Consider the following 72,089-nt stretch of genomic DNA (forward strand, 5'->3'; position numbering starts at 1 on the left):
TGCTTCTGTGTAAGTGCCCTGTACATCCAGTATTCACATGCCATTTTTCTGCTAGCAAGCTGATTCTAGTTTGCAAATTTATAGTGCTATTATAGTGTATAATTTTTCTACTCAGTTTAGAAATAATTCGTTGTGTTATTATAACCCAATTGATTTTTGTATAAAACTCAGTATTTTGGCCTTCTAATAGCAGAAAGTGTTCTATGAAAAAGAACGGGTGTAATTAAAACTCTTTCTTAGAAACTTCTTCCCGTGCTAGATAGTTTGTTAAGTTTCACTTTTGTTGATGGTAGGACAATTATTTTACACTTTTAAGCTTCAATGGAAGTAAAAAATGCCATGTCTGTTTCTGCTGTTAAGGTTATTGTTACAAACATCTAGATCTCTCAAGATCCTGCCCACAGCACATGAATCTATGCAGGGTTGTTTCTGTGACGTATGGTAGTTATAGGTTTTTCAGCACCTTCACCAAGCTGCTACATGTCTTACATCTAACTAAACTTCTGTTGCAGGGAAAATGTCGGACTTCTTGGACTGACACATGTAGGAAGTAGGAGAGTTGTCCAAGTCTCCACAGCTTTCATGATCTTTTTCTCCATATTTGGTGAGCAGTTGTGGCGTACCAGCTACAATCAAAGCTTTAATGGAATAAAATACACATATTTGTAAGCTAATTATCTCTCCCAAATTTCTGTTTCAGGAAAATTTGGAGCTTTCTTTGCATCAATCCCTCTACCAATTTTTGCTGCCATTTATTGCATTTTATATGGAATAGTTGGTAAGTATCTTTATATTTCATTTAACTATTTTTGAACTTTGCACATTTGTTGGTTAAGGCCCTTTAGGGTACCTAACAACCTACTAGTTCTTATCAATGTATTCTAATTTAATCACTCCCTTGCAGCTGCCAATGGGATTTCCTTTATTCAATTTACAAACAATAATTCCATGAGGAATATGTATGTTTTGGGGCTGAGCCTTTTCCTTGGAATATCGATACCTTATTACTTTATGAGTTACACCATGTCGGCAAATCATGGACCTGTTAACACTGGTGGTTCATGGGTAAGCTATCTACACCAACTGATGTTTGCATATGTTTGTGTTCTATGCTTCAAAGATTTGTAGTATTCATTCCAATGTGATTGGCTGATTGCACGGAGATAGAGTACAAAATATGCAGATTGAAGCTATTACCACAATAATTAGTAACTTTGTAAAAAAATTCTGTTCTATGAAATTTTTGTAGCAACAGTTTTACTTCTATATAAGTAGATTGTGTAATCTATTCGCTATGTTTATTGATATAATGAAATAAAAATAAAAACATTAAAAAAAAAATAATAAAAAAAAAAGCATTGTAAAATGTGAAAAGATATGGAAAACAGCAGGTTGATCGAAAGAGCAATTGTGTAGTGTCTTGTTATCGATAAATGGAGTTATTTTTTTTTTTTTTTTTTTTTTTCGGTAATGAATTTTATTTTATGTTTGCAGTTTAATGACATACTGAATGCAATTTTCTCATCACCTGCAACGGTGGCCATGATTGTTGGGACATTGCTCGATATCACACTAGAACCAAGGGATACCGCCCTTGATAGAGGTGTCCCATGGTGGATTCCCTTCCAAAACAGAAAGGGTGAGGTGAGAAACGAAGAATTCTATAGTCTCCCTCTCAGAATAAACGAATTCATGCCCACCAGATTCATCAAGTAATAACATCAAATCTTGCCTTGTAAATTAAGGTTTGGGTTTCATCTTTTGTATCTTCAGCTTTTAACTTCTTTGTGTATGTGATATAGTAATGATATTCATTGCAACATATAAGAATATGTCAAAATAACTTTTACTGGTAGGTATTGATGTTTGATCCACAGGCACCTATTCCTTTCTCTTGTAAACGACTGCTAATTCGATTAGCTTAGCACAGTTTTCCTCTCCTAGAAGAACAGTTGTGATTTTGTTTGTGTAAACTGTAAACGATTGCAATGTACTTCGTGTTTATTTAATGTAGCGTAGTTTTCCTCTCCTAGATGAACGCTTGTGATTTTGTCCTGGTACTGTATTATGATCCTTAATTCCGATGCTTGTGATGTGCTTAGTATACCAATATGGTGCAGGCATTCGAGAAAATGTTGCTATGTATCATTTTTTTTTGGGAAAAATTTAGGGCGCATTTGTTAAGCATGAAGTGTAGAAGAAAGGCATATTTGTTATCAGTTTTTGTTTTTGTTATTCTATTTTTTTAATTAGTAAATATGTTGTGTGAAAATTGAACAATTAGGGCACATTTGCTAATGTAATTCTTTTAGCATAAAGAACACTGAGAAGAAGAGGTTCATGGATTAAACTAGAAAATTACTTAGGCCCTAAAAATGGAAATAATAATAAATTGGAAAGGGAGGATAATAGAGAGAGATGTGGATGGTAAATCCTTTTTCCTTTTTCCTTTTTTTTTTTTTCATTTGATTAGCCCATAATATATATATATATATATATATATATATATATATATATATATATATATATATATATATATATATATATATATATATATATATATATATATATATATATATATATATATATATACACACACACACATGATGTACATAATGTAACCTTCATGGAAAATTAAGATTCCATTTAATGTAACCTTCATGGAAAATTAAGATTCCATTTAAGCGGGGGTTACAATAGAGGTAATGGCATATGGGGGTTACAATGGGTGGCATAATACTAGGGGTTTACAAGCAATAATGAACATCTACTTTGAATATACTTTGTAACACTTCCCCTTGGATGGACATTATTTAAAATAGATTTAATGTGTATATATGCTGCTTCATTAAAAACCTTTCCCAGGAAAAACCCCGTGAGAAAAAAAAAACCATGGATAAGGGAAAAAGAGTGTAGCGCGCAATTATTCCTCATTATTATATCATTAAAGATCTTTGAAACGACGCAATTCAATACGATAAATTAACTTTTTAAATGTTGCGGTTGGAAGAGCCTTAGTGAATAAGTCTGCTAAATTCTCACTTGAACGAATATGCAAAACATTTATATCTCCTTTCTTCTGAAGATCATGAGTGAATAAAAATTTGGGTGAGATGTGCTTCGTTCTGTCACCTTTGACGTATCCTCCCTTAAGTTGAGCAATACGAGCTGCATTATCTTCATATAGAATTGTCGGTGCCTCTTTCCCGGTTGATAAACCACAAACTTCTTTTATATGTTGAATTACCGACCTTAATCATACAGATTCACGACTAGTCTCGTGAATTGCTAAAATCTCATAATGATTGGAAGAAGTAGCTGCAATGGTTTGTTTCATGGAACGCCAAGAAATGGCAGTACCACCATATGTGAACACATATCTAGTTTGTGATCGAGCATTATGTGCATCTGCAAAACCAATCAAATTTTCTTTGGACTACTTAGGGAAAAATAAACGTATATCCTTCGTTCCTTGAAGGTAACAAAGTATATGTTTAATCCCATTCCAATGCCTTCGGGTTGGACATGAACTAAACCTTGCTAATAAAATAACTGAAAATGATATGTCGGGTTGTGTATGACTTGCAAGATACATTAGTGCTCCAATTGCACTAAGGTATGGTACTTCAAGACCAAGAATTTATTCATCATTTTCTCGAGGTCAGAAAGGATCCTTCTCTACATCAAGGGATCTTACAACCATAGGGCTGCTCAATGGATGTACTGTATCCATAGAAAATCTTTTTAAGAACTTTTTCTATGTATGATGCACAAGGATTCCATTCTCTAGGTGCTCTATTTATAACCCCAAGCAAAATTTTGTCTTTCCAAGATCTTTCATTTCAAACTCTTTCTTTAAACAGTCGACAGTCATCGAAATCTGTTTAGGAGTTCCAATGATATTCAAATCATCAACATACACTGCAATTATAACAAATCCTGATCCAAATTTCTTTATAAAAATACATGGGCTGATAGGATCATTCTTATAACCTTCTTTTAACAAATACTCATTTAGACGATTATACCACATATGCCTAGACTACTTCAATCAATAAAGAGATTTGTTCAATTTAATACAGAAATGTTCTCGAGAATTAGATTTTGCTGCTTCTGGCAGCTTGAATCCTTTTGGGAGCTTCATGTAAATATCATTATCCAGTGGGCCATATAAATAAGCTGTGACTACATCCATCAAACGTAAGTCAAGTCCTTCTCTTATTGCCAGACTAATCAAAAATCTAAAAGTAGTTACATCCATCACAGGAGAGTATGTCTCCTCATAATCAATCCCGGGTCTTTGTGAGAATCCTTGTGCAACTAATCGTGCCTTATATCTTACAACTTCACCCTTTTCATTTCTCTTTCGCACAAAGACCCATTTATATATCCCACTGGCTTTACACCTTCAGGTGTACGGACTACAGGTCCGAGCACTTCTCTTTTTCCAAGAGATTTTAATTATGTTTCAATTGCTTCTTTCCATTTTGGCCAATCATTTCTTTGTCTACAGTCTTCAATGGATTTTGGTTCATGATCCTCATTATTATCCATAACATCTAATGCCACATTGCATGCAAAAACATCATCGACATCGATTTGATTTCGGTTCCATGTAATTCCAGACATGATATAATTTGTTGAAATTTCTTCATTATCAGGTACCTGAATTTCTTCTTGTATCATGTCTAAAGTCTCTTCCGGAGATCCTTTGGAAATTGTTTCTTCAATTTGACCATCATCAATCATTGCTCCTTTTCTTTTTCGAGGATTCTTATCTTTGGAACCCGTTGGTCTTCCACGTTTCTGACATGATTTAGACTCATTAACAAATTTATTTTGCCCTTCCAGGACATCTATTTTAAATGGAGCATTTACAGCTGGAATATTTGACTTAGTCACTCTTTTTGGGTCAACAAACGAGTCTGGCAATTGATTTGCTAAACTTTGTAAATGAATTATCTTTTGAACTTCCAGTTCACATTATTTAGTTTGAGGATCAAGATAGGATAATGATAATTCATTCCATTTAATTTCTTTTTCCAGCTCTCTTTTTTCTCCCCTTAATGTCGGGAAAAGTGACTCGTTAAAATAACAATCTGCAAAACAAGCCGTAAATAAATCCCCTGTTGTAGGCTCAAGATATTTAATTATTGATGGAGATTCAAATCTAACATATATTCCCAACCTCCTTTGCAGACCCATCTTAGAGCGTTGTGGTGGAGCAATTGGAACATAAATTGCACATCCAAAAATTTTTAGATAGGAAATATTTGGTTCCTAACCATCAACCAATTGTAATGGGGAGAACTTGTGATAACTTGTTGGCCTGATGCGAATTAGTGTTGTTGCATGTAATATAACATGTCCCCATGCAAAAATTGGGAGATTGGATTTCATAAGCAATGGTATAGTAATTAATTGAAGACGTTTAATTAATGACTCCGTCAGACCGTTTTGTGTATGAACATGCACTACAGGATGTTCAACATTTATTCCAATGGACATGCAATAATCATTGAAAGCTTGAGAAGTAAATTCACCAGCATTATCAAGACGAATAGCCTTAATATGAGTATATGGAAAATGTGCTCGTAACTTAATCAATTAGGCAAGTAATCTCACAAACTCCAGGTTATGAGTTGATAACAAAGACACATGTAACCATCTAGTCGATGCATCGATTAAAACCATAAAATATCTAATTGGTCCACATGGGGGATGTATGGGCCCACAAATATATCCTTGTATACGTTCCAAAAAACTAATTGATTCAAAATTAATTTAAGTTGGTGATGAGTGAATTATCAACTTGCCTTCTGAGCAAGCAGCACATGAAAAATTATTATGAAGAATCTGCTGGCTTTTCAAAGAATGTCCACATGAATTCATAATTATTTTTCGCATCATTATTGAACCGGGATGGCCTAACTGGTCATGCCAAACAACAAAGTTATCAGTAAATTTCTGGTTTACTATATCATGAGTTTCAATAGCATTGATTTTTGTGTAGTACAAACCAGTGGAGAATGTAGGGAGTTTCTCCAAAATATGTTTTGTGCCTTGAGTTATATTCGTGATTTGAAGGTATTCATTATTTTCTTCATTGATTGTCTCAATATGATAATCATTGTTGCGACTATCCTTAAAACTTAATAAATTTCTTTGAGATAGTAAGGAGTATAATGCATCATTTATCTTAATTTCAGTTCCCCAAGCAATTTTATGTTGGCTCTTCCGGAGCCTTCAATGACATTTGTACTACCCGATATGGTACTCAAATTAATTCTTTTCATCATCAAATGAGAGAAATATTTTTAATTTTAAGTATTGTATGAATAGTTGCACTGTCAGCAAGACATAATTCTTCACCATTCATAGCAAACTGAACTTGATGAGTAGTATCCATATTCTTTATAAAATAAAATACATGTCAAAATATTAAGCATAAAAATAATGATGATAAAATAAATAAATCAACTAAAAACACCCAAATAGTTCATAAATTCATAAAGCAAAAGTCCTTATTACAACCATAGAAAATTAACATAAGTAAATCACTAGATGAAGTCTAATACTTGCAACTGACACAAAATAATATAAATTTAATTATTCCCTTCTGGGGCAGTGAAGAAATCAACAACTTTTAAATGAGTTGTATTGCCAAAATCAAAATTATTCCCTTCCGGGGAAGTAAGGAAATCAGCAACTTCTAAATGATTTGCATTGCCAAAATCAAAATCACCTTCACATCTTCAAGAACAAGGTTTGCCTCAACTTTCTTTCCTTTCTTCCATGATTCTTGGTAAAGTTCAACAAGATGCTTTGGAGTTCTACAAACCCGAGACCAATGGCCTTTTACTCCACAACGGTAACATATGTTGGTCTCACTTTTCTCTTTATCAACTTTATCATTTCTACGTTCCCACTTCTGGTGGAAATGTGAGTTTGTGAAATGACCTCCACGACCTCTACCATATCTACTAAATCCACGCCCACGACCACGCCCGCGACTGCGACCTCTACTTCGACCACTACTACTGGAATGGTCTTTGTTTTTAGTTTCTTTCCCGTTATGGGTTGTCACATTCACTTTAGGGATTGGAGTAAAGCCAGTATGATGTGATTCATGATTTTTCATCAATAGCTCGTTATTTTGCTCAGCCACAAAGAGACAAGATATTAATTCAGAATATTTTTGAAAACTTTTTTCTCTATATTGTGTATGTATGATAATGTTATTTACATGAAAAGTGGAGTATGATAAAATAATGATAATTGTATCCATGATAAAATAATGATAATTGTAATCAACACATGCAATATTTATCCATGATAAAACAGTAGCAGATTGTAATCATACCAAATAATCAACGACATATTTATCCATGATAAAATAATCTATTAGAACAAAATAGCTTAATCAATACAAAGGGAAGCTTACCTCAACTGGAGAAAAAAAATATTGTGTACGAAGTAGTGTATATTTCGTTAGCAACTAGGTTAATTAAGGTTGGTGCAACAAGCCAACAATATGATCCTCCTTGTTGTATTGCGCTTTCTTCGATTCCCGATAACTAAAGCAATGGTGCTGATAACGTGTTATAAAATAAGGGGAAAAAGAGGATATTAGAGAGAGATGTGGATGGTAAATCTTTTTTTTTTTTTAGCCCATACTATATACATATACATATATATATATATATATATATATATATATATATATATATATATATATATATACATACATGATTTACACAATGTAACCTTCATGGAAAATTAAGATTCCATTTAAGTGGGGGTTACAATGGGTGGCATAATACTAGGGGGTTACAAGCAATAATGAACATCCACATTGAATATATTTTGTAACATAAATGAAATAGAACATTTTGTATATCAATTGATGTGTATTTGTCATGTAATCTTTGGTTAGTACTCCCTTCGTTTTTTTCTTTTTTGTTCTACTCACTTTTTGTTTTAGTTCATTCTTTTACGTTTAACTTACTTTATTCTAAATTATGGCATACCTCATTACCTCTTGTACTATCTTATTCCTCCATCCCCACAGTGAGTATACCTTTCCATATGGTCTCCTATTTATTTACCTTTTACCTTTTTTTTTAAGACTATTTACCTTTTACTTACATAAATCTATCTTTTTACATTTTTTGACAGTAATTTATCTTACACCCACTCACATTCTTTTAACAATTTTTGCATATACTCCGTATATAGTAAGCAAGTAGAACATAAAGAAATGGAGGTAGTATTTTGTACTAAGAAAGTGAAATTACTAAATATTTATTTGTTAATTTTAAGGGTTATATGTATCATTATCCATTACTTCTTCTTCTACTTAAAACATATATATATATATTTATATTGTACAACAACAATACAATCTTAGTCTTAAAATGATTTAGGGATTAAAAAACATATATAATACTTCATATAAAAAGTAAAACTTATAAAAACAACATGAATTTTAGATGAGAAAAAAGATTGAGAATCTATACTTATTTTTAAAATAGGAACTCTAGCTTTTAAAAAAAAAACGGAGGGAGTACTTAATATTTATTTTGTAAGTTTAAGGATTGTATATATCATTATCCATTATTTATTCTTAAAAAAATATCATTATCCATTAATAGTAATATCATATATAAACAACAACACAAGCACAGTCCCAAAATGATTTGGAGATTAATAGTAATATCATATTTGTATAAAAAGTTAAACAATAAAAATTAAATTAAACTCGGATGAGACAAAAGATTGTGAATCTATACTTGGTTTTAAAATATTTGTCAAATAATATGAAAATGAGGTTGTAATATGGTAGTTAAAGCACCATTTTTGGTCAAAGATAGATATTTCCTTTGTCCCACATTATACTTTCTGTTTTCCTATTTTAGAGATCCAAAATGTTGTTATTATTTCTTTTTTTTTAACTTTATTTATTATATTTCTTAAATTACTCTTGAATTTTCCACTTGTCTTATACTTTTTTTCCACTTCTTCTCTTTAACTTTTATCTACAATTGGATTTTCCATTTTTATTTTTTTAACATATGTAATCCACTTTTACCTCTAATTTCTTAGATATCATTAAAAAATATATATATATGGGACAGCAGAAGTATAAGCAAATAATACAGTCAAACAACAAAGGTACTACTCGTACTCCATATGGCCCCAGAGTTAAGATATTTTAGATAATATGATATTTTATTTTTTTTGTAAGGAAAATGCTACACATACTCCTTAGTAGAGATGACAATAGATCAGATTTGGATCGGGTGGAGCTTCACCACCCGCATCCATCCATCATTCCAATTGCTTCATCCACATCCATCCATCACCCGCTTCACCCATCATCCATATCCGTCTATCCATCATCCGCGGATAAAACGGGTGGAACGGGTGACTAATGGATGAACATTTTATGAAAAAAAAATTCACATAAAATTTAATTTATGGTTATTTATACAATGAATTATTATTATTTTTCAAATAAAAAGGAAGCACTAACTACATATTCTTTGAAAGAATTAATTTGCAACAAAATAAAGTATATTCATTGAATATTTTAATTTTTTTTAATTAAAAATCTTTATATATGTTAAACGGGTGGGTGGATGGTTAGCGGGTGAAAAAATCTTCATCCACATCCTATCCGATCCGTCATCCTCTCCATCCGTCACCCGCTTTTCATCCATATATTTCGGATTTTCGTCTATTTATTTTAAGCGGGTGGATTGAGTTAGCGGATATTAATTTAATATTGTCATCCCTAGCCCTTAAGACTATATATAAGCATTAAATACACACTATAGAATTGTATAAATTTAAGAAATCATAAAAATATAAACACTAATTATACTAATTTACGCGTATTTTTATCATAAATTTTTAATTTTATACAATTTTCAAGAATGTATTTAATGTTTATACGTGGCTCTAACCAATTTTTTTAAATAAGCATGAATGATATGATATGTTGGCTGGGCCCGCAGTCCACTGAGACAATGAGGGCTAAAAATAGTTGCACCACGTATAATATGTTGTGCAATCACTTTGCTTTATTAGTCGACATGCGAAAAGACTTGATGTGTTTTTGGACAAAGAGACTTGATGTGAACTTAATGCTTCTTTATGTGCACAATTTTCTAAGAAGCTTCCAAGTCTTTAAAATGTCTTTTTGTAATTTTTAGCAGCCTCTAATTATTCATTTAATATTTTCAACACGTTATAAGTATTTGGGAAGACCAAATTCAATTCATACTCTACTTTCTGATTAGGACACATTGCCTTATCTCTTAGTATTAATGATAAAAAACTGGTAAAGGATTAATAATGAATGAATGATAAAAAAAAATACTAAGCAGAGGGAGTACTAAGTTACGAAGTTAAAAAAAATACTAAGCAGAGAGAGTAACGGATTAATAATGAATTAATGATAAAAAAAAAATACTCCACACTTCGTAACGGATTACTAAGTTACGAAGTTACGAAGTGTGGAGTAGTGCAGTTGGTTTAATTCATACTTCGTATTACCTTTGTTTATTCAAGTAATTTACATTTTTATTTTATAAACAGTAATCCTTTACGTATGACTGATTAGAATTTTACATTGATAATTGTTAAAAAAATAAAGTTTAATAAATTAAAGAAACGGCAATATAAACATAATTCATAGTTCATTGTTAGTTCTGTATTCAACATTATCATATACGAAGTAATCTATTTCAGCAACCAATTCAGATTTTCAAATTATTTACCTGAATATTAATAGAAGACTACTGCCTTCTATTCAAAGCAGAGGGAGTAGCAGTAACTCATCTTTGAATATAGAACATTTTCATAGAGTAATCTACACTTGCATTGTTTTTTAGTAGCAGTTTATACATCCTAATCTATACTAAATAGCTACCAATCATACCGCTTTATACATCATATTAGACTAAAATTAGATATAATCACTTATATACAAAAATAATGTCACTTTACTGCCCGGCATAAGGTGGGATGGGATCCTCTACCACCCTGTGCACTATCGAGCACAACACGATGAGGGGATCACATACCATCCCTTCCATCCTATAACTGTTCTATCTCTCCATAGTGTGTTGTGCCGAACATAGCATTTGATCCTTTCCCGTGTGAGCTAGATCAAAACACACCTTGACTGAACAAAAAGTTGTATACAACTCAGTCTGTTAACCAATCTAGATCAAAACATCCCTCGAAACAAATAGTTGTATACAACTTAGTTTGTTAACCAATCTAGATCAAAACATTCCTCGATTGAACACAAAATAGTTGTATACAACTCAGTCTGTTAGCCAATCTAGATCAAAACATTCCTCGACTGAACAAATAGTTTCAGTCTGTTAACCAATCTAGATCAAAACATTCCTCGACAACCTGAACCCTGAGTCCTGGATGAGCAATTTTCAACTCCTTCCACCTCCATGAAATCTCTTCATCACATATAACATGTCGCAATGAGTGCAAAGATACTGCAGACTTTGGCAGCTTCTTTATATAGGAACACTCGCGCATGTCAACCTTCTCCAGACTCATCAGTCTACCAAAGTTTTCTGAGAGACATACCAAATTGACACATTGAGAGATGTCAAGGTATTTTAACCAAACAAGCTGGCATATCCCAGGAGGCAGAGTTTTTAGATTGGGGCAAGCATAGGCTCTCAGGATTTGTAGTGAATCCAACATACCCAAATCAGAAGGTAGCTCTTTTAGGCTGTGACAATTAGTGATGCTCAGAGTCACTAGTGAACGAAGCCAGCATATGCTTACAGGCAGCTTCACCAGGTCTATACAATGATCTATAGTGAGTTCTGAGAGATGTGGGAATAACCTTGGCATATCCATGACAGATTGGTCAAAACTATTGTCAATTTTGGATAAGACTAGTGACATCTTCCGCAATTTCACCAATGGTATGGTACTCTTGGGCAAGTGAGGAACTGAAATCTTTTCAAGCCAAAAGCTCCTCAAATTCGGCATATTAGCAAATACTGATAGGTTGAGAAGGACTGCATGTGATGTGCTGCTGTTGATTAAGATCAATGCCCTTAGCCTTGGCATGTTGTTTATGAAGGGTGGAAGAAAATATTCGCTTGAGGTGAAGTTCAGTACAAGCACTTCAACTTTAGGGAAATCCATGGCAAACCAATCCATTTCTTTCATTTCTCCTGTAGATTGAAATATATAGCATAATCACAGAAGTATTAGGAGCATAAAGTAAACCATCAAAACAATTGTAAGCATATTAGGATGGTGAAATCTGCCACTTATGCAGCAAATGCTGCAACGAGAATTGTTGGTTATACCTGTATGCAGCGAAACAATCTGGGCATTGAATGGCTGATCTGCGTTCCTCTCCCATTCTTTTGGAAGACTTGCTTCTCTTCGTGGCATAAGCATCCGCTTTCGCTGATTTATATTCCCAGTATTGCTTAAATGCAAGGCTAGGTCTCTCAATACATCATGCTGCATTACAAAGATGGTATAATAACTACTATACAGATCTCCAGCCCTGTCAATTGAACAAATTGAATGTGATCAGTCAAAATTTATGCAAATGATCATATAGAACATAAGGTTACATAACTCTTTCAAAATGATTTCCTGGCTTGAAAATTACCTTGCATCTTTCACTATGGTAAGAAGATTCTTCTCTGATAACTCAATAAGAATAGCAAAAGCCTCTTCTTCATCAATGTCATGAATCTCGACCCACATGTTAATCAAAACATCTAGGGGAATCTTCTTGTCCTCAGGGAAGCAAGCCAAGTCCAGGAAACATTCCCTGACCTTTTCTGGCAAGTAAGATATACTTGTTTCCATCCGCTTTAGCAAATTAACCTCATGAGATTCACCAATTGGCTCACCTCGCGAAAGCCTGTTCTTTGCACTTATCCAGAACATTTGTGGTTGCCCTCGCAATGAAGCTCCAATGACTTTAAGAGCCAAAGGCAGCCCCTTACATTCACTGACAAGCTAAATACAAACCAACTTCAGCATAATGTAAAGAGCAGCGAAATTGAAGACTAACAGATCACAAAGCTTCTAAACAACTACTGAAGCAATACCTGCTCGACCAATCGTTCATCAGCACTAACAGGAACAGAATTCTGCCCTAAAGCAGAGTGACAAAACAAAGCCATAGCTTCAGTATGGTTCAACAGTTCAACCTCATACGTCTGGTTAGCAACAGTTGGAAACTTCGACCTGGAAACCACAAGGGTTTTGCACCCGGGCACTCGAAAAATAAGCTGTTCCAGCACTGACAGTGACCAAACATCATCCAAAACCACGAGAGCACGAGCTCCAAATATTGATTCAGATTGGAGGTTCCATTGAGAAGCCTCAGAACTGGTATCCATACACTCTGTTTCCGACAAAAATTGCCATACCCTTAATCTCATTTCCTCCACATTAGGAGATTGAGATACTGTCAAGTTCAATATCCGGTCATTAAAGTAAGCTGCAAGATTTTGATTCAGACAAAGTCAGAGGCAATAACACCAAAATACAAACTAAATTTAGCCAAAGTCTACTTATTTACTGAAATTAGAAAGTTATAACCTCCATAATTTTGAGTAACACACTCTCTTCTTTGAATTCAATACTAGTAACAAATTAACCAGAATTTCTTAAGCAAAAAAAAAAAAAAAAAAAAAAGAGTACTCCATAATACATAGCAGCTAGCACTATTTCGGATGAAAAAAAATCAGTATCATTTTATCATATTTGTTGGAATGATTCGTATCATATAATTGAATATTAAAAGTACAATACTTAGACAGATCACGAGGCAATGACACTTGAATATTAAATAACTTACATTTAAGTTGATCATCCCTACAAAGTTGTTTAACAAGGGTAGTTTTACCACTCCCACCAATCCCACAAATCCCAACAACACCATCACTTTTTTCCAATAAAATCTCCCTAACTTTCCTAACACCCACTTCAAAACTCACCCCCAAATTCCCCAAACTACCCTCAAACCCCCTTCTAATCCCTCCACTCTCCTAATCTCCTCCTCCACCCACCCACCACCAACACCTCCAATCCTCAACGACCCAAGTTGCCTCTCAATCTGTCTAGTCGACCCATCAATCCGATCAAACCGCTCGGCCGAGTCGAACCTAAGATGATGAACATCAGCAAGAATATGAGCCTGCATAGGACCGTGCACAAATCTTGATACCTTCTTCTCAAGTTTCTCCATCTTCCTAGCTAGCTGCAAATTCTTGTACACATTCCATCGGTTCGAGTTTAGCACCTTGTTCGAGAGCTCCAAGCCTTGTTGAAGCAATACGGAGAATTGATCGAGCTGACTCTGTCGAGCCTGAATTAACTCGACGCCAGAGTACTTGATTTCTTGGATGATGGGAAGGAGGCTATTGATGTGGTTGCTGAGCTCCTCTGCACTAGCTCTACAAAGGGCGGATTTACGGGCGATTGCGAGGAGGTGTTTAAGGAGTTCGGTGGCGATCTCGCCGGCAAAAAGATCGGTCACGGCCATAAGTGTGGACGTGAGTTGAGTTTGCTGGAGAGAAACAAGAGTGAGTGGGGGGATATGACGGGTGAATGTAGTCAATTTGGTGGGAAGACTAGGAATAGTTTAATTTATGAAACCCAATAAGAATCTTTTTTTTTTCTCTCTCCTTTTGGGTAGGTCCATTGGATAAGAGAAAGTTGTTTTTTATTGGTGAGTTTTCAACTATCTGGCTAAGCGTGATAGGTATAACATTGATATCATTGAGATATGAAATGTCATATTTACAGTGGAATAATACTATAAATTGTTGTAATGGTACTAAATATCGTTACAATGGTGTGACTTTGGCACTAATCAATGGCTTTATTACTTTCTCATGTTATCACGTACGAGTCACTCACCAAGTCACCATCAACAAGTGTATCAATCAATTTATGAGGAGTTTAGAGTGAGTATTGTTATGTATTTAATGGTACATAACAAGGGCATAATAATAACTTACTACTCCCTCTTTTCCTATTTTTTAGTCCGTTTTGACTGTGTACGGTCTTTAAGACGCGTATTAAAACGTCTATATCTTTATTTCTACACACGCATAAATTATAAAAATGTGATGTTAATAAATTATACAATGAGACGACTCTAACAAGACCACTCATGATAGATTAACCGTAATTTATGGTCAAAGATTTCAAAGTTTGACCCCAAAAATGACAATTAGGCAAAAATAAAATGACAATTAGGCAAAAATAAAGGGACGGAGGGAGCACATGCTATTAAAAGAGGAATGTGGAGCTATCAAAAAATATTAGGGATTTTTCACCATATACCACTGAGTTAATGCATAATTTACCATATACCACACGAAACTTTCTAATACACCAAATACCACTTAGTTAATGTACATTAACACAAAATGCCTTTTTTTGGTAACTGTCGTTAGTCAGCCGTTTGAGGTAATTTACTAATTCACCATATACCATTATTTTATAAGTTATTTCACCATATACCATTTGTTTAAAGTTATTTCACAATATACCCATAATTTTACAAAGTGTTTAAAAAAAAAACTAGCCGTTGAACAATTATAACGGCTAGTTTGTGTATATAAATGTAGTACTTTAGGGTAATTTTACATAGGTTCTAGGTTTGATTAATCAATTGATATGAAACCTAATGAGCTGACAGAGTATGCTAAAGGGGTTTTGGAACCAAGGAGTGATGAGCCTAAGTTCTGGTGGTGAAGAATTTGAAGTCATGGATGGCCATGTCAAGTTCTCTGTCACACTTGGGAATATTACCTGTGGGTGTGGGAAATGGCAAGGATCAGGAATACTATGCAAGCATGGTCTCAGGGTCATTTACAACCAAAGACTTGAACGCAGGGATTTTGTTTACATTAATCATTTCAAGGCTACAAATACAATAACCATAAACATAATTACTCCTATTTTTATTGCTGCATTTACTATCTTTTGCTGCTTTGCTATTCTTCTCTTAAAGCTCCTTCAACTCTTGCTTCAACAAGATCTCACATCCATGCGTGTCTATCCCTCCCCTGATTTGAATTTCATAACCCGACGGGACATTTTTCTCCACATTACCCATGCACCACCTGAATGTCTAACATACATCACACTTATAATACAACCTTTGTGGATCTTTTGCCGAATCAGAGCTCCTTATTACAAACTTCCTACCACAAGAACAAGCTTTGTTTGACACTCTTACGTACGAAGAACCGAAAGATGACGACGACGATGATGATATCGAGTGTGTGGACATCTTTGCAAATGCTTTTAGAATTGTGACTTGGTACGTGAATCACTAAAGTACTACATTTATATACACAAACTAGCCGTTATAACTGTTCAACGACTAGTTTTTTTTTTTAAAACACAATCCTTTGTAAAATTATAGGTATATTGTGAAATAACTTTAAACAAATGGTATATGGTGAAATAACTTATAAAATAATGGTATATGGTGAATTAGTAAATTACCCCAAACGGCAGACTAACGACAGTTACCAAAAAAGGTATTTTGTGTTACTGTACATTAACTGAGTGGTATTTGGTGTATTAGAAAGTTTCGTGTGGTATATGGTGAATTACGCATTAACTCAGTGGTATATGGTAAAAAATCCGAAAACATTATTACTTTAAAGGTGACGGGACCACATATTATCACTTTAATTTTCAGGTTTTAATTGTACCATTATAATCAATTTAGTACCATTACAAGATTTACAACTAATTATTATACCATTACACTATCGATGACACGATTCCACAACCTAATGATATATATATTAACCTCAAAAGTACACCATTGTAACAATATATAGTACCATTACAATAATTTATTGTGATATTTTACTATCAATGATTCATTTCACATCTCAATGGTATTAATATTAATTGTAAAATATTACAAATATGCTACGCTATGTACCAACAAATATATAACAATATTGCATTCTCAATGACTAGCGGAGTTAACCACCGTTGATCATTAAGAGCATTTGGTGACATTTTTGTTAAACTCAGAATTATATGGTGAATTTGAAAAGTTCTATGGTGAATAAACATTTAGTGACATTTTTATTAAACGCATAGGTATATACACCCTAACAATTACAAGTATTGTCAGGGTAATAATAACTTGAGTTTTATTACTAACCGTACATGGTATGAGCTCTAAACTAATTTAAAAAAAAAAAAAAATTTAACTCATTGTTTTGGGAAAAAGGGGGGGGGGGTGTTTACCAAAACATAACTGCTGGTAGTCATTTTACCGCAGAATCCATACCTAGAGGTGCAAGCATAAACTTTCACCTTTCTCCTTAAGCTTCTGCTACAATGCCATGTACTTTAAATAAATTTGAGTGTTAGTAGCAATAAAAATAAGAATTAAAAATTTAAAATAAAAATAAAAAAGAGATATACAGCTTAATTTTAATTATGATCTAATGTTCCTGCGTCCAAGTTGATAGAAATCCATTACATCCTATAATTTATTTAATTTTTTTTTTTTTTTTGACACAATACATCCTATAATAATTAGCCGTCATTGTTTATACCTACAAAAAGCTTCCTAACCGTTAATTGGTTCTCTTGATATTCCAGAATCAAGTATTTTAATTTGTTTTTTAACCCAGGGAGAATCACAACCACTGAGCCATAACGCTTCACCAGAAGTCTTGTGCTTGAAATCTGGTTGCTTTGGATTCTTCTTACTTTTCCGATTGTCATACCATTCATCAGGATAAGCAAAGAATTTCTTACGCAGTTTCTTTTGCGCGCTAGATTTACTTTCACCTATAAAACCACCAAAAAATAAAAAACGGATAAACCTCACTGATTTGCACAAAATAGGAGTCTGGGATCAGACAATGAGTTCCAAACCCTAGGATCATGATGACCAAGTAAAATGCATGTACAGAAATATTAAGCTGAGGTATGCATGGCAGCCAAATCTACTAACAAAATTGCGAATTTCAAATCTACATATGCAGCCTTATTACAGTTTTACCTTCTACTTAATTATGACAAGATTTATGCAATTTAAAACACTGATTATTATATAAATCTCCAATAATACTATATTCTAAAAGTAAGACAATGTACATAGGCTTGTTTCAAAACCGAGATAATCAAACACCAGAAATCGTTTCCTAGCTAGTTATATGTATAACTTACGAGTTTCTGATCCTGAATTTTCAACACTCTGGAAAGTTTCCCCAGGTTCATCTAAAGTCAATTCCTCAGCCGTCACCTGCAGAAACCATTTGAACAGATTAATGATCTTGTGATTGAATACGAAATGTGTATAATTCTAAATCTGTGGATCAAACAAAACCCATATCAGTTGCAATTAGTGGGTGAAAGGCACATTGTTGAAACATATCACATCCTAATGAGCTTCACCATTGTCACACTAGAATAACATATGACTAGGCACATCGGCCTCTTACCCTTGCATCCTACAGGTTTTGCAACATCTTCTCTTGCACGTCTACCTCAAAGTGCTAGACCAGAAACACTCAGAAAAAAAAGTATTCACCAAAATTAAAGATTGATTCAGCTTCAGCACTAAAAACACCAATATCTATTAAATTAAGAACTCAAGAGGATTGCTTCATTTGTAGATAGTAAGGTGTACTTGAGTTAATACCAAAAAGCTTCCCCTCCCCCTCAGACCTCAGTCCCTTTAAAGTTAGTTGCCTTTGTCTCATCAGCCCATACCACCTATATTGCACCTTTTTACACATCAAACCAATATCAAGTCTCTAATACCAATTTTCAATCAGTGCCCTTCTCATAGAATATCATGTCAGCAAGGATCATGTATCGTACCTTGAAATAAAAATATCTATAGAAAACCTAAAGTAAGCAAGAGAATAGAGATCATGACAAGTAATGTACATCAAAATAACAATCGAAACGGCTCTCTCCTAACAAACAAAAGTTTTTCCAACAAACAATAGGCAAAAAAGAAACACAACTTTCGTCTGGCTAAACAAGTCGTATGCAGCATTAAATCAAAGAGCACCTTGAGGATATAAATGTGCATCAATCTTTCTTTGGAAAATTACTCAAACTAAAAATCAATAATTAATTATATGATATTAACAGCCATGATTTTGGACTATGTTTCTGTTGTCATACCTGTCAAGTTACTAAAGTTCCATATCATCCATAATAAACATCACTTGAAATTGCTAACCAAAGAGATAAATCTAGTTTTTCACTTGTATCATTGACAATCTTCATTGCTTACATTAGGGTTTAGCTCCTCCAACAGCTCACCAGACACCCATTTAGTTGGGCAAGATTTGGATGTCGCTTCATTATTTGCTGCTCCTAAAAGTCCAGAGCCAAGTAATTCAACTTGTTCTTTAACCCATAGAGGATCACGTTCACTGAACCAGAGTGCTTCACCAGAACTCTTATGCTTGAAATCTGGTTGCTTTGGATTCTTCTTACTTTTTCGATTGTCATACCATTCATCTGGATTGGCAAAGAGTTTTTTCCACAAGTGAAGCCTGTCACTTTTCTTTTGCAAGCTAGATTTACCCTCACCTATAAAACCACCCAAAAAAAAACGATAAGCCTCACTAATTAGCACAAAACGGGAGTGCGAGATTAGATAATGACTTGTAATCCCCAAATTATGATGACCAAGTAAAATGCATGAAATATTGCAACATTTTATCAACATATTCAAAAATAGAGCTGAGGTATGCATGGCAGCAACAAAAAAACTAACAATATTAATCAACATATGCAGTTTTTTTACTTCTGCTACTGCTGCATATTATGGCAACATTTACAAAATTTTAGGTACTAATTGTTATATACAGCTTCAAGACTCCAAGTATATTCTAAAAGCGACAAAATTACATAGGCTTGTCGGAAAATCAATGAGATAGCCAAAAACCAGAAATCATCTCCTAACTAGTAATTGGTAACTTACGAGTTTCTGATCCTGAAATTTCAACTCTCTGGAAGTTTTTACCAGGTTCATCTAAAGTAAATTCCTTCGCTGTCACCTGCAGAAACCAATTGAGCAGATTAATGACCCTGTGATTGAGTACGACAAATATGCATAATAACAAATCTGTGGATCCAACCCATATCAGTTGCAATTAGAGGGTGATAGTCATATTGTTGAAACACATATCACATCCTAATGAGCTTCACCGTTGTCAGTTGTCACACTAGAATAAAGTATGACCAGGCACATCAACCTCTTAGACTTCATACTACACTTTTTGCAACATCTTCTCTTGCCCTTTTTAGCCTCGGAGAGTTATAGACCATAAACGCTCGGAACAACTATTGTTCATAATCAAATTTTTATATTGATGTCAGCTTCAGAATCAAAATCAACAATTTATTAAATAAAGAGCTCCAGAGGATTGCTATATTTGCAGATATTATAAGGTGTGCTTCAGCTATATTCCAATAAGCAAACCCTCCCCCCTAGTCTTTCTAAAGTTAGTTTCCTTTGTCTCATCAGCCCACCCCTCCTCTATTGCACCTTTTCACACATCAAACCAATAACAAGTCTCTAATACAAATTTTAAATCAGTGCCCTTCTTGTACAATATCATCAGTAAAGGTCATAGATCATACACCATGAAACAAAAATATCTACATGTAACCTAAAGTAAGAAAGAGATCATGCCAAGCAATGTACGTCACAATAACAAACGAAAAGGTTCTCTCTCCTAACAAGCAAAAGTATTTCCAACAAACAACCTAAAACAAACAACAGAAAAAAAGTGACACAGCATTGGTCTAGCTAAACAACTTGTATGCAGCATTCAAATCAAAGAGCATCTTGAGGATTTAAAAGTGAATCAATCTTTTCTTTGGAGTATGATTCATACTAAAGTTGGGTAATTGATTATATGAAAATGACAGCCATTATTTGGACTACATTTCCATTGTCATACCTTTCAAGTTACTAAAGTTCCATTTCATCCATGATAAAATTCTTGAAATTGCTAATCTAAGAGATAAATCTTGTGTTTCATTGACAATCTTCATTGCTTACATTAAGGTTTAGCTCCTCCAATGGCTCACCAGACACCAATTTGGCTGAGGAAGATTTGGATATCGCTTCACTATTTGCTCCTCCTACATGTCTAGAGCCAAGTATTTCAACTTGTTCTTTAACCCATAGAGGATCACGTTCACTGAACCAGAGCGCTTCACCAGAACTCTTATGCTTGAAATCTGGTTGCTTTGGATTCATCTTACTTTTCCGATTATCATACCACTCATCTGGATTGGCAAAGAATTTTTTCCACAAGTGAAGCCGGTCATTTTTCTTTTGCGAGCTAGATTTACCTTCACCTATAAAATCACCTAAAAGAAAGAGGTTAATGTACCCTTCTTCTCAAAAAACTTGTCATGATTTTCCATTTAACATAAATTGATAGGAAGTCCAGGATTAGACAATTCATTCCAAGCCCCAGACCACAATTATTAAGTAAAAACAAGCTAGGCTACAAAGCCTACCATCCATAAGATTAACAAATGCTTGCAACAATGTATCAATGAGTTGAAACATCAGGCTGAGGTATGCATGGAAGCCATATCCCAAATTAGACTAACAATATTACTGAATTCCAAATTACATATGCAAATTAATAAGGCCAAATTTATACAATTTCAAGCACTATATATAATTAATTTCAAAATATTTTCTATAAATTCAGCCATCTGAGCCATGTACATAGGTTCATCACAATGTCAATGAGAGAATCAATGACTGAAACAGTCACCTAACTAAAATAAGGAACCTTACCAGTTTCTTTATCTGAATTTACACCTTTTTGAAAGTTTTTCCCAGATTCAACTGGCTCAGCATCATCTAATTCTTCTTCAGTCATCTGCAAAAACAATTAGAACAGGTTAACAACCCTGTGAATAAAGCTCACAAATATGTGTGATTTGAACCACTGGGCATAATCCTTGCATCCAACACCTCAGTTGAATTTTGTGGGTAAAAGTCATGTTGTGCGAACACATATCACATCCTAATGAACACCACCACTGTTGCACTAAATAAAATATGACCAGGCACTTCGGTCTCTTACCAGCCCCATCAAATATGTTTCCCATGTTGCAATATTAAAGAAATGGAGAAAGTACAATTTACTCGTAACAGACCATGACAGCCCCACCAGTAGTCCTGACCTACACTCAAAGATAAAGACAAAAGCCAACCAAGGAGGGGGGACCAACAAGCAGCAACGGTGGAACAAGCAGCAGAGTAGCAGGCAGCAGGACAGCCGCCACCCATGCACAAGAAGACAAGTCATCTAGAATCATCCTAGGGGAATGTATATAGAGAGAAAGAGAGAGAGAGAGAGAGAGAGAGAGAGATAATAGGAAGACATGCATATTGTGAGTGAATTTTCATTAAGACTGGTGACCAAAAGTCACTAACTTGGAGAATTGTAGCCTCAAGCTACTAAATTAGCAAGAAAGGCTTAACAATATCAATTAAAATATCAATCACTCTTAATTTCCTGCTATATTGCATACATACAAATCAACTCTCTCTTAATTTCCTGCTTTATTTCATACATACAAATCAACCAGCTTTGAGTCTATTACAAGTGGTATCAGAGTAGAGAGATCACGGTGACCTCAGTCCTCAGCCACTCAACGAATGGCTTCCTTGGAGGATAAGCTTGTAGGAATGGAATATTAGACTTGAGGGAGTAGGAGAACGTCACTAGTAGGGAGGTAGCAACCAGGGTGTCACAGGGAAGTCGAGGATGCTCAAAACTCTAGAAGAAATTGTGGATGTGGCAGTGATCAGAATGGAAGGGCAAATTGACAGATTTTGAGATAATCTCAGATTCCAAGATGACAGTCGCAAGGAAGGACCAAGAGAAGCTTAGACAGAACTTCCAACTGGGAGGAGACAAGGGAGACCGAGGATAGTTGCTTATAATATACTTGAAGGGGGAAAACAGTAATCAAGGGTCAAAGTAAAAGAGCGATGAGAGGGAAGTGGAAAGGCGAGAATGGTCCAGCGGAGGTGGTGGGGGTGGCCATTGGAAGTATTGTAAGCTTGAGATGCCCTTGTCCTAAGTAGAAGACCCAGACACGTGGACACTTAGAAGTGAAAAATACTTCAACTTCTACCACCTTAACGAGGAGGAGAAGATGGAAGCACCGGTGGTTTCGCTGGAAGGTGATGCCCTGTGCTGTTTTACTGGGAGAACGGGAGAAGACCGATTAAAAGTTGGGTAGTGCGCGCACTATATACTCCAACGTTGGTGGCGGATTAAAGGAAGAGATTAAGGCAGGGATTCAGGTCTTAGATCCTTATAGCCTGAAGCTAGTCACAGACACTTCATAACAGGTAACGTAATCAGGTAGGGAAAATTAAAAAAGTAATGATGGAGCCAAGTAAGTTGGGGGCCTTTAATCAAATCCTAAGACTTCTGCGTTTGGGCTTGGAATCTCTCTAGGCAAGCAACACCATCAACACTCACACCGAAAAAAGTGGGCCCAAAAAACATTCCCAGGCTTCGTGAACATGAGAAAGACCTACAAGCAAGGACTCCCAAAAGCCAAAGGTCTCTGTTTTAGATGTGGAGAGTGGTGGGGACTTGTGCATGAATGTAAGAAAAGGCAATTGAGTGTTCTGTTGGTGGAGGATGACGAGGGTAAAGAAACGGTGAATGGGGTGGACGAAGCGATGGAGTAGCTATCCACAACAGCCCAGGCGGAAGTTTCACTATGATCGGTTACTGAATTTTCGACCTTGAAAACCATGAAGTTGACAGCGGCGATAGGCTTCGCCCGCGCAATGGTGGTAGTAATAATAGATACGGGGGCAACTTATAATTTTAATTCCACAACGACGGGGCTCTATGTTAATTGACACTTTCGAATTTGGAGAATTCTTGCGAATGGAGAGACAATCTATGGAGAGGAGTATGCAAGCAAGTCAAGATGAAACTAGATGGGGGAGTGGAAATTGTGGAGGAATTTTTACCCTTACAACTAGGAAACAGAGGGTTCAATCGATATGAATTAGAAGACTCATACGATGAGATTTCAAAGCAGGAGCCTCCTAAGTGATCCTACCTTACAACTCTAGAATAAGACTCAAGGGCTATGCTCCGTACACTCAACAAGGTACAAGGTAAATTGAAGAGGAGGGTAGTAAGGAGGAAGAATAGCCAGGATTTTATGTCAAGTCTAAGACCACCCACCAAGGGGTTTTTGAAACTCCTACCACCCCCCAGAGGCCACGAGCATAAAATTGCCTTGAAAGAAGGTAGCAATCCGGTGAATGTAAGGTCGTAACGCTACCCTCAAATATAAATGAATGAGATTGAGAAATGCATCAGGAGATGCTCGATGTGATAATCATTTGCCAATCTAGTAGCCCTTTTTTCTGGCCGATGTTGGTATTTTGGTAAAGAAAAAAGACAGATCTCGGCGTTTCAGCGTGGATGACCGATGTAAGAGGTGTAAACTAATTTGAGCTTAGCGAGAAAAGGGGTTTTGACAAGGGATGTGGACGGATGTAGGAAGGCATATAAGGGGTTGTGCGGTCAGCCAACAACACAAACACTCTCAATTATGCCCTGCTGGCTTGTTGCAAACTCCACCATTCCCCACAGCCGTATAGGAAGACACTTCCCTTGACTTCATCGAAGGGGGGCTAGATACCATCCTAGAGGTGGTGGTTTGCATATCCAAATATGCGCATTTTATAAGCCTCAAGTATCCTTCATGAAGGAAATAGTTCAACTCCGTGGATTTTCTTAATCTATTGTATCAAATAGAGACAACATTATTCTGAGCATCTTTTGGAAGAAATTGTTTTGCTAACAAGGTTTTGAGCTCAAATTGACAAACAAAGATTGTCAACAAGACCCTTGAGGCTTACGTGAGATGCTTCTCAAACGAAGCTGGGCTCTAGTAGGGTGGCTCTCTTGGGAAAAGTTCTCAAACAACACTTTGCCCCACACTTCAATGGAAATGTCACCCTTTAAGGTGGTGTATGGTAGGGACCCGCCAAAGGGTCACCAAGGTAGGAGCCGGACACACAATAGTATAAATTGGAGAAGCGGTTGCATAGGAGGGGATTTAGATATCATGTTGGAAGAACTAAGGATGATGCTGAAAGTGCAACAAAAGATGAAGGGGAATGTCGATAAACAAAGAAAAGAAGAATCCTTTAAGGTGGGAGATGAGGTATACCTAAAAATCCAGCCGTAGCAGCAGACCTTGGCCAAAAGACCCTTTGAAAAGCTGCAGACAGGTATTAAAGACCTATTGCGATTATCCCTAAATCTGCCAGACACTTGCAAGCTTCATCCAGTCTTTCATGAGTCCCAACTCCCAATTAAAAAGGGCCATAAACAGCTCATTGTTGACATAGAGCTAGAAGTGCAACCAGCAGAGGTGATGGATGTCAAGCATAGGAGGAAGGAGAGTTCAGCCATAACTGAAGTCCTAATCGAATGGAAGGGGCTGCAGCCATTTTAAGCCACCTAGGAAGAAGTCGTGGCCATTAATGATTCCTTGGTTCCACCTTGGGACAAGGTGAATCTTCAAGGGGAAAATGATGTAACAGATCATGACAGCCCACCAGAGGTTCTAACTACACCAGAAGGAAAAGAAAAAAAAAACAACCAACCAAGGAGGAAAGGAGCAACAAGCATCAACAGTAGCACAACAAGCAGCAGAGTAGCAGGTGGCGGCCCTGTGCACAAGAAGACAAGGCATCTAGAAATCAACCTAGGGAATGTCCATAAACAAAGAAAGAGAGAATAGAAAGATAGGCATTTTGTGAGTGAATTTTCATTGAGACTTTTGACCTAAAGTCACTAACATGGAGAGTTGTAGCCTCAAGCTAGAGTAAATATGTAAGAAAGGCTTCGTAATATCAATCAAAGCATCAATCTTTCTCTTAATTTCATACTTTATTGCATAAAGACAAATCAGCCAGAGTCTATTACATTACATCATTGAGGACATGCTAGTAAAAATAGGGAACTAGTACATTCAAATGATGTTGTGATGCTAGAAATGCAATAACACTTTTAAATCCTTATCATTTTTTATAACAACCATTCAGCTATTGTTGATTCCATAATAAATGCTGGGAAATATATTTTGAGGGTCAGAGATTAAAAAAAAGATCTTATATGCTTCATGCAAAGAAATTATCATCTTTTCAGAGAGTGCATGTATGGAGTATTCAGATTAAAGAGCACATTTTGAGGACTAGTAAAGTGCCAAGCACATCAAAAAAACCTCCATTGGAGCCTTAGAAAGTGATACAGAGTGTCCTTTAAGGAACATAAGCTCCAAAGTGCAAATAAAATCCTTTATTCCACGAGAATCACCACTTACGAATTGTATTTAGTGAATCAATCTTTTCTTCTAAAATTGCCTAATAATTAAGATGTAAGAAAGTTTGCCACCATGACTTAAGACTAATTCTGTCAAGTAAAGTTCGTTTCATCTTATAGAAAAAAAATAATAATAAATAAATTGTATTGCTAGTCTAACATATCATTTTTTTTTTGTGTTCGCTTGTATAATTGACAATTCAAATTGCTTACAGTAGGGTTTGGCACCATAAACAGCTCGTCCGACAAAGATCTGGATGGGGAATATTTGGAACTCACGCCATAATTTGGGCCTCCTGAAAGTCTAGAGTTGAGTATATCTACTTGTTTTTTAACCCATGGCGGATCACGTTCACTGAACCAGAGTACTTCACCAGTACTCTTATGCTTGAAATCTGGTTGCTTTGGATTCTTCTTACTTTTCCGATTGTCATACCACTCATTTGGATTGGCAAACAATAATTGCCACAAGTGAAGCCGATTATTTTTCTTTTGCAAGCTAGATTCGCCTAATCCTACATAAACACCAGAGATAAAATTACATAAAATAAAATAAAATTTTAAGCCCCACCAGTCTCCCAAATATCTTGTAATTTTATCATGCTTTTCCAGTTAACAGTGAATTTTCAGCTTGGGAACATAGTAACAGAAAATGCCTTCCAAACCCAGATCACAATGCTATAATTCATGCAACAATGCCAACGAGAGAATCAATCACAAGATATAGCCTTCTGACTACAGTCAGAAACCTGACCAGTTTCTTTTTCTGGATCCGCAGCTCTTTGAGACAATTTTCCAAGTTCATCCAGCTTTACATAATTTAATTCTTTTGCTGTCACCTGCAAAAGCAAATGAACAGAATAAAGAACCTGTGATGGAAAATGTCACATACATGTAATTTGAACTTCTGGCCACATATCTGTGGATCTAACCCATCCCAGTAACAATTTGAGCCCTTGTGAATGGAAGGCGCATCATAACGTCATTGGATAACATATTACTTCCAAATGAGCTTCACCAATGTCGCACTAAATAATATAGGACAAGGCATATCGGCCTCTTACCCTAGCCGTCATTTACGTTTTGTAACATTTCCTGTACATCATCCTAATATAGTTACATACCACAAAAATCGAGAACAAACTCGTCAAATCATTCAATTTGGCGTCAATTTCTACACTTAAGCATCTATATCTTTTAAGCTCCAGAAGATTTCATTTTAGAAAGAAATAGCTTTAAAAGACTGCTTTACGCCTTTACTCTCCCTCCTCTCAAGTTAATTCCCAGCCTCTGTTCACACACCTCTACCACACCATCCTACGCATCAAACACTTGTAGTTAGTGACACTGCCAGTGATAGTAAGTGTCATACCAATCTCCATTCAGTACCCTTCTCATGCAATCCCAATTTAGCACCACTATAATAAAATGATAGAATATAAATGAAGCAATCTGGAGCATCCAAAGGAATGAAAACAAATCAAAGAATCTCCCCCTAAGATATCTTTTTTTCAAAGATCTTTCCCCTATATATTGTATGCCAAAACCTTCTAGAGGCACATTCAAAACCTAAGAAAAGGGTCTTTGATCATGCCATGGCCTTCTATAAAGGGGTTTTAAGTTACCTTTAAATAATAATTGCGACATTTATTGCAAAGGAAAAGAAAGGTTAGTCCACTTGTATCTGAATAAACCAATCCAAATAAAAAAAACAAATAGGCAAAGAGAGAGAGAGAGAGAGAGAGAAACCTTATATCTTAAACTCTCTTTCCCTTCTGAAATTGCTTTTGTATATGATCCCAGTTCACCAGATATGTATATGTAATCATTTTGTTTCAAATGCAGCAAAGCTCTCTCAGCCAACTCATCCCACATCACAAGTGTTATCCTGTACAGAAAACAATGGATTTGATATTTTGATATCTAAAACTGTATTAAAAGTGGATCAGTCTAGAAATTATGTGGCCTAGATGTATTTTAAACAGTACAGCACATTGGGTAATGTTAAGTTAAGGTTGAAGTAAAGCTAGCTTAATACGCTATAACATATACTTCCTCCGTTCCATTTTATTCGCAACAGTTTGACATTTGCCACTATTCACATATTTCTATGCGACCATCTTTAGTGATTGATATGTAAGGGAAAATATAATAAAGTGATATCTTGTTAGATTAGTCTCAAATTATATTATCATAATTTCAACATTTTATAAATTGTATTTAATCATAGATTCATAGTTGGATATACCAATGGTTGAAGCTATGCATTGGCAAATGAGAAAGTCTAAAATGGAACAAAGGAATAATATCAACGCTCATCAATCTCTATGCCTCTATGGCTCGTTGTAAAAGGCTAAACAATGAATTTGATTGTCATTTAAGAATGAATGTCTCATTTGAAGATTGTTGAAAATACAATTCAACCACCATGAATTTGTTTATCAACACAAAATTTTACATAACTTATATCAACACATCTAGAAAATTAAAATGGTAGAAGTGCATTGTGGATCTTTACATTGGAAAATTAAAGGCTTCAATGATGCATAAGGTTAAAAGAATCAAACACACACAAGGACCAATTAATTAATCAGGTTTGAAGGCCACGCCGCCCACTTAAGCAATCTAACTTACACCAAAAGGTTAAAGAAATAAATCACCAGCTTTTAAACAAGAGGGACGAATGTGTTTAGCAAGGCAAGCAAAGTAATTTTGATTGAACTTAATCTGAAAACATCCTATATGAGAGAATATACAACTTAAGCCCTTAATATAGAACAATTTAAGATTTTAGAACATTCTTAAAATAACTAAAGACAAAAACTACGCAAACCTAATTATTGATCAGTTTATTTGAAAATAAAATCCTATGTCTAATCTAATTCCCAATTTATTAGAAAAACTAACTGAACAGTGATTACTGATTAGCTGTATGATTAATTCACCCCGTTTTCACAATCTTTCCACCAAAATTTAGGTCTACGTAGATAAGTAGAAGAGTTCTGCCAAGTTGTACCAATCATTGGGCATTATTCTGCAATATAACAAAAGTGGCATTTCAGTAATTAATTCCTCAAACCAGTAGCTATTAATGTACAAAGCAGCTTCCATACTCACGCCTAGATCTAAGACTTTTGACAAACATAAAAATACCCATCTTTAGCTTAATATGTAAAATAATTACATTAAAAAGGCCAATTTATTAATTAATTAATCATGAGTATCCACTTTGCTCCCACATCACTCAACATTATTAAATCTTTAGCCTCGTTTACAGATATTTTGATCCAAAAATTGGAAAGAAAAAAAAAATTAAAGAAAGGGACCAAGCGACGAATGTACAAGACACGAGCGCCTTTGACTTGCACCTAGCACCTCGACTTCAAGGATTCTTTGCACCTTGATGCAGCTCTCACACCTTTTAAAACTATGAGCTAAGTAGTAACAAAGATCCACAGCATTGGCAAAGCTAATTACATAAGCATCCTTTGTCGCTTGTCAGCTTGGGCTTAGAGAGGTATATGAGATAGATAATACCAAAAGGTGAGTTTAAGGATTTGACACCCTTTGGTAATTACATGGAACATTATATAGTTGAAAACTTTCTGCAAATGATATGCAGAAACAGATTTCATCACCAAATACATTGAGGAAGAATGTAAAATAGAGATAATTAACAGAAGGAGAAGGAACTCACAAGCTATCATATCTCCAACAATGTATTATATAATCTATTAGCAACAGACCAAGGATGTAACTATCATCCTTCTTTCTAAGGGAAATGAAGTCAGAATTCTACATCCCACCAATATGAACGTGCTATAGGCTTCTTAAGACTCTTCCTCAAAGGTAATAGAAAATTCACGAAGCTCAGCTGATTTCATTTATTCGTTTCTGGATTTTATGCAACCGATCAAAAAGGATTAGGTGGCATTTAAAGGGTCTCAAGGTGGCATGCAAAGGATTTCCTGGAGGTTAGCATGTCAACAAAAAAGAGGAGGGCCATAGTATTCTATGGATTCAGATTTCTCACAGGCTGAAATAAAGAAATCCCATTTCAGAAACACATGCACAAATATCTGAACAAAGTAATTTGGTTAATGTGAATCCCTAACAATCCTACATTTCTACCATAACTTCAGCTGTGAGAAGTGACAAGCTTTTCTTTCTCTTGTGAGTTGTGACTGGTCTACAACAGGATAACAAGCACTAACATGTTCCAAGGAGTAATTCCACATGTATAAGAGGTAAGAATTTTATAGAAAGAAAAAACTAGGTCGATTCAGCAAGCCAATCAGCAAATAAGTGAAAGGATGCTCCCTAGTCAGGCACAGAGTCTAGCTTGATCAGCCATAGAAAGGAAAGGAACGTCTTCAATCACCTGTTAATGTCTTTTTAACTGATGATATCTTATTTGTGTGTGAATTTTAAAACATACTTTTCCCACCAGTCAAAAGCATGGATTACACTATTCTCTGACGTTTCAAAGACAGATGTCCAATTTGACATTTCTTGTCTAGGAGGTGAGTTTTCAATTTCTGTTTATCTGACTAAATTTCATCCAAAAATAGAACAATATAGTTTGTAAAGATACTTTACTGACAATTTAAAACCTCTCATTGATCCCAAATTCGAATCATCTCAAACTAATCCCAAAATTGAATCAGTCTTTCCAAAACAAACGATCCTCCTAAACCAAAATCATAATGTACACAATACACAATTCTACAACTTTTACCTTTCGCATTAACAGCGAAACAACATCATATCAAATAACCAATCATCAAACAATCACTTCTTTCGAACCGAATTTGCCACAAATGATGCAAACCCCATCACAAAAATTAATCAAAAAATGAAAACCCAAAATTGAGATTATTCCAGTTTAAAATTCCATTACCCAATACTCACAATTAAAATAAAAAAAATAAAAAAATCCGAAAATTAAAACCCTAAAAATGAAAGCAACAGAACAATTAAGCAGAAAAAAAGAAGTCTCACCAAAAAGAAGAATCAGAATTAGGAGAAGTTTTGACACGAAGAGAAGTGTAAACACCAAAACGGTCATCCTGGGAAGCAAATTTCTTAACAGGGAAATCGACAGTCCCAATAAAGCTGACTGAGTTGTGAAGTTGAGGTGACCAAGTTACGGTCGAAAGACGAGCGGCATTGCGAGCGTCAGCGTCGGCACAGTCCACTGATGCGGCGGCTGAGTAGCTGTGCGCTTGCGCTGCTGCTAGCCCAGCAGCGGAGGAAGAAAGATGGGTGGCGCCATTAAGGGTGCGTATGAGGGAGATAGTTGCCGGAGAATGTAGTCGGAGAAAAGCTCGGGAGATCATCGCCAAAGAGGCTCTGGGTTTAGTTGTGGTGTATGCTGAGTGTACGAGTGTGTGAGGCGCCAATGAGGCAAAAACCCTTACTCGTGTAAGCGAACCATTTTATCAACTAATTTCAATTTTTTTAAAAAAAAAACAGACGAGACATGATAGCCCGCTATCCGGGAGCGACTATATGTTGGGTAAAAATGTAATTTGATGCAAAAGCTTAGACAGTAATTACTAATTACTACACTGTTAAAAATACTCTCTTTCGAATAATAACAGTATAAAAATCAACCATAATTGTATAAAATCAACAACAGCAATATATTCATAAAACATAACAGTATAATTACAAACTAAAAATATTTTTGAAACATTAAACATTTAAACTCATATCAGATATCTAACAACTGTATACAAATCCACATTAACAGTGCATAAATAAAAAATAGCAGAATAAACATCAACAAGTACCGTATATAAATCAACAATAATTATCACCAACAATTTGCGTCATCGTCTTCAACCCCCTAAATATTTAAATTCAACTTATCTACAGAAACTTGCACATTCATGAGGGATCGATCTGAGCTCACTAGCTTAGTGTACTTTATCTTGACTAATTATCCAATGGTTGGTTCCTCTTGAGTGAATTTGGGGATTTCATGGTGGTATTAGTGGTTTCTCATCAGGGGATTTTTACCCCGCCACGTGGACCAATCAAGACCCTCCACGTGTCATCCGCGTGGACTAACCAGAGTCAGCCACGTGTCACTCGGTGAAGAGTCCAAAGTGGACCAATCAGGACATGACACGTGGCAGACAGATATTTGACAGCTTTCAAGGCCCAAATCCCAGGCAGCCAGTAAGTCCTAGGTTTCTTAACCTAGGATGGGCACGCATTTTGAGACCTTATAAAAGGGAGATGTTTCCTTAAAGGAAACACAACATTGAATACATTCAACTCATTCAATTCACACGAATTACGAGAGTAAATACTTAGACATTGAGGTTGTCTATGATAGCCGGATAATCATTTCTCACCATAGAGAAACCTGATCCCGATTTACATTCCACACTTTTTATCTTCCGAACACGTTCTAACTTGATCGTCGGAGGCGGAACTCCACCCAACCGGAGTCTCCGTTGTTTTGCAGGTACAGGCGTCCGGAGTCCAGTCTTAGTGTTGTAACTCTCCCGAGGGACACAGAAAACCCCGAAACATTTGGCGCCGTCTGTGGGGAGAGTACTTCTGAGATGGCTTCACATGAGTCTGTACCACCTCCTAATGAGAAGCGGCCCTCGGCCGAAGTCTAGGTCTACTCAAACCAGACAGCGGTGACGACTTTGACGTCGACACCTATGTAGTTGTTGATGGTTCACTCAGAACCAGGCGCACCCGTCCCTTGGAAATAAAGGAACGGGGCAATGATCAAGCTGGTCCAAGTGATCCAACTGTACAACCAACTGGACAAAACCAAGCGGCCAAAGGCGCAGCTCGAGTTAACAGAAATGAGCTCATGGAATTTATGACCAGCTTCAAAGGGGAAATTAAAGACTTGATCAACAAGCAGACGACTATCTCCGGTAGGGGATAGTCGGCCAAGAAACTTTCTTCCTCAAAGAAGAAGAAACCAGTCAAGGACCGAGTGCCTACTCCCCATCCTAAATCAAAGGAGGAGAACCAGCCCTTAATTGACTTTTCTAAGATTCGCTTCCCTAAGACAGAGAATAGGAAGGTCATCCGGCATGTTTAGGTGGATGGCTCAAAAAAGATGTATTCTGATGCCTGGTTGTTAATCGAGCATAAGAAAAATCAACAACTGTTCAAGTCGGCTTCAACGTTGACTTACCAAGACAGCTTTCAAAATACCTCAATGAGGTATTCGCAATCAAACCGAGAGGGTCAGTCAGGCGGCCTGTCCGTCCACTCTGGCCCTCAGATACTCCATTCGGCTCCGTATGTGCCTCAACAACCATACATGTCGTATGGACAACCTTACATGCAGCCGACCCTCTTTGGGGTGCAGGCGACACAAAACGTCCAACCTTTGGACTGACAGCTCTGTTTGCTAAGGCTTAGGGAACAACCCTGTACGTTCTCCAAGGAAATAACAGAGGCTGCACAGCCGGCCAAGGTTAAAAATGTTCTGGTAGGTACCTATGATGGTACTGCCAATCCGGAAGATCAACTTATGGCTGACACCAACCTTATGTATTTACAAGGGCTAGATGATGCCGCATGGTGCCGATGCTTCCCGACCACATTAAAGGGCGTCGCCCAACAATGGTTTGGCAACTTGCCTGTTAGATGCATCAACAATTTCAAGACGCTTGCCTACTTGTTTGCATCCAACTTCTCTATGAACATCCTTGATAAGAAAACAAGTCTGGACTTGGGTGCCATTCAGTAGGGAGATAGAGAAGGGCTTCGGTCATATATCAAGCGGTTCAATCTGATGAGAATTCAGATTCAAGGGTTTTCTAATGAAGTGGTCTATACAGACTTTTTCAAAGGTCTAAAAGACGGGTCGACCTTTAAGTACGACCTCGTCAAAAAGAGGGTTGCTACCCTCCAAAAGGCACTGATGGAGGCGGACGCCTATATACAGGCGACCGAACTCTGCAACATCAGTAAGCAGTCAAACTTAAAGCGGTCTGACAAAAAGGAGAGTCGGCCATCACAGCCGGCTAAGAAAGAAGAGAATAAAAAGAGAAAAGAAGCTGAAAGGAATGGTATCCTTCCAACAAGTGTATTATTCTGATAGAGGGTTCAGAATTATTAGAAAGCTAATTCTTCAGTGAGGTCAAGTGATCGGAATGCATAGGTGGAGGCCGCTTCTGATCAGTAATATTAATGTACAATTAATATTACAGCTTAATCTTGACTGAACCCTTCGGGTCGAACCCAATCGAACAACCGATCCAAGACGACGAATCAATTCGAAGGATTTGATGTGTCATCAGAGTATTATGAACAAAGATGTCGGATATCGGGCTTATAGCGTCGAGACCGAGCATCGCAAATTCAACAAGCGACAAGTTTGAGCTAGGCCGTAGCCTCGCATTAGCCTAGCCATGCGAGTGCTAGGCTAGCTCGAGCTAGCATGCGCATCGCAATCCTAGCCGCAAGCATGCATTGCGTGCTAGGCCAAGCGTGCTAGCATGGGCAGGCATTGCTGGCCGCAAGCATGCTAGCGTGCTGGGCCATGTACCCAGCCGCAAGCCTACCGCACCTAGCATGTGCATTGCAGCATGCTTGGGCCTCGCACAGCACAACACGCAGCATCGCAAGCCATGCGTGCGTGTGTGGATGTGTGTGCTAGCTAGCCATCGCATCTCGCGAGGCATGGCCTAGTAAAGCCCGCAAGCATCGCATGCATGGTGCCTTGCGTGCTTGCTAGCATGCTAGGCCAAGCGCTCACAAGCATCGCAAGGCTAGGCCTTACTATCGCAAGCATCGCAGGCATGGTGCCTTGCGTGCTTGCTAGCATGCTAGGCGCCCAGCCCATCGCAGCCACGCACCAAGCACCAACATCGCATAGCAGCGTGCTAGGCATGCTGGGCTATGCGTGGTGCTAGGTAGTGGCACGACCCAAGCAGCAGCGCCCAGCATCATCACGCACAACATCCTAGTGATGCATGCGTTGGCAAGCTGTGCGGCTGCGTAAAGGGCAGGCTGGCCAAGCCCAGCCTTGGTGCTAGGCGCAAGCTGGCAGCCTTGGCAGCCAAGGCAAGCTACCAGCCTGCCACGTGGCTTGGTCAGCCGGTCAAAGGGAGGGGACCAAGGGTTGGTGGTTGGCTTGGGGAGCAAGGTGACTTGGTCCCCCCCCCTTGGGTGGTCCTCACCTTCTCTCTTCCTCCTTATGTTACTTGTAGCTTGTTGATTGAGTTGCATTTTATTTTGTTTTTGATTAAAAAAAATAGTGAAAAATGCAAATCTCCCATATTGATTGAGAATGGGAAATCAAGGTTCATTTCCCTATAAATACCCAAGTTTTGGGATTTGGGAAGAACACTTGAGTGGAACTAAGAAGGCATCTCCTTAGAAAAGTGAGAAAACCTTAAGTTCGTAATACTCTAGTTTTTATTGGTCAAGTCCCGACTAACCTTCGGGACTAAGACCGTTCAGGTCGGGTTCGTGGGTACGAGCCGTTAATGACCTTCGCATTTACGGGGTTCGGGTTTTGAAGTAAGAGCTCGGGATCGAGCGATGCACGCGCCAAGGGTATGAATGTCTTTTCCTTTTCTCTCTTAATTGTTGTTTAATATGTGATTGCATGCTTAGTTGCCTTAATTAGTGGGCGGGTCTTGGGCGGGTTTCTCTTCCGTGTAGAGTCGGACTCTACGAAACCCAACAGAAGTTTGGGTGGCCGACAACTCTGAGCAGCCGTCCTAGAAGAAAAAGAAAGAATCTAAACCATACACCCCCAAGTATGAGTTTAACAAAGATTATTACTCCATCCTCATGGAGATCAAAGACCGGGTGACCATTGAGAAGCCGGTTGCAATGAAAGGTTCCGCTAAAAATCGGAACAAAAACAAGTATTTTCATTTCCATGAGGACATTGGCCATGACACCAACGACTGCTATAGTCTCAAGCGGCAGTTAGATTGTCTGGCTGACAAATATATTCTGAGGTCCAAGGTTACTCTACAAACTAACCATGGGCAGTCGTCCAAAAAGAAGCCTCAACCTGCTAATATTTCGGACACTGATGAAGAACCAATCTATACAATAGCAGGCGACTTTGCTGGAGGTGGCTCAACCATCTGGGGTACCAAGGATTACATCAGGCGGCTGGATGTCAGCTCAGTTGATGAAAGGCAGGCATCTAAGGACACTTTCCCTGAAGTTATCATCACTGAGAAAGATAGGGGCAAGGTTAGGAGGCCGCATGATGACCCCATTGTCATTGAATGCAAAGTAGCCAAATCAGAAGGTAGGTCGAATCCTCATTGACACCGGCAGTTCGTCTGATCTCATCAGCCACAAGTGGCAAAATTGAAGTACAAGCCAGGCAGCATGCACAAGGTGTCTCACCCCTTAGTTGGATTTGGGGGTGGAGTTGTACATCCGGTAGGCCAGATAGATCTACCCATCCGGCTAGGGTAGAAAGGAGAAGGACGCCACATGGTAGTCCAGTTCTTGGTTGTTGAAGAGCTGATGGCCTATAACTTGATATTGGGTCGTCCCACTCTAAATGAATCAAAAGTTGTTATCATCCCATCCCTTATGCTCCTTAAGTTTGAGAAAGATGATAGGTTTGTTGGCTCCTTAAGCGGAGATCAGAAGACAGCTAGAGAGTGCTACCTCTCGGACGTCAAGCCTACAGTGGCCGCATCCAGCCAAGGCAATGAACCAATAGACCTTGACGAAATCAAGGATGTTGCGCCTGCTCTAATAGCAGCCAGCAAAAAGAGAAAGGTCGACCAGTTAGTGCCCATTAAAAAAGAAAAACAATAGCAATCACTGACTGGGGAACGGTCGGATGAACTCCGTCCCCAGCCGGCTGAAGAAAGAAGTCAGGCAGCAGCCGCCGAGGTAAAAAAACTGCTGGATGCTGGGTTCATTTGGCAATGTTACTTCCCAGATTGGGTTGCCAATGTTGTGCTTGTCAAGAAGCCGAATGGTACCTGGCTCATGTGTGTTGACTACACAGATTTGAACAAGGCATGTCCCGAGGACAGTTATACTCTACTAAAGATTGAAAGTTTGGTCGATTCTACAGCCGGTCATGCCTTGATAAGTTTCATGGACGCCTATTCAGGTTTCCATCAGATACCCTTGTGGAAGAAAGATCAAGAGAAGACGGTATTTGTCATTGATCATGGGTTATTCTGCTATATTGCGATGCCGTTTGGTTTGAAAAATGCGCTTGCTACTTTCCAACGAATGATTAATACAATCTTCATTAATCAAATTGGGAGGAATGTAGAGGCGTACATTGATGACATGATAGTCAAATCCAAACTACAGGGGGATCACCTTGCTGACCTCCGAGAAACATTTGCCACACTCAAGCGGCACCAGGTCATGCTCAATCCTAAGAAGTGTGTTTTTGGTGTTGAGTCTGGGAAGTTTCTCGGATTTCTGATTGATTAAAGGGGGATAGAGGCCAACCTAGAAAAAATACAAGCGGTCATAGACATGCAGTCGCCCCGCACTGTAAAAGTAGTTCAAAATTTATCAGGTTGTCTGGCGGCATTGGGGAGATTCCTCAGTCGGTCATGTGACAAGTGCCTCTATTTCTTCCAAGCCATAAAAAAGAAGACTATGTTTGAATGGGGGGCGGATGCTGAGGTGGCCTTTCAGAGATTGAAGGAACACTTGCACTCTTTACCAAGGCTTGTTAGCCCTTTGCCAAAGGAAGTGTTGTACATATACCTAGCCGTCTCAAACCATGCGCTCAGTGCTATTCTCCTTGCTGAAAGAGGCGGCACCCAGCTCCCTGTCTACTTCATCAGTCATGTTCTACGAAGTGCAGAACTATGGTACCCCGTGGTTGAAAAGTTTGGACTTGCTCTCTTCATGGCAGTTAAAAAGTTAGAACCTTACTTCTTGGCGCATCCGATTGTGGTCTACACAGATTAACCTATCAAGCAGCCTATGACAACCATGGAATCATCCAGCCGAATGATCAAATGGGCGATTAAAATTCAAAGCCTTGAAATCTCCTTCGAACCAAGGAAGGCAGTGAAGGGACAGGCGTTTGCCGACTTCGTTGTTGAAATGGCAAGGTCGGCTGATCTTGAAAACCTTGATCAGGTTCGGAAGGTATATGTGGACGGGAGCTCTACCATGAACGGTTGTGGTGCAGGCGTCATATGTCAATCTCCTAAAGGGGATAATTATGAATATGCACTACGATTCAAGTTCCAAGCCTCAAATAATGAGGCGGAATATGAAGACCTACTAGCCGGCATCCGCATGTGCAAGGCGGCAGGGGCAAGAAAAGTTGACGCCTGCTCTGATTCATAATTGATTGTTAGCCAATACCATGGTGACTATGAGGCCACCCATCCGGCCATGATCAAATATTTGTAGGCGGTCAAGGAAGAAGCTGGTTAACTTGATGAATTTCATCTAAGTCAGGTGCCCAGGTCAGAGAACAATCAGCGGATGCTCTATCTAAGCTGGCATCATCTGCCTCTTGTGATACACCTAGGTCAGTCTTTTGGGAAGTTATGGAAAAAAGAAGTATTGAAGAAGATCCCATTGGAGTACTGGACTGAAGCTTAACCTGGATGGATGGCATCCGGGCTTACTTAACAGACGACACCTTACCGGATACTTACTCAGAAATGGTCGCAATGAAAAAACGTGCGGCCGTTTTTTGAAATTCATAATGGAGAACTTTTTAAGAAGGGTTATCTTCAACCTTTGTTGAAATGTTTTACCCCAGAAAAGGGGATGAGAGGTTTTAAAGGACTTGCATTCGGGCTTTTGCGCCTCTCACATAGGCGGCAGGACCCTTGCAAAAAGGACCAGGCGGCAAGGCTACTTTTGGCCTACCCTTGAAGTAGACGCCATTAAAATGGTGAAGAAATGCGACAAGTGTCAAAGATTTGGCAAACTCATACACCGTCCGGCCATTGATCTGACGGCCATTCATAGCCCAGTAACATTCGCCAAATGGGGCATAGACATTCTAGGTCCATATACACCTGTTACAGGCGGACGAAGGTATATCTTGGCTGCTGTCAACTACTTCACCAAATGGGTAGAAGCAGAGGTGGTCAAAGGAATTAAGATAAAGGATGTCATGTATCCTTCATCTGGAGAAATGTTATCACCAGGTTTGGGGTACCCATGTCTATGGTCTTTGACAATGGTCCTCAATTTGAGATGCCTGTTCTCAAGTATTGGTTGGGAGACCAAGGGATCTCTCATTGTTTTGTATCAGTCGATCACCCTCAAGTAAACCGCCAGGTAGAAGCCTTCAACAAGTTAATCTGAGATGACATTAAAAAGAAAGTTGAAAGAGCTGGCGACCTTTGAGCGGATAAATTGCCGCATTATCTATGGGTCATCAGGACGACTGAAAAAGGGGCGACTGGTGAAACCCCATTTCTCATGGTTTATGGTGCAGAAGTGAGCGCGGGGAAATTATGTCGTTGACTAACCTCCTCACGGCCAAACAAAATTTATTATAATCCTAAACTAACCCCTAAACAAGTCTAGTGGTAAGTTCGGAGTCGAACCACAAGGAACGGTAATGCTAGATTGTTCTTAATCTAATGCCTAAGCTATGCCGAAGTCGATTTACGGATAAAGGACACTACAACTACACTAAAACACATATAAAGAACAAGGTATGATAAAGTCTACTAGGGGAAAAGATCCACTTTGAACAATTAACAAGTTAATGGGAATCGATTTGATAATCAATCATGCAAAGAAAGAATTAAAATGGGAATTAATTACCATCAAGAGCAATCTCTCAAATTCCTAGCCTAGATCCCTCATTGACTAGGTGCATAGAAGAAATTTACCCAAAATGCAATCAAATATATAAATTCTAATTCACAATCCCTTGTCAAACTAGAACTAACATGCAATTAAGTTTGCTATCTTGGGAGATCAATCCAATCTAAAACAAACAACATGCCATCATCAATTCAATCAATTTAATCACACAATTATCATCAAATTTATCTCAAATAACTCAATTAACCATAACAAAGCTTCACTCAACACCTAGTAGAAGGAAATCTACTCAAACATGATTAACAAAGCAATTAATAAAGCATAAAGAGAGAAGAGAGTAAGAAATGCTCATTGATATAAAATGGAGATCTTCAAATCATCAAATTCCTCCTTTGATTATCCAAAATCCATGAAAACCATTGTGCTCCTCACTTTCTCTCTCCAAAATTTGAGAGTTTCTCTCTCTAAAAACCTAAAACTAACCTAAAAACTATTCTAAACTGAAAAAAATCTGTTTCTTTAATGAGCAAAAAAAAAATCTATTTATACCCCTTAAAAAATTGCTTAGGAAGTTCCGCAAAAAGTCAGCTGAAACGGGAAAAGGTCTGACCAAACTCTGTGTAGGTTCGGTCGGACTCAGGGTAGGTTCGGCCGAACTCAGGGTAGGTTCGGTCGAACCTCCCTGATCCTTGTTTGGTCGAACTTTCCTGGTTCGACCCCTCCTGTAAACATGCTGAAAACTTGGTTGAAACTGCCTTGGAGGTTCGGTCGAACTTTTCAAAAGTTTGACCACACCTTGGTTCGACCGAACCTCTTAGAGGTTCGGCCACACCTCCTCTTGAACTTCCTCTTCTTGCTTCCTCTTCTTCCCTTTTGCTCCTCTTGTCTTTGTCCATGCCTCCATACTTGGCCAAGGGGCCTCCTACCGTGCTTAGGACCGTCATGGAACCTGCAAAAGATAGCAAAGATCACGAGAGCATGGGGATGATAAAATTATGCATAAAGATTATCAAAACAAGCGCAAATAAGCATACTTTTCATCCATAAAAGAAAAGGAAGCCATAAGAGGAGAAAAGAGGTAGAAAACCTAAGAAAAACAGGAGAAAAGAGACCAATACACTACCCCTAAGGGTAACATAAATGTCACTCATCAAACACCCCAAGCTTAACTTTTGCTCATCCTCGAGCAAAACAAAACAAACACAACGGAAAACGATGTATATATTTTTTTTTAAAAAAAAAAAAACAATAAAATAAAATAAAACTAGAAGAGAAAGAATATACACTAACTCACTTTCGTAGGAATCACGAATGCATTTAGCGCATGCATCAAGCACTTTAAACCCCATAGATCGCTCCAGAGGACGAGTAAGCTCTCGTAAGGGTGTCCTAAGAGTTTAACCCATAACTCTTGACAAAAATCAAGGCAAGGCAATAAATAAATAAAATAAAATAAATCGAAGTAAGAGAAAAGTTACAAGCGTTCTAGAGTGGACTTTTATGATGGAACAAACACTAATGAATGTCAATCTTTCTAAAATAATAAAGGTATGCACGTTCTAAGATGTCCAAGGTTGATTGAAACATAACATATGCTAAGCATAAAGAACTAAAGGAAACACATTCCACCTTTTGTTTCAACCAATCAAACCACGTTCTCTCTACTAGTTTCAAATCCACTTTCAAGTTAGCTTCTCATGATTCCACGAAGAAACCGGAAAATAAATAAGAAATTAAAAACATTGAGAAGGTTACCCGACATCTTGGCTATGCAAACTCGCTCTATAGGCTTGATTCCTATTTCCCGCCATCATTGAATGACTTAACCCTCTAGGATCAAAAGGACTTTCAAGGTATTAACATATAAGCTAGGAGAGTAAAGGTGTGGAGAACTCTTGAAATTGGTGGTAAACCTATGTGAAGCACGGGTGGAACTTCTTCCACAAGATCCAAACGATTCCAAAACAAAAGTGCCAAGTATGCTTATCAAATAACTTTCCCCCAAGCTTATTTAACACAAAATAACAAAAACAGGGAGAACAACAATAACAAAACCCTTTTTTTTGTGCTTTACATTCTTCTTTACTTTTTTTTTTTTTTTTAATAATTCCTTTTTCCAAGCTTTTTTTTTTTTTTTTTTTTTTTTTTAAATGTCCTTGCCTCTTTTAACTTTGGACGGCTTTTTCTCAAAATGTATTTGGTTTTATGCAAAAAATTATATACAACACATACTTGCTTTGCAAATGAACTTATAATTCTAAACTTGCACCATAAACAATAAAACAAGCTCCAAAACAAAATTGCTTCACAAACTAAAGGTAGGATTTAAAGTGAAACTAAGGCTGAAAGACTTGTATTAAGGTTAGAGAAAAGAATGTATATGGCTCAAATGGGCTAGTAATAGGGGCAATTGCAAACCAAATCCAAAATTGAAAATTAATCCTATAAAAAGAGAAATGTCTTTGTCATCCCCTAAAGTGGCTCAGTCGCGATCATGGGAGCTAAAAGTCAAGTTCTAGATACGAGAATGCAATAGCCAAGGATCCAAATATGCCGCTCAACAAAGTATGATGAAGGCTTGAACAATTTACCTCACTAGGGATAGCAATAACTAACTCTTGATTTCATATCCACCATAGAGAGCAACTCCATCTTACCACAAGCAAGTGAACTAGAGCTTCATGGTCCCAAAGTTCTTAGCCAACTACCTTAGCATACCATATCCTAGAGTCAACCTAACACATTCTCAAACCGTGCACACCTTTATAATTTAGGAATAAAGACATTCAAGAATACAAGTCCAAGCGTATTATGTCAAAAGTAAGAACAAAACAAAACACATTGCAAATTTGCCTTGATAGAAACAAAATCTTTTTGGAATTTTCAAAATAAAGAAAATGGAAATGCATATACAAATGTGCATGGCATATATGAATCAAAATTCCACCAAACATGATAGAATACCCTCCCCCAAGCTTGAATGAGGCAACATGCTCAAACTTTAAACCAAAGAATCCATGGGAGGAGAAAAGAAAGAAAGTCATCCAACCAACCAACATATGTCCAACAAGTCACAAATCATTAGAGGAAGAGCAAGGAAGGATATTACCGGATATTAGGTGGGTATAGTACCCGCAAATGACCCAATTAAACCTTCTTGAAGCCGACTACCTCTAAAATTGAATCTTGTTTTCCATGTGCTAGCAAAAGTGGAGTCAAACTTCCTTGATTCTTGATCCAAACCAATGCATAAGAGTATATTAAGTTATGTACCTAGCACCAAGCACACAAACATTTCCATGAGGCCAAAAACTATCTAAAAAGAAAAGAAAATGAAAGCAATAAAACACGGGTTACTTCACGAGAAAGGCTTGCTTAAGGTCCAAGCTTGACCGCTCTAGTAAATAATATTGCAACGATCGCAAGAGCTTGTCAAATGCACTACTACACATCTCATAAGATAACAAGTAAGCAAATGATATAAGAAGGGCATGCACCAAGATTAGTGCACGCAAAAGAAGGTGAAGAGGGAGTTTCCAAGAAGAAGAAGAATCAAAAGAAAATTCAAGAAAATCAGAAAAAGAATAGAAAGGCAAACTCTCTTCACAAAAATCTTTTTGGGTGGCAAAATCACCCTTTTCCTCAATTGAAGACGAATGAGGGACATAAAAATCTTCATAGGCAAGGGGGTCCCCAATAGGCTCATTAACAAAGGAAGGAAGGGATATAGGAGTGTAGGGGATATGGTTGAAATTCCTTGAAAAAGGGACATGAGAGAAGGGGATAGGAGCAATGGTCTTACAAATGGTCTCTTCTTCACCTCCATTCCTCAAATCACCAATTTGAGCATGAAAATCAATCATAGAATCCTCAAAAGAAGAACACTCATGATCATGATCTCCCTCAAACATCCAACTTCCAAGAGGAACTACATAATCCCCTTCACTACAATCATGAACAACAACTCCCTTAACTTCCTTAAAGCCTAAAATCTCAAAGCCATGCATGAATGGATGCAAATTCATTTCAAAATGGTCTCTCTCCCATGAAGCATTCTTAATGAACTCACTCAAAAAGCTATGGGTTTTCATTTGACACTAAATAAACACATTAGACATAACCTTAAATGAATCCAAATACTCATGGATAAAAGGATCACAATCATGCAATTGAGACTCATCAAGATGGGAAAAAGGGTTAGGATTTTCAAAATCAACACTCTCTTCATTCTCAACTCCTTCACCATCACTCATATGCTCACCAATGGGATCCTCACACTCTCTTGGTTGCTCAAAATCATCATCATCATCCTCAACACACACATTAAATTGGGATTTTTCACAAACAAGCATCAAGGGTGACAATTGGCTTTCTAACTCTTCTTTTTTTCTCCTTCCCTCCTCAAGACGCTCCTCATTCTTTTTCATTATCTCTAATTGACCTCTCATAGAATTAAGAATCATTTCCTTACTAGGCCCAAGCTCATTATCAAGCTCAATGCACCTAATTTGAGATTCAAAAGTAGCAATAAGGGATTCAAAAGGTGTTGAAGGTTGAGGCTCAACAAGAGAAGAAGAAGTACAACCAAGATTGGAAAAATCAACATTAAGATCATGAGCATATACATCACATTGGGGAGTGGGGGCACAATCAAACACATGAGATTCATCATTAAGGGAACGAAGCACATCACAAGAAGGCATGGTAAATAATGAAGAATATTGAAACACACCATTAGCATCAACTTGAGCATGTACCTCATCATCATGAACAAAAGAGGAAATAGAGTTGAAATCATGTGTTTTAGGTTCACTTAATGGATCATGTAACAAATCATGGGAATTCATGCTAATATTAGAAGTATCAACACATTGCATATCAATAATAGAATCATGATTACCCTTATTATAGACATCCCAAGCAAACCAAACATAAAAATCCCAAGCATCATCAATTGATAATGCTCTAAATTCACCATTATGCATGCATTCAACTTCATCCCTAGTTTGCTCATTCAAACCAAAATAACAAATCTCACAAGCCTCCCAAAGACTACAACAATCAAAATCCAAATATCCCACAAGTCTATTGAAATATTCACAAAAAGGCTCATTGTCATATTGAGGAAACGAGTTACTTGCCATTTTTTTTACAAAAACAAGCAAAAATTAAAAAAAAATAAAATAAAAAGAAAAGTATACACAAAGACCTAGACTCAAGCAATCAAAAACAATCAAGCATTGACACCGTTCCCCGGCAACGGCGCCATTTTGAGCGCGGGGAAATTATGTCGTTGACTAACCTCCTCACGGCCAAACAAAATTTATTATAATCCTAAACTAACCCCTAAACAAGTCTAGTGGTAAGTTCGGAGTCGAACCACAAGGAACGGTAATGCTAGATTGTTCTTAATCTAATGCCTAAGCTATGCCGAAGTCGATTTACGGATAAAGGACACTACAACTACACTAAAACACATATAAAGAACAAGGTATGATAAAGTCTACTAGGGGAAAAGATCCACTTTGAACAATTAACAAGTTAATGGGAATCGATTTGATAATCAATCATGCAAAGAAAGAATTAAAATGGGAATTAATTACCATCAAGAGCAATCTCTCAAATTCCTAGCCTAGATCCCTCATTGACTAGGTGCATAGAAGAAATTTACCCAAAATGCAATCAAATATATAAATTTTAATTCACAATCCCTTGTCAAACTAGAACTAACATGCAATTAAGTTTGCTATCTTGGGAGATCAATCTAATCTAAAACAAACAACATGCCATCATCAATTCAATCAATTTAATCACACAATTATCATCAAATTTATCTCAAATAACTCAATTAACCATAACAAAGCTTCACTCAACACCTAGTAGAAGGAAATCTACTCAAACATGATTAACAAAGCAATTAATAAAGCATAAAGAGAGAAGAGAGTAAGAAATGCTCATTGATATAAAATGGAGATCTTCAAATCATCAAATTCCTCCTTTGATTATCCAAAATCCATGAAAACCATTGTGCTCCTCACTTTCTCTCTCCAAAATTTGAGAGTTTCTCTCTCTAAAAACCTAAAACTAACCTAAAAACTATTCTAAACTGAAAAAAATCTGTTTCTTTAATGAGCAAAAAAAAAAAAAATCTATTTATACCCCTTAAAAAATTGCTTAGGAAGCTCCGCAAAAAGTCAGCTGAAACGGGAAAAGGTCCGACCAAACTCTGTGTAGGTTCGGTCGGACTCAGGGTAGGTTCGGCCGAACTCAGGGTAGGTTCGGTCGAACCTCCCTGATCCTTGTTTGGTCGAACTTTCCTGGTTCGACCCCTCCTGTAAACATGCTGAAAACTTGGTTGAAACTGCCTTGGAGGTTCGGTCGAACTTTTCAAAAGTTTGACCACACCTTGGTTCGACCGAACCTCTTAGAGGTTCGGCCACACCTCCTCTTGAACTTCCTCTTCTTGCTTCCTCTTCTTCCCTTTTGCTCCTCTTGTCTTTGTCCATGCCTCCATACTTGGCCAAGGGGCCTCCTACCGTGCTTAGGACCGTCATGGAACCTGCAAAAGATAGCAAAGATCACGAGAGCATGGGGATGATAAAATTATGCATAAAGATTATCAAAACAAGCGCAAATAAGCATACTTTTCATCCATAAAAGAAAAGGAAGCCATAAGAGGAGAAAAGAGGTAGAAAACCTAAGAAAAACAGGAGAAAAGAGACCAATACACTACCCCTAAGGGTAACATAAATGTCACTCATCAAGATGCTGTCTTGCCTATTGAGCATTATGAGCCGACTCTTCAAGTCATGCTATATGACAAGGAGGCAAATTGGGAGGCCATGCGGCTAGCATTGGACTCACTCCCAGAACGTAGGGGACTTTGTGTTACGGAAAATGGAGGCAACTGGTAGGGCCAATGAGCAAGGAAAGCTGACTCCCAATTGGGAAGGCCCCTACCGGATCTATGAAGAAATAAGAGGCGGCACCTACTACCTGGATACACCAGACGGCAGGCAACTTGCCAGAACTTGGAATGTAAACAACTTAAAAAATTACTACTTCTAAGACTTGTAATTTTTTATACTTAAAAGTATCAATAAAAAGTTGCATATTTTATCTTTATATACCGTCTGCACAATGTGCAGGTGGCCTTATTAACATTTTAAAAGTCTGCTCCAACATGAGTAGATGTAAGCTAAGTCTAAAAACTTAGCAGTTATGAGTTGTTCCTTTTAACAACCTATTGAGGCCAATGGCCGGATGTAAGGCCAATGGCCATGAAATATAAAAAAATACGTCTGTTCTAAATGTGCAGATGTCCGACGTCATCCATCCGGGTGAATTCGTCACAGAGAGTATCTCCCATTTGGATGACACATTGCTCTATAAACTTAAAAACAAACGGCCCTACCAATTGTCTAGTTCACAGTCATTTGAGTTGATCAAATGAGACTAGGGTAAAAAAGACTACCAACTGTTCTAAAAACAAGCGGTAATATGTAATATCTGGGTCGGATACCGACTGTTGTTGCTCAGGGGCAAAACTGTTGGCTAAATTTGAGGATATAAGTTAAGTCCAATACTTAGCAGCTAATTGCAAAAATAAGCTAAGTCGAAAACTTAATAGCTAAACATACGAAGCAACTACATGCGTCCGTTGGCCATCTGCTTCTTCTATACACTCAAAATCAAGCGACAAAGACTGATTAACCCAAAGGCTAACTCACAGTCGGTTGGTCTGAGTAACCTAAAAAGGAACCTAAGTAGTACGAACAAAACCGCCTGTCTTATTGACACCAGTCGGTATTCGGCCACTATTCCTACTTAGGTTAACGAAACGAAGAATATTAAAAGCTACCGCCTGTAACATAACAAGCAGTTGCTATCTTGGTTAGATATACCATTTGACGCCTGCTATTGTCCGGGAACAATACAAACGGCCAATTTAGAATCAACAAAATAAGCTAAGTATGAAAAATTAGTAGCTAAGCGTGTTCGTCTTAGAACTATAATGAGGCCGAAGGCCAGATAATGCTGAACGTTTACCCGCCTATGCAATGGGCGACTGTCCGCCTGGTTTGGGGCAAGCACCATAGTGATTGATTGACTTAGAAATTAGTCATACTCCTTAAAGTATTAAAAATTTCCAAGTCAACCAATTTACCTTTGAAAACCAGGTGCACAGCCGCCCAGGGGAAAAAACAGTCGGTATAATGAAAAAAGCATTCAAACAAAAAGCAAGTTATACTTAGCAAAAATTTATGAAATGCAAAAATTTAAAGCAAGTATGAATTGGTGAAACTGGCCAAATGGCCGGATGATTCATAAACATAGTCTGCCTCATGACCGACAAAAAAGAGTTAACCGATACAACTGGCAAGAATTGTTAATAAACCCGACCCTTGGTCGGTAAAGATACATTGAAACATACGGCACGCAGGCCGAAGAAATAAGTACATGGCCATCCGGCCGTAGAAACGGACAACGCAAGACTTAAGCTTCAGGAGGAGGCTTTTCAGTATCAGCAGCCGCATCCTTCTCTTCCTCAGTCGGCTCCTGTTCCTTTTTAGCATCCTACTCCTCATCCTGATCGGACCCCTCGGTTGAATCGGACGACTCGTCCTCCTCTTCCTCTTCCTCTTCCTCTTGGGCTTGGTTCATGATTTTATCATTATACTCTTGAGAGGAAGCGACAAATTGATTCTTCCAGCCATCATAGCTAGCATCCGAGAAGAGAGCCCCCCAAGTCATCTCCATGATGGCGTTGCAGTCGTCCATCATTTGTTTGACCAGGGCCTCTCTTTCCTCCTCAGCCCTTGAAGTATATTTTTTGGCGAGTTGGACTTCCTAGTTCTGCAGCCTGGACTTGAGTTTATCCACCCGAGTGCGAAGGCCGGCTGCTTCAGCGTCCACCTCTTTGAGGGGCTCAAGCTTAGCCTTAAGGTCCTTGACCTGCTGCTCCAGCTCAAAGACCTTCCTCTTTGCAGCGTCCAAATTAGCCTTGACCTGCAGATTGGCGGTCGCATATGAATACATTATGTCAGTCCTCAATATTTTATTTTGAGCAATCTAAAACATGGCCGTGTCTAGAGAAGAGGCGGAACGAGCATTCGCTGCTTTTACCTCTTTGGTCTTCTCATTGATGGGCTTGCGAAGACCGTGCACTCACAACATAGACTGCATCCGGTAAAAGAGAACATCAGTAATAGGCGGCTCAAAGAGTTGTGTATAGAAAAAAGATGTAAAAATTACAAGTAAAAAATACCTCACCAAGAAGAGCGAGGATGACATCAAGGTTGAGGGTTCCGACTCCTTTAACCGACTCCCTGTCCTCATGGGAGATGGCTCTCAGCATGGTCTTGGCTAGTTGTTGAAGATCCGGCCGTTGAGGGGCATCTGCACAATCAACACTTTGTAAATACTTGGTGTAAACTCGACCTATAGACCGGCTGCTTTCAGAGGTACTGGTCGACTGCTGATTGAATTTGACCCTATAAGGGTAAGGCAAAGGATTAAAGCTTGTAATACTTTCGGCCGCCTCCTTCTCCTTTTGAGGGCGGCTAATCTCAGGGGCGGCTGGGGACTTAGGAGGATGGGTCCTTCTAGGCCTCTAGGCCGCCACATGTTTCATGGACCTGCTAGGAGTCGTCACATCGACGACCGTCTACTTCTAAAGCTTCGGGTCCGGCTGTGAAGATAGAGAAGGTTTAGCTGAATCACCTTGCATATAAGCCAAAATGAGTACGAAGCAGGCGGGAAAAGTATATCAAGACTTAGCCAAATTAAAGAAAGGCTCACCTTGGGTGTTTGAGCAGTAGGCGTCTCCTCGCCCTTCCGCTTGCCCAAAAGGGAGCGGTAGTAGGCGGCTGGCTTCTTGGTGGCTGAGAGTTTTTCCATTGCTTTGTCTGCACAAGAGATTTTAAATGGTTAAGTAAGACATAAAAAACAATCAAAGTCTTACTAAAGAACTAAAACATTCGGCCAACTACCTCTCGGCCTCTCAACACTCAGACCGCAAGCGGCTAAATAATTCCCATCAAATAGCCAATCATAACGAGGGATATAACTTTGAGGTACAACCTCTCTCGCTCTGGTTTCCTCATTGGGCCGGATGGTCACCTTAAAAAGGCCCTTGTCCAAGATCTCCTCCCTGGCTTTTCTGGGACAGGCGGCAATTCAGATCCGCCAGATACCAGAGGTGGGTTTCAATTCCACCTGTTGTATCTTTTGTTCTTCACTTTGTCAGGGCAGGATACAATGCAGAACTTATTTCTCCAGTCCTTCTATTTGTTTTCTTTCCCAATGGTCATCATGTAGCCTTTATGGCCAGAAAGAGTGTACCAACTGGACCCGCTTGTTTTTGGGGTTCGGCTGAGGTAATGCATATGGGCGAATGCCTCGAAGCTTGGTTCTACTTTCAGCATTTGTAGGCGGCAACATAGCCCAGAATGTTAAACCAAGAATTTGGGGCAAGTTGCTAGACACCCAATTGTTATCCATCCAAGATTCGCTCCACGACCAGATGGAGGGGGAATCTAAGGCCAGCTTGAATGACCGCCTCATAGCAGCCTAAGCATTCGTCCCCGCAACTGGACGCCTCTGGCTAGACTACGGTATCCTCGGCATCCGGCACAACTAAAATAAAGCCATGTCCCATGATATGGTCAGCTCTAAAACTTCCCACCTTTTCAGCCATTATTTTCCACCTGCCCGCGGGAACGTGATGATAGTAGGCGACAAACCGCTCCTGGTGACTAGCAGACGGCTCGGCCCAATTCTTTCCCTTTTCCACAAAAAGGGATTCTCTCGCTGTCTCCAGCCGAGAGTGCATTTCTTCAGAGTCATTAGAGACTCTACCGGACGTTTCGGGCTCAGATTCACTATCCGAGCTATCGGACCTAGCGTCCGCTTGAGGGGCCTGGCCAACAGAGCCCGAGACTTCACTTTGTAACTCATCCCCTGATTCATTTAATATTGAATCATTGGGGGTACTTGGGGTGCCAGGTGGCACGTCAGAAAGTTCACTAAGAGGCTCCATAAAGGAGCCGTCCGTGTATTACTGCCTGTCTGTTTGCTTAATTCTGGCCATGGTGTCATGCACAGACACAGAGACAGCCGGACTCGGAGAAGTTCACAAAGTGTGGTCCAGCAAGGGGCATTTGGCACTCCTAGTTCTAGATTCAGCCATCCCCGGTGACCGGCTGATCACTAACCTAGGCCGTGCCGTGTGCTTTTGGGAAACCACTTTCAAAAAGAAAAGAAAAAAAGTAAAATATGAGAGAAAAACAGGTGGTTGCCTTTGGTTTGAAGGTGCTGTTGACGCCTGAAAAAAGTCTTGGGTGGCTGTTGAAATAGGCGGTCAGGTAGCGAGCAGCAGATGCTTTTCTCAGAAAAAGACAAGTTCTTTTCTAAAAGTCAAAGATGCTATGTCCGAAAATCTTGAGAATGTTCGAAAAAATGATTGGGGCACCACCCTTATATAGAAGGGTAAGAATTTAAAGGGGCACCCATGAAATTCAAAAATATTAAAAAAAAAAAATGGGAAAACGGTAAAAAACCGTCCTCTAATCCGCATGTGACATCTGTCACAGGCGCCACGTGGCACACCACGTCATCCCTGTGAGGTGCAAATGATAAGAGGATTTTTACCCCACCGCGTGGACCAATCAAGACCCTCCACGTGGACCAACCAGAGTCAGCCACGTGTCACTCAGTGAAGAGTCCAAAGTGGACCAATCAAGACATGACACGTGGCAGACAAATATTTGGCAGCTTTCAAGGACCAAATCCCCAGGCAATCCGTCAGTCCTAGGTTTCTTAACTTAGGATGGGCACGCATTTTGAGAACCTATAAAAGGGAGATGTTTCCCTTAGAGGAAACACAACATTAAATACATTCAACACATTTAATTCACACGAATTACAAGAGTAAATACTCAGACATTGAGGCTGTCTATGATATCCGGATGATCATTTCTCACCATGGAGAAACCTGATCCCACTTTACATTCCGCACTTTTTATCTTCTGAACACGTTCTAACTTGATCGTCGGAGGCGGAACTCCACCCAACCGAAGTCTCTGTTGTTTTGCAGGTACAGGCGTCTAGAGTCCAGTCTTAGTGTTGTAACTCTCCCGAGGGACACAGAAAACCCCAAAACAGTTTCAACACCTTTTTGGTTTTACCCCCCACTTTAATTTTCTCCAATTTTCTATTCCTTTATCCTTTTTATAAAATCAAATATGGTCCTTCCCCGGTAGTGAGCAAACATTACTCCAAAACAAACTATTAAAACTTCTAGAATATACTCAAACCATCTTTTTTTTTTATAAAATTTCACCTTTTAGATTCATTTGCAATCTATCTTCCAAAACTACTTTCTCTCTCCTTTACTATGACCCAAAAAGTGGTTATATCATGCAAAAGATAATTATATCACCCGAAAATTGAAAGGTAATTATTTTTTTTCAGTCTATAGTCTGATCCAGTCCAAATCAGTTTGGTTCGAGTTATAGACAGATTTTAGTCTAGTCCTAGTCCAGTTTGATGTATTGCGGGTTTATAAACTTAATCGGTTTATAGACTTGGTTATTGGGTGGGTCGGTTCAAGTTCGATGTGGGTCAAGTCACGTTTTATAAGGTCAATGCTATTCGATAGTCAATAGCGGGTTGATAATGGGCAGGACAACACACTATCATTCAAAATCTATCTATCTATATATCTATCTATCTATCTATATCTATTCTATTCTATATATATACCAAATCAGAGGGCATTCGAACTATACATTGACACGTGTCGCTCTATGGTTAAAATTTTCCCGCATTATTTTCCACCCCTAAATATATATAAACTAAACCAAAGATTATATGTGATAAAACAATAGTAAATATTTTATACTCCTTATTATTTACCAATTACCATAATATACCTACTTTTAATATGATAAGCTAGGCATATAAAGCATTGACGAATATAATCTCTTATTATTTTTCCTTATAATTTCATACATTTAATTACTTTTATTATCTTGAATATAATATCTGATTTGATATTCTTGATACCTTTTTATTTCAATAAAGCCACGATTCTTTTTGACAAAATATTTGTTCTGGTTTATTAAAATATGTGTATGTCTAAACGTTTTAAAACATGCAATTGCAAAAGTAATTAGTTTTTTAATACATTATTATTTTATATTGTGTGATTTTTTATTGTATTTTTTTAACCAAAAAAAAACTATGCCCCCTCCAATTAAGGGGTTTTTTTTTTAAATAAAATTATAAGAATAATTGCTACAATTTTAGGATAACTTTCAATTAAATTGGGAAACCTTTAATATTACATAGGTAACTTTATAACTGATTTGGGTTTAATGTAAATACAACGGGATAAACTTTATAAGAGTTATATAGTTATTTTTACTCATTTAAAGAGAGTAACTTTATTACTAAAGTATAAATAACATTTATATTGATAGTATTTTTATTTGGAAAAATTCACGGCAATAATCCGACCTTTAGCCCGTTCATTTTTAATAATCCGACCTTTTGATTATTATTTAATAATCCGACCTTTGGGGGTCTTTAATTTTTATTGGTCCCAACCGGTCATGTAACCTGTTATAACAGGTTACATGACACGTGTCGGCCTGTGATTGGTCTAAAAAAAACAAAAAAACAGAAAAAAAAATAAAATTAAATAGCCAGACACCAAGGAGCCAGCCCAGCCACCAGCCAGGCCACCCTGCCGCCGGTACTTGCTCCGGCAGACGCGCCTGCCTACCTCCCCTTCCCTCTCCCCTTGCTCTTGCCTTACCATCACCAGTAGCACCGAACAACCCCGCCCCCGCATCTTCCTCACGCACAACCTGCTCCCTCACTGCCACCACAGCAGCCCATTTGGTGGTGTTAGGTGGGGGAATAGGGTTTATGGGGGCCGAAAAACATGGTAAGGGTGGTTTCGGGGCTGCGGTGGTCAAGAAGGGATTGCGGTGAAGGAAGGTGGAGGTTGGTTGCGGTTTTCGAGGGTTAGGGTTCGTTTGGATGGGTGGGGAAACAGTTAAGGGGAAGCCGGAGTAATTGGGGGTGGCTCGGCCGGCGGTGGGTGAGCTGGACGCCGGCCGATTTCTAGGCTGGGGGGGTGCTGCATGAAGGGGAGAAGGAGAGGGAATGGTGGCAGGGGTGGTGGGGAAGGTGGTGGCAGGGCTGGGTTTTTTTTTTTTTTTTTTTTTTTTTTTTTTTTTTTTTTTTTTTTAAGTTTTAGACAAATCAAATTGTGCCACGTGTAAATTAAACTTAAAAAAAAATTTACCTCTTCTACCGGTTTCTGGTCAAATGGGACCAATAAAAATTAAAGACCCCCGAAGGTCGAATTATTAAATAATAATCGAAAGGTCGGATTATAAAAAAAGAATGAGCTAAAGGTTGGATTATTGCCATGAATTTTTTATTTTTATTTTGAGGTAGATTTTAATCATTTTAAGGCAACCTTTACAACAAATGTATGTACCATACAAAATTTTTAATAATTATTTTTAGTCTTTACTACATTATGGGATGAAGAGGATGTGTTTTATTATGTGGAGTGAAACAAAAGTACACATAAAGTACATATATACTAGTTTGGTTTGCCACAAACTGTTTTGCATGTGTATTTGCTAACTAAGGTAAATAACAAAAAAAAATCATTTAACTTGAAAAAATGCAGTAAAGCTAATGTAACAACAATTGTAAGGTAAAAAACAAAGTAAAAAGTAAAGGAATTTGTATTACTTGTAGTATTCTAGTAGTGGATGTACTTTGCTAAGTGTTTCGGGTAAAAACAATGGGTCATTCGGCTTGACCTCTATAGTGGGATGAAGACTAGACTTGGCCCAAGTGATGACTGGGACGAGGGTTTCTAGCATAGTGAACGCACATAAACTGGCCTTAGGGGATGCCGAGGAAGGTCCCTCCGATGCTGAAGTTAGTACGTTGGTTTCTAGAGAGATAACACTATGCAAAAGTATTAAATGTTTGAGGCTTAATGTGGATACCTTGAAGGTTGGATGTGTTAAGGCTTATACACCTTGCATAAGGTAGGAGTGATGGGCTCTTGAGTCACATGGGCTGGCCTTGTGGACTGAACCGCATCACAAGGCTTCTGGCATGCTATTTGGAGAGTTGAACCTTGGAGGCAATTAGATCATTTATGGGCCGACCCAATTAGGCTAAATTGGAGCCAAACACTAAGGAATCAATGAAAATGTGTGTTACACCCAAAAATAGATTTTTGACTTTTAATTAACTTTCTTGACTTTAACTAAGTGGAAAGTCCTAGAGTTAGTGAAAGGTCTTTGGTTGGTTGGATTTAAAACATAATAGTCATTGGGATGATATCGCATTAAGGACAAACTGCATAAATACCGGATTAGAAGGCTAATGGATGACTTTTAATTTTCAAAGTAGAGTTGGCCCCAAGAAGCATAACCGCACAACAGTTATGGGAGTCAGCTATAACAGCTCCATTTTGCTTATAAATAGAAGTACAGAGATCGAAAGAAGAAAATCAACAAACAACTCAACAACAAGCATTTTATCTCTTTTAAGCTTTCTTTTTAGATTTCCTAGTTTTGCCTTAATTGACTTAGTAGCCAAGCGTTAGTGTAGTTTATCATCTAGCATGTATTGAAGATTGTTCGTCTTTTCCAACTGTATGACCATGGAGGTAACCTCTCCTTCAACTTGTACAATTGTAGACCTGATTTTATCCTTTCATTAATGGAATGAATTTGTATTTTTTGTCATATGTTTATCTATTCATTTCTTTGAGAAATCTAACTTGTTTTACTTCTTTTGGGAAAGCTTCCTTATTTGTTTGTTTTACGTTGGCAAGGTTATCAATCTTTGAAACCGGTAACTCGAGGGGTAGCCCCCTAATACTCTAGAACAAGATATAGTATTTAACTTGTTGGTAAAGAGCAATATTTAGCTCAACAAGTTTTTTGGCGACCACAATGGGAGAAGACTAGACTTAATCCATTTAACTCTTGTTAATTTGGAAGTTTTTTCCCATGGCTCCTAAGCGTTCATCACGTAAAGGAAATACTCAGGAAGATGTTAATTCATTTGAACACAATCTTGAAACTATTTTAGAAGATCAAGCAGATCTAGAGAATCAATTGCCAATAGAACACATGGCACTTTCTTTCGAACCATTTGAGCCTCACACACAAAGGCAAGATGAATCGATTTTAAAAGGACTGAAAAGTCAGTCCCCTACGATACACTTACTCAACATAATTTACACGAAGTATGTGGAAATCGTGAAGGGTCTGATGGAGGATCTAAAAGGAAATAATAGAGAGCAGTTTGATAACTACATATTATCATGTCATGGTGGAAGAAACCGCCAGAGTGGTAACTGTCGAGTTAAGAAACTTTGACTCCATAACCCAACAAGCGGTTACTAGATAGATAGATAGGATTATTCTAGATATTAATGATACTCTGAACTAACGTGGCATTATTAAGAAGTGTAGCAACCGAGGTGGTTATAAGGCTTGAACCTTTAGTGGAAAAACATAACCAACTCAATGAGAAGTTGATGAATGTTCTAACCGCTTTGATAGTGAGATTATCGAAGCAAAACAAAGGGATAACGTCCCTCTAGGTATACCCTGGAGTAGAATATATGACAAGATCTCATGCAAATCTGCCCCCTCTGTCAGTTCCAAGAAGCATCCTTCCTATTGGTTTTGACGAGGGTTATAGGAGTCAAGAAAGAATTAATGGTTTAGAACTAGGTTATGAGTCAGGCTATAACCATAATGGCCAGGGTCTATCTTCTTCTTCTTTGCCTCCACCGGTTACCACACACCCATTAACCTCTTCAATGGGTAACATACCTCCATTAGGAGCAGAGATTGGTGTCAGTTATGCCAACTATGGTATTAGAAATCAGTCAAATCTAGCATGCCACACACAAGGTGCTTTATCTGCACAAAGGATGTCCTCTCAACCTATTGGTATGAACGATCAACAGTCATCCACATAACCTGGGAATCATAACCATTATCCACATGGATACTCAAACCTAGTCCACCCTACACAAGGTTCCTCATGGAATCAGGGTCAGGCTAGTGGTCCATTTGGAGACAGGTATTTAGCGATGTCTCAACCCAATCCTAATACTTTAGGAGGGACATGCGTTGGATATAGGGGTTTCCACAATCCTAAAGGGAACCAATATAATCCTTTTCACATGCAAGATACACCAGTCCAGTAACCTAATGGTCCAATGCAAGGTCAACCTCCACAAATGGGACAGGAAACCCTGCTCAGACAAGTGGAGGAGATGATCTGGAGGGCTATGGGTCAGAATGGTGGATATGTGAGAAGGGAAACCTGCAGTACATACCCTGAATGGATTGATAGGATGTATCCTTTCCCAAGGGGAATCAAAGTTCTTGAATTCTCACCTCTCTTCTCTGGTGACAGTACAATGTTTGCTGAGGAACACTTGGTTAGATTCAACTGTTAGTGTAGAGAGGCGGTAGGTAATGATTTCCTTAAGCTGAGAATGTTTTCTAGTTCTCTTACTAGTACTATCTTTTCTTGTTTTACTCACTTACCACCAAATTCAATTCAAAATTGGCAAGATATGCAAACATAATTTCTTTGCCATTTCACTAGAATTGAAGCAGGGGTCACTATAGGTGATCTAGCTAAGATAGTGCAGGAAAAGGAGAACCTGTATGGAACTACATTCACATATTTAAGTATGCTAAGATTAGATGTCACTTAAATATACCTATGTTAGAATTCGTGTCTATCGTCCAAAAGGGCTTGTCTTTTCCTTTCAGGAAAAAGTTCGAAGGAAAGTACTTCTCTGATTTTGTTGCTTTATTTAGTGTTGTAATGGCTTATGAAAGATGTCTAGAAGAGGAGTCAAGATCTAAACATAAATATTATGCTAGTATGTTGAAGAGTATAATCCAGAAGATGACATGTATGAGGCAGCGATAGTTGAGTTTGTACAGGGTCCTTCGTTTAAGTGTCCTCCTTTAACTAACAAAAAGTTCACTTATAAGAAAGATTTAAGGTTTGATCAAAAGAGGGAATACACCTTCGATATTAGGAGATGTGATGAAATCTTTGATTGGCTTCTAAGTCATACAAAGATTAAATTAACAGGAGGCATAAAACAAGAGGTCTTGAAGAGGTTAAAGGAAAGAATTACTATAAATGGCATGATGCTTTTACTCATAAAACTAGCGATTGCATAATATTTAGAAATAAGATTCAGGATGAAATTGATAAAAAGCACATAAATTTCCCAAATGAAAAAGTTAGCTCTTATAAAATAGAGTTTGAGTCTAAAGTCTATGAAATGAATTGTTTTATGGTAAGTGCTGACATGGATATTGTGCATGGTGAAAATACAAAGACTGAAAGAGGTTACTGTTGCAATTAGATTGTATGAAAGGCTAGTCAATGAAGGATTAATTGTGTCACCTCAATGCCAGGACGATGACTATGAAGATATGATGATATGTAGATGGCACTTTAGCTCTACTCATGCCACCAGTGAATGTTTAGCCTTCAAAGGGTTTCTGAATAAAAAGATCAAAACGAATGCAGTGATTGTTTCAGAGCAGGAATACCAGGCGATGAAACTTGTGGAATTCAATCCTAAAAAGAAGAAGGACAAAGCTAAGTCTGTTGAGAATGGTCAAAAGACCAACAGGTCACCTGGCAAGATAAGAAATCACAAACAAAAGGCATAGTCTTACAAAGAGGTAATTTAATTATTTTCCTTGCGAACCAAAGAAATAGAGGGACTTAAGAATTTGCGACACAATCTTTGTCATTCTTGTGCAGATTTGTTGCATTTTGAATTGGTCAGGACTGAGACTATTCCAAATGATCCTAATTGGATACCCAAACACCAAAGAACTTATCATAAGAAGAAGACAGAGATCAACAATCTGACTTCTTCTATGAAGCACAAATTGAGTTTCCATAAGGTGAATGAAGGAAAGGAAAACTTTGCACCCATGGCCAAAAAAGGTAGCTATGTGAGCATGAAAAAGAGAACAGAAAGAGTGTTGAAGGATAAAGTGACAAAGAATGAAAATCTGAAGCTCAAGGAAAAAAGGAAATCCATAAAAAAAGGCGAATTCAGTCATAAAGAGTTTAAGTAGCCAGATTCAAGCGATGACAGTTCAACTGGATGAAGATGCTTCAAAGAAAGGTGTCCTCAAAACCATTCCATTACAAATTGACCAACCTGAAGTTAACACAGTGATTGAACAATCAATGGATGGTGAAAAGTCTATTAAACTGCCTAGCGATGATATTTAGAATCATCCCATAGTGAAGGAGCTGATGGAAAGCATTCCGGAAAAGGATCTAACTCTAGAGTATCATAAGGAAGAAAGCTTAGGTGAGGATTTGATGGCCACAGATCAACCAACATCTGAGTTAGTAGACTATGACCTAGAGGATCTTGACCTGGAAGTTTCAAGATCAGATCTGGAATTTCTGTCAAAGTATTCAGAGGAGGATTGCGAGGCAGATTGCAATACCATACCTTTACCAGTAGAGTTTTGAGCTCAAGTGGTGAAACCTGGTACCAATTCATGGGCAGATGAAGTGGATTAGGCAGAAGCTACAGGTAAGTATAAACTTTCTACTACATCTACTGAATTAAATCAAGCGTCATCTTGTTCACCTAATAGAAAAATAGTAACACATGATCAGGAACAATTAGTCATTTAACATTTGTTAAGGGATTACAATGTTAATAATGCACATAACAAACCTCTTTTTGTGACTGTGAATTTTGAAGGGTTTAAATTAGGGAAAGTATTAGTCGATACAGGAGCCACGATAAATCTGATGCCTTTGTCCATTTTTCATAAGATTGGTAAAAGCAAAAAATATTTGTCTAATGTTAAGATTAATATAGTTGGTTTCAATGGTAAGTCTGAATGTACTGAAGGGTTAGCATGTATTGAAATCTAAGTGGGTACTACTAAGACTGCTTCAGCATTATTTATAGTAAGAGGAGAAGTATCTTGTAATGCTATCCTAGGTAGAGAATGGTTGAATTAAACGTATGCTATTCCTTCTTCTTTGCATCAGAATTAATATTATGGAATGGTGATGAATACGAGGTAGTTTGTGCTGATGTAGAAGCCTTTATGATTGATACTAACCAAGATATTCCCAGGGTTCTTGTGAAGTCAACACCAAAAACAGATGAGATTGTACTCAAACTTGATTCCCAGTCAGTTCCTAAATTAAAGGTGGTATCAAGTGCAACCGCCAGGATAGAATAGGCAGATGCAGATGAAGATAAACACAATTCACCAACAGAGTCCAGCTTTGAGTTTGGAGTACTTAAGATTGGATATGTTTAAGTATCTTTCTTTGTACGTTTGTAGTTTGAACAGATATTATGGATAATTACATAAAAAGCAAATTCAGATCTGGTACTTTATTAGCTCTTCAAAATTTATATGCAAGTTATTACTCGCAACATAATATAGAGGTTAACATAAACATGGAGGCTTCCGAATGTCTATCTGACTACTCAAACTCTGATGACCATACCCAATCATCGCCAAACTCAGACAAAGAGTTCTATGTTGGAGAAGATAATGAAAAGATATGGGCTAAGAGTGAAGATATCAAACCAGAAGTCCATGATCCTCTAGAAGAGGTCAATCTCGGAACTAATGGTTGTCCTAGATAACTTATATAAGTAAGGAATTACTCAAAAAGGACAAGTCTTTATTGATTGACATACTTCACAAATATATATGGATTGTTTTGCATGGGAGCACCATGAAATGCCTGGTATAGATCCTTCTATTATCCAGCATAGGCTTCCTATTAAACCTTGTTAGAATCCTATAGTCCAGAATCCGAGATGTTTATCGCCAGAATTAATTCCTAAAATAAAGGAAGAGATTACCAAACTCTTGGAGGAAGGATTCATACAACTCACCAATGCAGAGTGGATAGTTAACATTGTTCCTGTAATTAAGAATAATGGCAAAATCATGATATGCATAGATTATAGAGACATCAACCGTGAATCCCCAAAAGATCAATACCCCATGCCTGTAGCAGATATGTTGATAGATAGATGCCTCGTCTATACATGAGTTTGTATCAATGCTGGATGACTTTGTTGGGTATCACCAAATAAGGATCGCTGAAGATGATCGCTCAAAGACGACATTTAGGTGCCTAGGCTCTTTGGGGCTCTATGAGTATATGGTGATGCCATTTGGACTTAAGAATGCAGGGGCAACGTATCAGAGAGTTATGAATCTCATATTTGATTAAATGATTGGCGACTTTATGGAGGTTTACATAGATGATGTTTTGGTAAAATCCCATGACTTATCAAAGCATTTGGAACACCTCATTCTAGCGTTTTAAAGGATGAGGAAGTTCAATCTAAAGATGAACCCCCTTAAATGTGCCTTCGGGGTTAAAGCCAGAAACTTTTTGGGATTCCTGGTTCACAAGAAGGACATAGAGGTTGACCAAAACAAGGCTAAAGCAGTTCTTAAAGCATCATCTCCGACCAATAAAAAATAACTCCAGAAGTTTCTGGGGCGGATTAATTATGTTCGAAGGTTTATCACTAACTTAGCTGGGAAAACAAAAGTGTTTTCTTCTCTCCTTAAACTTGAGCAAGGAGAGGAGTTTAAGTGGGAGCCCGAACATTAAGATGCCTTTGAACAAATCAACAGGAAGCTGGCTACTCCACCAGTACTAATTCCTCCTAAACAAAATGGAAAGCCTTTGAGATTGTATCTTTTAGTTACCAAGGATTCAATTGCAAGCATGTTAACCCAAGAGAACGAACAAGGTCATGAACAGACAATTTTCTATCTAAGTAGAATTTTACATGATAATCAAACTAGATACACTAAAGCTGAAAAATGGTGTTTGAGTTTTTATGATGCTTCCATCAAACTTAAATCATTATTTTATGGCTTTCTCGGTGGAGATTATTTCACCAACAGATGTACTCAAATAATTATTGAATCACCCTTTCATCAAAGGAAGGTTGTGTAAATGGAGTATGCATCTATCACAATTCGAACTGACTTATGTGCCTCAGAAAGCTGTTAAGGGAAAGGCCTTGGTTGACTTTTTGGCCGACCATCTACCTATGGAGAATGTCATGGTCCAAGAGGAAAAACCATGGACAATGTTCTTTGATGGATCTAGTAGGAGAGAGTCAGCTAGAGCCGGAATTGTGATTTATTCACCTTCTAGTGTAGTGACTAAAATGGAGATCACTTTCTTAACTCAGTGCACAAATAACATAGCAAAGTTTGAAGACTTAGTGATTGGTTTGAGGACTCTGAAAGATATGGGGGTTACGAAGGTTAAGGTGTTAGGCGATTTGCAGTGGGTGAAAGCTCAAGTAAACAAAAACAATACAAAGGAATATCACTTCTAGCAATGACCTTCTGATCTATCGTTCAAGAGTTAATTAATGCTTTTGAATTCATCCAAGTCTCTTATATCCCAAGAGAAGAAAATAGAGAGGCTGACTTTTTGGCACAACAAGCTTCGCTACTCGATTTTTAAGGTTTCAATGAATCAGTGATTCACATAAACACATACAAATTGAAACCTTTAGATGAAAAAGTGAAGGCAGAAGTAAATAAATATAGTATCCTCACCCAGAACATAGTTTGGAGAGAGGAGATTAAAGAGTACTTGAAAGACGAAAGGTGCCAATAAAAGTTAGGCTAGCAGCTACTAAATACTTTCTTATGGGAAAAAAGCTATATAGAAAGGATCCTCAAGGCATTTTACTAAGGTGAGTTAGCAAAAAGAAAGTGTTAACCATTTTAGTAGAGGTTCATCATGGAATTTGCGGGTCTCATCAAGCAGGAACAAAGATGAGGTGGTTAATCCATCACATGGGTTTTTATTGGCCTTCAGTTAGACAAAATTGTTTGAAGTATGAAAAGGGTTGTAAACAATGTTAGGTTTTGCGGTGTCCGATATCGCGCGAAAACAAAACCCGAAAAACCGGATCGCATGCATAATAATTACAACATAAACAAAAGCATGCAAATGAACAAATTATGAACACATAAAGAGAAGAGAGAAAAAGAAACTCACCCTAGACGCGTGCTTCGCTTACTCAATTAGCTCGGACTTAAAAGCTTCAAGCTCTGCAAGTGCGAAACCTCCAACGGCTCACACCTCACTCACCGAACCGGAACCGGCCCCTACCCCGTAGCTTAAATGGGGCTAGACCAAAATTAATTTAGAGTTTACGAACTAAGGTTTTCTCGCTTTTGGAGATCCCTTAGAGTTCACCAACTCAAGTGAAATTCCCAATACCCAATGATTAGTATTTATATGGAATTGTTCCTAAGATTTCCCATCATCTTTCAATGAGGGATAGTTAGTAAAATGCCAAAAGAATGATTTAATTTAATTCTAAATTAAATTAAAGGTCACACCAAATAATCAATCAACACTTGTCAATATGTTAGGGAGGTTAGGTGTGGACCACAAGGGAGGAACACAAGGCCTCCTTTTTTCCCCAAGCATAAACCTCCAGCAATCCCCTTATGACCTTGGGCAACAAGGTTCGAGTAGTTGGCCTTTGGGCAGCAAGGCTTTGCATGCTGGCAGCCACGCGCCCAAGGCCCAGCCAACAAGCCCAGCTAGCTGGCCTCGCAGCCTTTGGGCAGTAAGGCTTTGCATACTGGCAGCCACGCGCCCAAGGCCCATCAAGCAAGCCCAGCTAGCTAGCCTCGCTGCTGCGCCAGCTTTGCAGCCTATCGCTGGGCGCCTACCAGCATATACGAGGCCTAGCAAACAATGTTAGCTAGGCATGGCATGCGAGAAGCCCGCAAGTGTAGGCCAGCAGCATGCTGGGCCTTGCTTGCGCTGCTGCCGTGCAATGCTGCTAGCCAATGCTTGCGGCATGGCTTGGCAGCCCATGTAAAGCATGTTGGCTCGGCCTTGCCCTATGATCATGATGTGGCAAGGCCTCGTATCCAATACGATATGTGTTGATTTAACTTATTTTGTTTGTCTCGTTGATTCCTAGAATCGACTTGACGTTTGACGTTTGACGTTCGGCTTCGACGCTCTAAGCTCAAAATCCGACGTCTTAGTTTGTAAAATCTCTATCAACTCATTTAATCCTTTGGATTGATTCGTCGCCTTGGTTTGGTTACACGATTGGGTGCAACCCGAAGGGTTCAGTCAAGAGGCCTCCGGCTAATATTACTGATCGGAAGCGGCCTCTAGCTAAATAATTAGCTTTCATAATTAATTCCGAACCCTTTATCGGAATAATAGACTTGATCAAAGGACATTATTCCTTTCAAACAATGTCAACGCTTTAGATCAATAAGCAGGGCATCGGCAATAGAGTTGCACCCCATTATTAAACCTTGGCCTTTTAGAGGTTGGACGATGTGATGCAATTGGGCCTATTAAACCTCCCTCGTCTGCTCATCATGAATATATATTTTGATAGCTACAGATTACTTGACAAAGTGGATTGAAGTCCAAGCTTTTAAAAACTTAAATGCAAGGGTGGTGATCTTGTTCTTAGAAGAGAAAATCTTTACAAGGTACTGGATTCTAGAATTTATAACTGTAGACCAAGCAACTATGTTTATAGGACACGAGTTCAATTCCTATCTCAAGGAATTTGAAATCCAAAAGATTCATTCAACCCCTTGCTTCGCTCAGGCCAATGGACAAGCCGAAGCCACTAATAAAGTAATCTCTACAGGAATTGCTAAGATGGTGGATGAAAATCCTAGAAATTGGCATGTTCTTCTACACTATGCTACTTGGTCATTTAGAACATCAAAGAGAGATGCAATAGGGACTACTTCTTATCAATTAGTGTATGTTCATGAAATTATTGTACCAGCAGAGCTAAGCGCTAAGTCCACTAGAGTAGGTAAGAAAATGGGGATAAGCCAAGAAGACTATCAGCAATCGATGTCCATTGAATTGATGGACATTGAGGGTGAAATACTCCAAGAGCTAGATAAAATCAAAGCTTAGAAAAAACAAGTAGCAAAGTCTTACAACAAAAAGGTGAAACATAAAATCTTTTTGGAAGGAGATTTTGTGTGGAAGATGAAGCTTCTTGAACATGACTACAAAGATCATATATTTGGAAAATGATCTTCAAAATGGGAGAGTCCATTCAGAGTTCACAAAGTCATGTCGGGGAACGCCTACTTTTTGCAAGAGTTAGATGGGGAAATGTTTCCAAGGGCGCTTAATGGAAAGTTCTTAAAACAGTACAACCCAAGCATATGGGAGCAGTATAAAAATTTGCAACAAAAGCATCCATCGTTAGAGGCTTTTAACAAGTAAAGTGTACTGTTTACAAGCGAAGGGACTTTTCAGCTATTGCTTTATATTTAACCTCAGACTGGATCATTGTTTCCCGACAGACGAACTTGAGTCATGAGTTCTAGAGATAGTTTAACCTATGAACTTTGTGCTTCTTACAACTCTACTCTCTCACAAAGATTTAGGACTTCGTTAAGAAGCTTGATCTTTAGAGATGTAGATGTTGGGATACATGTGTGTGACAATTAGGTTTTGATGAAGACTAAATAAACATCACAACTCTATAAGGTTAGATGCTTACTTTCATCTGATGTTTGTATGGTTGAAGCTTTGTTATCCTGATTTCCTTGGTCGATGATTTTCAATGCTGGAAATAACGGGCATGTTAGATACCAATAAAGAGATATGAAAGGAAGACATGTGTTACTCACCTAAATCTGGAGATGCACGTTTTGCTGCTAAAGCCTCTTCACAAAGAATTGATTTTGTAGTTTCAATCTGAGGCTCAGCACTGATGAGTCTATTATATATATATTTTTATTCCCCGTCCCACGGTCATATTTGTGCTTATTTGAGCTCGACGGAGCTATTTTTATTACTAAGATACGTTTTCTAGTGTTTTTGTAGAGTTGGTATTGTTTTGTAGGAATTTGCAGAATTATGATAATTCCCGAGCTTATTGAGTCACTACAAAGATATTGGAGTTTGACCGTATTTTATGATCGTATATTTAAAGCCCAAGACCGAGCTAAAGGAATTTAGTCCGGTGATTAAGGGCTTGATTAATAAAGAAGTTCAACTTTTATAAGCTAGTACATGAATCATTTAAGATAAGAATTTGGACTCAAGTTAACAAGGTTCAAGTGCAAAGCCCAATTCTTGTGAAAGAAGTCCATCTCGCTGCCAGTTTGACCGATCCTGATCGATCAGCCCAATGCCTGATCGGGTGAATGCCTTGCGAGTTTGCTGTTGACTTATAATGTCGGTTTTGATTTCCTTTAGAGTTCTATTCTTAGTGGGATTTGCAAAAAAGCCCATTAGCATGGCCATTTAAGGGGGTAGTACGTAGGAGCAGTTAGGTAGTTTTCACTTTTAGTTTTTTTAGTTTTAGTTTAGTTTAGTTTTTTCCAGTAGTTTAGCTGTACGTTTATTATGCTTTAGTATCAAAATTCTTCTGTTTACTTTTGTTTAATTTCTCGTTTTCATGTTTGGTCTTTTATTATTACTTCTATTATGCTTTATTTAATTGTTTTCCTTAATTTCTTGTTCTTTCTTTTAATCATGCTTAATTTAATCGCTTTGATTAAGTTAGATTTAATTATGTCCGAATAGTTTTATTCTAGGGTTGTGGGGATTCATAAATAATATGAAGGGATGATTTATTATTGTTGATTGTTAATGTTTTAGATTAATTTCCTATTGATTGATATAATGCTATGCAATTAGATTAGGCCCGGTTTAATTGTATGAGTTTTGCAATATTGATTTGAGATTCGAGAGATGAGAATTAATGTTTAGGCTTAGTTTCAATAGGCAGGTTAATTTATAAATGGTTAAGTCAAGATTCGAGAGATGCGATTTAATACCGATAGATTAATTCTGTGATTATAATACGTAGCAAAAGCCCTTTATAATCTGGTTAATTTATGCATTGATAATTGATTGTTATTTTTTATCCCGGAGTATTAATTATTGGTGAACCTATGACCCTAGGCTTTTTATTATTGATTTTTCCCTTAGTTTAATTATAGCCTTTAGTATAATTCTGACAATTCTTACTCGTTTCGTGATAATTTAGATTATAATAATTTATTAGGAATAAAAGAACATTGTTTCCCTGTGGATTTGACCCTACTTCCCTATCTATTTTAGTTAGTGGTTTTAGGAATTACTTTTGATTAGGTGATACAACTTTATCTTGTCAAGCACCCTTAGTCTGAACATTTGTGGTGTCATCATGCACCATTTCTGGAATGGACCTTGTGGTTCTTGATGCAGTATCATCATGGATCTCCACTTCCTGATCTTGAATCGTCATAGGAGGTTGTGTTGATTCAGGCAAAGATTCGGGAATTGGAATGGATATAGGGTCAATCTTCCCTTGTTTAGCACCATCTTAAACAACTTTTCCCTTGCCAGGAACTGTAAGAGAAGGTTATTTTGGCTCGAGTATAAACTCTGAAGTCACAGGCGACGGGTCAGATACTAGGGGCATCAACAGTTTGACCAGGCTGGTCTGTTTGCATAGTGGCAGGAGTTTTCGATTGTTGAGAAGAAACTGAAGTTGTTTTTTGAAATAGAGGTCTTAACATTTGATTGGCTAGGACTTGCTTGCACACCCACATCATCATCAATTTGCGAAGCTTTTGGTTCACCATTAAATGCTTTTGGTTCACCACCAGATGATGAGTTTTTGCCTAATTGTTATTTATCTGAAGCAGCACTCTGGTCCTTAAATGGGCCATCATCACTTATTCTCTTCTTCTTGTCAGGACCTTGACTTGTTAGAGGAGAAAGTATAGGAGCACGGGTTGGTGATTTCTCTAATGACAGCAGGCTTGAAGTAATAGTTTTCTCTAAGAGATCTGGAATTCTTGCTGTATTCCCTAGCTCTTCTTCATCACTGTCAATCGAAATAGGGTTGGAAGACGTGGTCTTTTCTAGAGACTTTCGTTTCTTTTTAGTGTTTGGAGCTAGACTTGACATGAAGGAAATCATAGTGAGTAACAAGGTACAAGAAGCTTGGACAAATTAGAGCTAATGCACTTACTGGTAAGAGGTATATCAGTAGTTCCTAGCTCTGGTTTTGTTTTGAATGCAGATTAAGACTTTGTGCTAGGACTTGACATGGGGATGTTCCTATTCCTGTTACTCCTTGACTTCTGTAAGGAACCTGGGGTCGAAAGAGAAACCATCTTTATCAATCCAACTCTATCAGTGTGGGAATGAATGATACTCCTGTATGAATAATCTATGGCCGTGGGTTCATAATTGAACTCTGCAACAATCTTAGTTGAGCAATCAATTTGATGATAAGCAGACTTGCCTAGCTTTCATCTTGATTGAGGGTACATCAGTCTTCTTCTTGCTTAAAAAGTAGATTGTGTGTAGAGAGTAAGAAGCAAGTGAAGGAAACACTTAGAGGGATTCATACCTTTACAGTTGCCAACACTCACAACAAAGTGTGCCTTAGCATCTTCAACAACATGAGCTTGAAGTGATCCATGATACCACCATTCAAGGTAACTCAAAGAAACCACATCGCATGACTTCTTGGGACGCAAAATGACTTTAGGATATGTGAGGGAGTCACTTTTCCAAACATCTTCTTCATGAAATTTCGGATGAAGATCCAAGGAACGTTACATGTGGTGATCAAGGGGATAGCAAGAGATTGACATAAACCAAATTGTCTGGCTACCATTTAAGGGTTGTACGCTTCTAAACCAAAGTGTTCTGTCTCTCCTACAGGAAAATCCCTGGAAGCTAACACAGAACACCAAAATGGGGAATCCTCCTCAAAGGTTTCCCTCATGCCTACTGTTTTAAGCTACTTTGGAGTTGCATAAAAAACCAATACATTGTTAGGATTCGGATTATCCTTCCGACTGATAATGTACCAACTAATAGGCAAAGGGTCTAATTCCAACATACAATGCATAATTAGATTAGGTGTAGGAACTTTTTGGTGGTTAAAGTAGTTGAAGCATATTTCTGCATATGAACAATAGTCCACTTTTAATGTTTTCTCCCTACAATCAAGTTTTGACACATAAAAAGTTTTTTTAGCTGCCATCTTGTTCTTCAGCTCTTCCTCGGTCTTCTCCATACATAAAGTAGTGTAGAGATGACCCCAACGGTTGACCAACCATAGAGGTCCACCTATATTCTCTAAGCTATGACCTTCGTTAAGAGATTCCCTACATCTAAACAGACATATGTACAATTGTCCTAGTAACATTGGACCTAGTGCTACAAAAGACTTGCTATAGAAAATGTTCACTGCATGCAAGTGGCAATAACAGTGCAGAGGTGCCACCTGACTTGCACATCATCAAACGAGTAAGAGCAAATAAAATAAAAAGTACCTCTTTCTAAGGAACTTTTCAAACTCAATCTTTGAGCCCTACTGTCATTCATGCTTTTAGGCATTGCGTCATTCCAAGGAAAAGAAGTTAGAGAAAAAGAGTTGCCAACAAGTTTTAGGAACTTGTAAACCGCTCACGGGTGTGAAGGTTACACCCCATTCACGATCATGGAGATCACTAACTCCATAGTGGTCTGGAACCATGACTGGATGTTCGGGGATGATGGTATGAATCCAACCTAAAAGAGATTGAACCCACCCTAAATAGACCTCTACCAAATTCTTATGATATTCATGTGCGCTTTTCGATCAACATACATATATCAACTTAATCTTAAACCTGTTTAATTTACATTGGTTGATTATTAATACACAATCAAATCTATTATTGATGATCACTTGGATTAAAATCATATTAAGCCTGAATCAAACTATCAATTATCTTATTAGGCATGATTTCAAGTACAAATTACCTTTAATCCTGCAAAATGGTGCGTGACCAAGTAATAGTAATAAATCATGAACAATCAAGCAACATATGATTAATATAACAATCATCATCATAATCAAATCATCATAACATCATTAACAGCAAGATCCTAGGCATGATACTAACTAATAATCAAAATCAAAGCGTTATCTTAAACATGGTACTAGCAATCAAAATCAACATCCAAAGCATGATACTAGAAATTAGAATAATATTATAAACATGATTTCTACTCCAAAATCAAAGAATAATAATTAAAGGTACACGTTAGTAAATTTCAAGAAAGTTAAAATAAATTAAGTAAATAAATCAAATAAGAATTGAAATATAGATTTGGGACCAAACCCTCAGAACTATCAACCTTTCACGTAAAGGTCGAAGGCAACGTCGAGGATGGCTAGGAGTATTCAAGTCTCGCAAAGAAGGTATGGTGTTTGATTTTGGGAGAGTTGACCGTTTCTAACCTTTCCTAAAATGTTTTAAGCCAAAATCATTTATTCGTGTCTTTAAACCCAAAATCATTCATTTCGTGTCTTTGAAAATCATTCATTTTGTGTCCTCTTTATAAAACGTCCAAACCAGTCTATTTTAGTCCATAATCCTGGTCCAATTATTGTGTAATTGGATAGGGCTTGAAAAGAGCTTTCCAACGATATATTATAAGCACAAATCCAACTTATAACGAAAAAAAGTTATGGCCAAAATACTAATTCGAGCCCGAACCAAGCCTTACCTGCAACCCAATGACTATGTGAAGGGTCCATTAACTTTAATCTCATTTATAAACCAATTAGAATTTATTACAAGCTTCTAGAATCCTCTAGAAGTTTTTTTTTTCGATCCTAAATCCCTTAGGATTTATTATTAGTTTATAGAATCCTCTGGAAGGTTATAATTTATCCTGTTTTCGAAAAGATAAAAATTTAAGAATTTTACTTTGGGTAAAACATCTGTTTTTCAATGATCCTAATCCCGGTCAAATTAGAATACGTACGGAAATTTAATTAACCTAATTCAATTGGAAACCAGATTCGGTACGAATTAAATCGTTTCAAAAACCATCGCTGAGCGATAGCACCATCGCGCCGCGACAGGGCTGTCGCACCTCGATGGAACCTGTTTTACTTTGATTTGAATTATGACTTTTTCTGACCCTTACACCCTCTTTTTCCCCTATAAATAAAGGTCGTATAACCCCGTTTTGAATCACCAATGATAAGTGGCATTTATGCCACTATTTAGGCCTCAATTCCATGTCATTTCCTTACGCTTGTCGCTTGTTTAAGCCTATTTCGTTTGGTATTCCCCGTTTTTCCAATCATTATGCTAATTCCTTCGTAATCCCCTCTTATTTGCCTATTTGTACTACTTTTGGGATATTTCTTATGTTTTGTAGGCCAAAAAGGTGGAAGTCGAGAGAAGAGGGAAGTTCGGGAAGCCGTTCACGAGCCTCGAGAAGTCAAGCGCTATGGATCCATGTAAGAGGACTTTAAAAGGGCTCTCTAGGCCTAAAAAGACCTCCCCAAGTTTTTTGGAGATGCCTTGGAGAGGGCCAGGAGAGGGCGAGACCCAATAACCTGCGGGCGCGGCGAAGGGGATAGTGAAAATCTGTAAGTTCGTAGCAGATAGACCCTTGCTTACTCTTTTGGCTATAACTTTTGATTTACACATTGGATTAAAGCGATTCAAATTGTTGGAAACTAGACTTAAAGGGATTTCCAACGGTAGGTTGCACGCCCCAAGAAGCCTTCTAGAACAGAAGTTATGAACGTCTGAATCTACACGACACTGCCAGGATGCGCAGCTACCGCGGGCGCGGCTTTCTAGGTCTTTTTTCAACGGATTTTCTTCTTCTCTTCTTATATTTTAAATAGAATGACCTTCTTTAGACTTGGGGGGGGGGGAGTTTTTGGGGTCTTCTCTCCTCCTTGAGGGGATGAAACCCCTT

At 37.9% G+C, this 72,089-nt stretch overlaps 3 protein-coding genes across 5 annotated transcripts in view; 1 reads left to right on the forward strand and 2 right to left on the reverse strand.

Annotated features, from left to right (window-relative positions):
• LOC110686425 (nucleobase-ascorbate transporter 3-like) overlaps nt 1–2,034 on the forward strand; it is a 6,992-nt gene extending 4,958 nt beyond the window's left edge. The window contains exons 10-14 of the mRNA XM_021863038.1: nt 1–9; nt 513–604; nt 701–778; nt 905–1,065; nt 1,495–2,034. The exon at nt 1–9 is cut by the window's left edge and continues 50 nt beyond it. Of these exons, the coding sequence (XP_021718730.1) occupies nt 1–9; nt 513–604; nt 701–778; nt 905–1,065; nt 1,495–1,716 (562 nt within the window). The 3' untranslated portion in view covers nt 1,717–2,034. The remainder of the gene's footprint in view (nt 10–512; nt 605–700; nt 779–904; nt 1,066–1,494) is intronic.
• An 8,795-nt stretch (nt 2,035–10,829) lies between these two features.
• LOC110686426 (probable disease resistance protein At4g33300) lies at nt 10,830–14,924 on the reverse strand. Its single transcript, XM_021863039.1, is given in 6 exon segments — nt 10,830–12,221; nt 12,360–12,565; nt 12,674–13,029; nt 13,122–13,516; nt 13,877–14,044; nt 14,047–14,924. Coding segments are annotated over 6 exon segments (2,475 nt in total). The 5' UTR covers nt 14,564–14,924; the 3' UTR covers nt 10,830–11,388.
• Nucleotides 14,925–17,445: 2,521 nt separating this feature from the next.
• Nucleotides 17,446–31,887, reverse strand: LOC110686427 (protein OSB3, chloroplastic/mitochondrial-like). Of its 3 annotated transcripts, none has more exons than XM_021863042.1 (10): nt 31,446–31,887; nt 28,194–28,332; nt 27,199–27,283; nt 26,658–26,953; nt 21,860–21,944; nt 21,104–21,417; nt 20,018–20,093; nt 19,322–19,623; nt 18,241–18,316; nt 17,446–17,859 (listed from the first exon to the last, which is right to left on the reverse strand). In XM_021863042.1, exons 1-10 carry the CDS (start codon nt 31,781–31,783, stop codon nt 17,636–17,638), a joined length of 1,935 nt encoding a protein of 644 aa, XP_021718734.1. In that variant the 5' UTR covers nt 31,784–31,887; the 3' UTR covers nt 17,446–17,635. The 3 variants fall into 3 exon arrangements, with proteins under 3 accessions (XP_021718734.1, XP_021718735.1, XP_021718732.1); XM_021863043.1 differs by having other exon boundaries at nt 21,104–21,405; nt 26,658–26,959; XM_021863040.1 differs by having other exon boundaries at nt 26,658–26,959; nt 31,446–31,886.
• Between the last annotated feature and the right edge of the window lie 40,202 nt (nt 31,888–72,089).

The sequence above is a fragment of the Chenopodium quinoa genome, unplaced genomic scaffold, assembly GCF_001683475.1.
Source record: "Chenopodium quinoa cultivar QQ74 unplaced genomic scaffold, ASM168347v1, whole genome shotgun sequence".
Lineage (NCBI taxonomy): Eukaryota > Viridiplantae > Streptophyta > Magnoliopsida > Caryophyllales > Amaranthaceae > Chenopodium > Chenopodium quinoa.

Bases quoted from the DNA above. Each gene is read 5' to 3' on its own strand.
- LOC110686427 (XM_021863040.1), bottom strand. From the start codon at position 31,783: ATGATCTCCCGAGCTTTTCTCCGACTACATTCTCCGGCAACTATCTCC. The intron at 28,333-31,445 runs GTGAGACTTCTT...TTTTCTGTACAG, and splicing joins AATTCTGATTCTTCTTTTTG to GATAACACTTGTGATGTGGG. The intron at 20,094-21,103 runs GTAAGCAATGAA...TGGTTTCTGCAG, and splicing joins TGGAGGAGCTAAACCTTAAT to GTGACAGCGAAGGAATTTAC.